At 42.5% G+C, this 72,089-nt stretch overlaps 3 protein-coding genes across 13 annotated transcripts in view; 1 reads left to right on the top strand and 2 right to left on the bottom strand.

Annotated features, from left to right (window-relative positions):
- The first annotated feature begins 11,949 nt into the window (after positions 1-11,949).
- si:dkey-3h3.3 (uncharacterized protein LOC100144568 homolog) lies at positions 11,950-16,507 on the top strand. Its single transcript, XM_060065592.1, has 4 exons — positions 11,950-12,190; positions 12,632-13,570; positions 15,126-15,343; positions 15,935-16,507. Exons 1-4 carry the CDS (start codon positions 12,167-12,169, stop codon positions 16,002-16,004), a joined length of 1,251 nt encoding a protein of 416 aa, XP_059921575.1. The 5' UTR covers positions 11,950-12,166; the 3' UTR covers positions 16,005-16,507.
- A 665-nt stretch (positions 16,508-17,172) lies between these two features.
- parp8 (poly (ADP-ribose) polymerase family, member 8) lies at positions 17,173-49,144 on the bottom strand. Of its 5 annotated transcripts, XM_060065585.1 has the most exons (28): positions 48,983-49,143; positions 48,121-48,268; positions 47,619-47,673; positions 47,229-47,266; positions 33,623-33,712; positions 33,397-33,467; positions 33,172-33,240; positions 31,208-31,302; positions 30,413-30,473; positions 28,304-28,394; positions 27,863-27,929; positions 27,033-27,161; positions 25,753-26,413; positions 25,391-25,444; positions 23,764-23,859; positions 23,390-23,482; positions 23,025-23,150; positions 22,783-22,848; positions 22,195-22,230; positions 20,829-20,896; positions 20,420-20,468; positions 20,187-20,299; positions 19,440-19,512; positions 19,269-19,338; positions 18,839-18,915; positions 18,665-18,734; positions 18,014-18,098; positions 17,173-17,885 (listed from the first exon to the last, which is right to left on the bottom strand). In XM_060065585.1, the coding sequence occupies exons 1-28, from the start codon at positions 48,992-48,994 to the stop codon at positions 17,783-17,785; spliced, it is 2,766 nt and encodes a 921-aa protein (XP_059921568.1). In that variant the 5' UTR covers positions 48,995-49,143; the 3' UTR covers positions 17,173-17,782. The 5 variants fall into 5 exon arrangements, 4 of the variants coding, with proteins under 4 accessions (XP_059921568.1, XP_059921570.1, XP_059921569.1 ...); XM_060065587.1 differs by lacking the exon at positions 18,014-18,098 and having other exon boundaries at positions 48,983-49,144; XM_060065586.1 differs by lacking the exon at positions 22,195-22,230.
- A 16,276-nt stretch (positions 49,145-65,420) lies between these two features.
- pdzd2 (PDZ domain containing 2) overlaps positions 65,421-72,089 on the bottom strand; it is a 48,784-nt gene continuing 42,115 nt past the window's right edge. For 3 of the 7 annotated variants that reach the window (XM_060065578.1, XM_060065581.1, XM_060065582.1), the window contains 7 exons: positions 71,416-71,560; positions 67,859-70,613; positions 67,577-67,694; positions 67,342-67,443; positions 66,808-67,081; positions 66,317-66,451; positions 65,421-65,689 (listed from right to left, as the gene is read on the bottom strand). In XM_060065578.1, the coding sequence (XP_059921561.1) occupies positions 65,523-65,689; positions 66,317-66,451; positions 66,808-67,081; positions 67,342-67,443; positions 67,577-67,694; positions 67,859-70,613; positions 71,416-71,560 (3,696 nt within the window). In that variant the 3' untranslated portion in view covers positions 65,421-65,522. Of the gene's footprint in view, positions 65,690-66,316; positions 66,452-66,807; positions 67,082-67,341; positions 67,444-67,576; positions 67,695-67,858; positions 70,614-71,021; positions 71,096-71,415; positions 71,561-72,089 lie in introns of those variants that run through there. The other 4 variants (XM_060065579.1, XM_060065580.1, XM_060065583.1 and 1 more) reach the window with 4 other exon arrangements.

Below are 72,089 nucleotides of genomic sequence, written 5' to 3'. Positions count from 1 at the left end.
ATACACACACACACAAATCGCTAAGCATGCAGAAAGTCAGCATGCTGCTGTGTGTTTCTGGCCGGGCCCCAGCAGAGCTACACACAACACTGATTGGAATAGACTGGGTGTCATATCGGGTAAAAACAAGAGACAGACAGCACCGCCCTCAGAGGGCTACAGGGACGATAGGGGATGCATACAAGAACACTCTCCACCCACCAGCTCACAAACAAACACCCGAGGTAAACATAACACACACAAGCACACAGGCACACCAAGGAAGAACACACGCACAGTGGGACTCATCCTTAAGGAAACATTTGTTTATGGTTGGAAATGTATAAGGGCAATGCAAGATGGCAATTGTGTGTAAGAGGCCATATTGTGAATCATTTCAAATATTGATTTGAAATTATTCTGAACATGTCGTAGTAGCATCCGTTCAAAGGTAAGAATCATTCAGGTTTGGATGAGGTTTCTATTTTCTTCAACCAAGCTAGCACTGGATACCAAGGAGCAAAGTATATGTATGGCTACACTGTCATGCAAACCAAAGGAAAAATAAGAATTATCTATGGAAATATTGAATCATTAGTTTATTCAGGAAATGCTTATTTTCTTTCAGTTAATAATTTTTCATCAATGTGTTGACCTTATTCCGAAAGTAAATTGAATCTTTCAAAGTGTCCAAATTGACACTTGTATGCATATATAACCCTATCCCTACACATATATTACATAAATGTAGCCGTATATTAAAATACAATGTGCACTCAATGCACATATATAGAATTGAGGAGCAGAGACAAAGCCGAGATATACTGGGACATTGTTTGTGTCCAGAGGACAGATGGACTGATATGGATCCACTTGCTCAGCCAGCCTGTATGAGATGTGGAGGGTGGGGGGGAGGGGGGGGGGGACATACATGTCTGTGTGTGTCTGTGTGTGTGTGTGTGTGTTTTTCTTACTGTGTGTGTGTTGACAAAAGGGAGGGGTTCCGTCCACTATTGTTGCTTTAGCTATCCTCTCCCTATTTATTCTTCCTACAAACGTTTTTACTCTATTATTAACGGTTTATAGTCATTAGTAATATTATTGTTAGGAAATAGTATGACAATATATTACAAGTATTAAAAGTTATCATTTATATGCAGCAAATTAAATGTGAAGAAATGCATCATTGAAAAGTTATTTTCGACACTCGTAAGTGTCTAGTTGAACAGTTAATGTTTACTTTCTTGTTATGGTCAGGCGATTAGGGAAGACATCCAAATTAAACATGGTCACGCCTCATCATGTTTAACTAAACTATCAAAAACCAAAGAGGGAAGAGATGACGTCTCCCCTTCGAAGATAAGATTGCTATTGACAGATTGGCAGAATAGCACACACACACACACACCCCGCCAGCCTCAGCCTCACATCTTTGTTTACATGTAGCAGTCGTCCTTGTTGACTTGGTGGTGAAGGAAACAGTGTCGATCAGGCTGCCACACTAAACATCGTTTGACAGTTGTTTGGGCTAGCTCAGTAACATATGTGCAGCACGTAGAAAAATGGTACTAATTTGTTAGGAACACGGCTACTTTAGCAGCTCTCGCACTCTGGATGGCATATATGTAGAGGCCATATTTCCATGTTATGACAATATATTAGTAGGTATTATTGGGTGTTGTTGTCTTAGTCTGCTGTCACTGTCCAAAATAAGTTTACGGACCCACATGGTGTTTGGGGTGGTTTATGTGAAATTATATCTACAGACCACAAGGATGCACCATAATCTCGTCGGATGAGAAACTGCTTTGTTTAGTCTTGATTATAGAGTTTGATATGAATAACAATGTATTTTTGTTATATGCTGTACATTTAAAGCCTTATAATGTCTTTAAAGTTGGTTAGCATTTTACTCAGTGTTCTATTACAGAGTAATTACACTAGCATGTAATGTGTACTAAGCAATGTTACAACGTGTAACAGCATGTACTTAATTAGTAATAACGTTATTGAAAAGCACGTAACTACACAGTGTGGTTAGGATTAGGAATTTAGATTAGGAATAGGCAAAAATGCTGTTTCCATTTAATATATTGCATACACGAAGCAGGTTGTTACAATGCTCATTACATGTTTGATCTTAAAAACATACAGAAAGCATATAAGGTACAAACATTCTGTTAGTTAGGGTTGAGATAAAAATGAATTGCCCTGTATTCTAGTTGTTTCTTTGTGTTGATTGGAGTTGGAGTACAGACTGATATCGCATTAGTGAGAGGAAACATAGGACAACAGCAAGCATAGATCTTTTATTGAACATCTTTTATTCGCTGTCACAAATTCAACATCTCAGAGTGTCTTCATTGAACAACATTTGATAACAATTACAACCTTCTTGTGAATAGCAGTTGCATTTCTGCCACTTTGATTTATAACAAATAAACATAACGCTATAACAAGCCCTGCTTCTCATAGGAATATCCTTTGTTGTCATTCATTCTATCTCCTCCACAAAAGGGTTAGCAGAAATACAGGGCAATGCTGCCAAATTCAACAATTACAAAATGTAGTTCATAAAAAGGGTTCATAAAAACACTGGGGCTTTGATGTGTGAAATGAATTGGATTAACATCCCCTGATATACTTTGCCTTATGTATTGAATGCACTTCATTTAGAAAACCAACCTATAATTATAGGGCTGTAGCCAATAAAGAGATCTAATTGTTCTTAAAAAAAGAAAGATAAAAAATACATATTCTGCATATATTCTGTATTTATATTCTGTAAATAATTGTATGCAGGTATGACATATATGTGGTTCTTAATAATACGTTAATAATATTGTTAATAAAAATCATATCATATTTTGTTCCCTGTTCACGTTAATGCAAATGTTTCAGAAATATTTCACAGATTTTGTGAAAGATGCACTCCAATGCCATGGGGACAGACAAGACACTCTAGCTGAAAATGTCATTACTTTCAGTTGGGAATGTCATTTCTCCCGATCCAATTGTAGCTAATATCCCTAATATCTATTGCAAAATTGTATACAGTTGATCTGGATATCATACTTAAACAATGAGATATGTCTCACATCTGGTACTTAATTACACTATCTGTAATTGTATATTACTACAAGAATCACGTTCATTGAAACATTGTTATTTGTATTTGTTTACGATTAATTTGAGGTGTCTTCAACCACTTTACATGCATCACCTCATATTAATTAGAATCGAAAATGTATGATGGAATCCACAGAAAAAAATCAAAGACGGCCACCTCGAAAGAAAAAATCACCAGTAATCATCAACATCTTAACAATTTCCATGTATACTATTTAACAGTCTTGAGTTCATCATAAATTCCAATCATCCGCAAGCTGAGCATAACCAGGCTCTCCCATGAATGGGAACTGAAGGAACTAATGGATGCATTGGTTGGTTGAGTAATTTTTAGTTAAATTGCACATGCTTGTCCACAGATGATCCATGTGAACCATAGTTCTGTAAATAGATCCTTTGTTATTAAGGACAGGTTTCTCACATATACTGTACGTTTAAAACTCATCATAGCATGGGCAAGTGAAACAATGAAAACACATATTAAATGAATAAATACAGCATAAGGGGAAGCTATTTTGAAAGTCTCCTAGACACAAGAAGCCCAAGAGCTGAGAGCTTGTGTTGGATTGTTGAATTATTGAGCACACAGCACCGGTGATGGGGCGAGGGAAGTCAGGCAGAAGATCAGAATAGGGTGTGTGTGTGTGTGTGTGTGTGTGTGTGTGTGTGTGTGTGTGTGTGTGTGTGTGTGTGTGTGTGTGTGCGCGTGTGCGCGTGTGCGCGCGTGTGCGCGTGTGCGCGTGTGCGCGTGTGTGTGTGTGTGTACGTGTGCGTGTACTGTGTGAGTGCACAGTGTTGGGAAAGAGTGTTAACGGGAAGACGGGTAGCTAGGGGATGGGCAGCAGAGAACCATCATCATGGCTTAAAGTCGTTCTCAATCCGATATCTGCAAACCATTGGAAGTGTTTCATGATGGAACATACATTTTTTGAAGGGGGTTGGGGCACTTTGAAAGCCGAGACCTATATTCCCTATTAACAGAGATTGTGATCATCGATTCACATGTATTCCCAAAACACATCTGGCTGTGGATCATCATAAGAAGGCAGGCGTGCCTAATGCGCCGTTGTGTGTCGTCTCCCCCCCACCCCCCACACCCCCCTTCCCCCACACCCACCCCACCCCACCCCACCCCACCCCACCCCCCACCCCCATTAAAGTTTCAGGCGGCATGGGCCCGGGGCTTATGCGCATTGGCGTTTGGCACTCCTGTTTTACATGACTGCTTCCCTGTAAGTGAATCAGCAGCCGCTGGAAGGCTGCCATGGGGCAACAGCATGTCAGAGCCATGCCACAGTTGGTCTCCAGGTGCTTCAGTCGCAGATACAAGTGTCGGATTAGAGCCATTGGGAGCGTGGAGGTAGGGATGATAACACCGGCCCAGTGCTGGTTGGATGTAGTAGTTAAACACGGAGACCCAGAGGTCTAGGCGACGCTCACACCACTTTGCACCATCACACACACTGACTGAAAACACACTGCAAATTGAAATGAGGACGAGCCAATATAATTTCTTATGGAGCTAAATGTTACAAATATGCGCCTATTCAGCTGAAAACGTCCACTTAATATCCATAGATGCACATTTCTTATATTTGGGCAAGTAATGCATGAAAACATTGGATGACAAATGGATTGTAAGTGCCATGTACAGTAAATGATCGACCATCAACTGGGTCTGATCTGCATAACTATCAGATGAGCAGATTTGATCAGCTCCTAGAAGCGTGTGTGTGTGTGTGTGTGTGTGTGTGTGTGTGTGTGTGTGTGTGTGTGTGTGTGTGTGTGTGTGTGTGTGTGTGTGTGTGTGTGTGTGTGTATGTGTGTGTGTGTGTGTGTGTGTGTGTGTCTGTGTCTGTGTCTGTGTCTGTGTGTGTCTGTGTTTTGACTTTGGCATTACCTCAACATTTACCACATCACATTTTAGTGAACACCTTATCAGCAGTGCATGTTACACTACTGTTGTGTCCATGATCTAGTTCATTTCATTACTACATCTATATCCATGAAAGAAAAAGTTTTGGGTTTGTATTCATATTTAAGCTTACATTACATATCTGTTCAACTATTGCAAATGATCTATACATATAACTGGACATTTAAAACTATAGTACTATGAAATATTTTATAAAGAACTGATCAAAAGAACACACTGAAAATAAAGGCAAGCAGATTGGAAGATACTGTACACTAGCACCGTAAACGGAACACTAGCACACACACCTATGAACACATATGCACGTGCGCACACACATACACATAAAAACATGCTAATACACACATACACACACAAACACACACTGCATTACCAGAGGAAATCATATCTCTTGGTCACAGAACCATCTTTTTGAATGGACAATACTGAGGCTGTTTGAAAAGGTCTCATGAAGACCCAGACCACGCCAGAGCAGTGAAAAAAAGGAAAAATGGAAACCTCCAAATTGCTACTTCAAACTCCAAGAGCTCTAAAGTGCTGTTTTCTTCCCATTTCAACCGAAAATAAATGTGTGTTTTTATTAGGACATGTGTCGGGAGGTGGCTAATGGGTTTGGAATAAAAGACAACGTTGTGATTCATCTACGCACCGGTGGCACATATCTGCTTTTCATATGTGCTCATCTAAAGCCTGAACATGCAGCGTGGGTCCCGCCTTCGCTTCCCTATCATTGGCCCGAGTCAAAGATGACAACCCACTCCCCGTAAAGGCTTTGTCTGCACTTTTTTTTTCTATCCTGGATAGGGACTGAATACACTAGGTATCTCATGCGAGGTTCCGCAATCACTAATGGGGGTTCATATGCTCACATTGAACATTCTTGTATTGAGTTAACTGTGGAAGGTTAGAGCTCACTCACAGAATGAATCAAATGGACTTAGGAACAATACAGGTGACTGGAGGAGCCCTCATGATCACATGGCTAAGCCTAAGAGAGTCATGTCTGTTCAATTAAAAGAAGATATAATCACATATGATTTTTTTACATTTACCTCTCCGTTGCAGATAGAAAACGTTTTATGATTTTTCCATTAATCAAGACAACAAGCAAGCATCTGCTTGATAACAATTGAGACAACCCTGAATATTCCTGTCCGGTTTAATAAATAATGCTGGATTAATCGGCTTGCATTTGGACAAAATGTGGCATAAAAGAATGAACATGTTGGAAAGCGAATTGTATCCTATTTTCATCCCGTTGTATCGAAAGTGTTCCGACCAGATCCACAAAGTCATGCTTTGTTCTGATAATGAACACCACCATGATGTCCCACGGTTTAAAAACAATCATGGGTGGGGTGCTATGCGGGAGAAATTGTTTTAGACTATGTTTATTGTATCGGAAATGCAAGTTTTCTCTATCCTGAATGGAATGTAAATATAAATAGTTTGACTTCAATAAATGATACATAAACTAAATTGTAATCATTAAAAAATAAAATGATCAAATGAGCTACATCACAAAATCAAGTCAACTTCAGCGTTAAATAATAAAGGGTAAACAAAAAGCATAGGCCTACATTGTTTCAGCCCGGTAATGGACAACACTTTCTTAACTCAATGTGTAAAATGAATCAAAATCAAATAGTTGGATATCAAATTATTTTTAGCTATAAGGTAGGCCTATTTCAAAACGTGTAAACATATTTTTTTCTAAACGCCAATTCTAAATTGTTTAATTAGCCTACATTGGTCCACGTGTGCTTTCAAACTCATTTCTCCAGCAAACTGCATGTTAGTTAGAGGGTGATTTATAGCCGATGACAAGGATAGTATAAACCATGTCCGCTTCACAGATAAAAACAAGACCATGTCCATTGCACAAAAAGGAGGGTTGTTTCTGATAATAAAGACATGGTCCCATCCCATCACACTGTTGTCCAAAACTTCCCGCGTTATCTACTGGAGGACTCAAGAGCTCTTGAGCTCACGCGGTGTTTGCCGAGAAGACAAATGGCGCGGAGTCGTCCGCCTGTGATTTAGGCCGTCCACGGAGTCTGCCGCGCTGGAACTGCTGTCTCCATTTGTCACGCGTGGCCTCTTTATACACCAGCCAAGGCTAAAATGTCAAAAGTTGCTTGAAAAGTTACTTCCCTTGTGGGGACTGCCATTAATTGTGTGGCCTTTTAGTGGGGAGTAACAAGCGGAGTAAAAAGAGCACTCACCCCCCCCCCCCCCCCCCCCCCCCTCCCCTCCCCTCCCCACCCCCATCAATTCCCATTTGAGAGGCTTAATTTATGCTGGTTTCCATGGCAACTATCTCCCAGTGGGGTGAGAAAAAAAACATCCAAACCAGTCACCTGACATCATCCATTAATAACTGTATCTTTTCCTTAAGAAAGTACATCAGTATTTCTGTATACGTGGCGCGTCTCTGCTGGTAGTCTAAACACAGCATACTTCAGCTTTTCATTTTGCCACCTTTAAGTGATGGGTTCAAGTTTCCCTGCGCTGAGGCTTAGTGCTATTTGAAAAATGGATTCTATTTATCCTGGGGGGAAATGACGTAGTGAGGGATTCAAAGTCTGCTCAATGTCTGAACTGGTTTTAGAAAGAAAGCCAGGGGACCATTATAACGGGACTTCCTATTCCAAAAATCTGCTGATTCAGAGATATGAACCAAAAATGTTTGGAATGACTTGGATAATACAGGCTGTGTATCATTGAAAATGGAAGGCTAACAGTCCAAACTTTTAGCAGAACGTTCAAACGATTTGGTTCAGTGTGCTCAAACCCAATTCACGGTGTAAAAAAACCTGATTGTGTTACTATGCCGATTAGTAGGCTAATTGTTGCGTAGGCTATAAAACCGTTATTACGAATAATCAAATGTGGCTATCGTTAAAAACATAGGGCCAAGCCTATATTAGGAAATAAATAGTAGACCGAAGCTAAGCCAAAATGGTGATTTAGGCTATTCAATTATTCGTGGAGCTAATGTTAAATAGGCTTAAGGCAAATCATGTCAATGAGTAGTCTTGAAGTAAAGTGTTTGTCTAGCTTCTCTTCCTAAACAATATGACCCTTTTATTGAACAGGAAGACTGATCAGGTAACCGTTGAAGCGGGGGAGAAAGTTAAAGTTGAATCAAAACCAGGAATCAAATGCCGTTATTCCTACTTTCATAGCTTTCACTAATACAAAAATATGCAAATGAAAATATACAAATACAAATTCCAATAAAAAAATGGGATTAGTATGGTGAATTATTATTATTATTATTATTAATAATAATAATAATAACAATAATAATAATAATATTATAATGATTATTGTTCTTAAAGCAGAATAGGTTATCGATATTTAGAAACTAGAACAAATGTATACGTAGGCCTACATAATAAAAATAAAGAAGATTCATGGTGGGACATGGCTAGTGGGCTTACTTATCCAACGACCGTTCACAAGAGAACTTAGAATCTCAGCCACAATGCACAAGTTATGCCTACATATGATTTGTTTATGTTGATGTAATACTAGTGACTAATCATGAGCCCGTTATAATTCCGCTAAATTAATATGAAGAATGACAAGTAGCCCAGAGTCACGAGCCGTGACAGTAATAGGGTGATGAGAAGGAACGCTTATTTATTCCTGCATGGCCGCAAACCAGCGGCGTTTAACGAGCCTTCATTACGGTCCTGTTTAGGCCGAATTAGTCAGACATGAGGACGTCTCTTTGTCTTGCGAGCTCCTCAGCCTTGGCGTCAAACTTTCAGTGGCTATAATCAATAAGGTTGCGGTGCCCCCCCCCCCCCCCCCCCACCCCCTCACCCCCACACACACACACGCACACACACACACACACACACACACACACACACACACACACACACACACACCACACACACACACACACACGCACACGCACGCACACACACACACACACACACACACACACACACACACACACACACACACACACACACACACACACACATACGCACACACACACACACACACACACACACACACACACACACACACACACACGCACACACAGGCACGCACACAAGCACGCACACACGCGCGCACACAGACCCCCTCCCCTCGGTCTTACACCAGGCTGTGTGTGATGTAGACGGCCCACCTTGTGATTAGTGAGCCCATCCAGTGTAGTGGGGGGTGGGCGTCAAGTTGGGGAAAGATGAACAGCCATTCGTTGGCCCCCGCTGCAGTAAACAAACATTCATATAACTTAAATTAACACACTATGAAGATTAGTTAATTAGTAGCTACCGCTCATAGAGCACAGCCACCCCACTTAGGCGTAATGACAGGTGGTGGTGGTTGTTGATGTTGTTGTTGTTGTTGTTGTTGTTGTTGTTGTTGTTTTTGTTTTTGTTTTTGTTGTTGTTGATGTTGTTGTTTGCAGGACCACCATGGGCGGGACAAACAGGATGTTTTGAATGTCGTAAAAACTGCAAATCTAGCTGATTTTGCTCAATGATAAAGAGGTTTAGCAAGATCAAAAATCCTGGCTGTTTATCTCCTCTAACATTACAAAAAATAGACTTTTGGTAAACTGGTAACTGCCTATTGCTTTATTTTTAATTAAATCCTTAGTCTACATTTTCTTTATCTTATTACTATTGCCTGACATACATTCATATGGACAACCACTATGATACAAAAAAATAAGACTTGAAATATTGTTGAAGTGAATATTGAGTGGAACTCGATGGATTTGTTTCTCATTGTCACAACGGGGCAATGAATAAAAGAGAAAGAAAGGAAATAAGCAGTGAAAGTTGTAGACTTGGACTCGACATCTAGATCAGATTAGTGCTGCTTTACTACAGCCTATTGTGTCTGCGCTCTCATGGCAGCCTTTGTTTGACACCAATAGCCTACTTTTGCAGCTCTAGACTCACCGGCTTTATAGAAAAATGCCCAGTAGGCTATATGAAATCCGCAAGTGAGAACAACACATGTGTGTGCAACTAAACTTTGCATATTTATGTTGCACATAAAAACACACAATAAATCACACGAGCCTATCCTTTGACAAGCGCGGACCCAAATACGCTTTACCCCTTTTTTTATGTGTACAAGTATAACTAGTATTTTATTATTTGTTAGTAAAATATGTATTAATAATACTTCAAAAAGATAGTGCCCTTAATAACCTGAGCGACAGCCTATGGGCTGTCGGCTTATGACTTGTACCTAATCCTTGCTTGATTTTGCATGGTTCAATATTACTAATGTCCATTCTATTGGCTGCATTTAACAGATGTCTAAAGTCCTCTCGGTCCGATCCCCATAGCCTACTTTTACTGCAAGTAAATGTACCAGAGTAAGGACTGGCCAAAGTGTAAAACACACAAGGCAATGTATCAGATGAAACAAAATTTCGGTATGAAAGCTTAAATTAAACAAATAGGCCTACATGTTCCAATAAATCCATTAATACAGACGATATACGCAACATTGACTTCTAGAATATAGGCCTATTTGCAGCAATAAAGTTTGGAACGGTGACTTATAAAAACATCTTCACAGCACTCCAGACCGGCCTATTACTTCTAGAGACTATCATATAATTTGATGAAGAAATTAGGATTTATTATCTTCTTTTTTTATAAAAAAAATATATATCCTAATAATTAAAGGCTTATTGATAGGCTAGCCTACATTATACAACAACACCGTTTGAAAATAGACCAACTTAACTTTCCGGCAGTTTGCTCCTCCTAAGTGTGAGGGTTGTAGCGACACTCTGAAAACAAGTTTAAGCTTAAAAAATAGGCCTAGGTAGGCTATAGTGGTTCAACTGCATCTTACAATCCTACCCATCGAGCGTTTGGGTATTCAAAGGAAATATTTAAAATAATAAGGTACACGGTATAAAATATGATAATAACAAACAACAGTTTGGCTGCACTCTAAATAATTAAATGTAGGTCCATTATAAATAAATAATATACTTATTATCAATAATAAGTCTAATAGGCCTATATATTCTAATATTCCCGCCAGCATGAAAACCAATACCTATAGAATATTCCATTGCACTCCCCTCGTCGTCCATACATACTGTGATCTCGTTTCGAGGTTGCATGTCAGTCTACCTCCGAAAATCTTTGCGTGATGGTCCTTCTGAAGGGGCTTTTATTTTCAACGCATCCAGGTGTCTGGTCGCTGAATGCTGCATGGATTCAATGGCTCCTTTCTCTCCGTGGAGCAACCCCAACCCCGTGCAATTAATGTGAACTTACTGCAAGCACCATACCATTAGGGGCCAAACTGAGAACTATGTCATGACTCATCAGAATGGAAGATTGACTTGGTGTTACACAGTTTCTGCACTTTATACAAATGAGAACCCAGCCTGGCTCCAGATGGAATATATATGCCTATAGACCTACATGTTACAATCTTATATATGCACACACACACACACACACACACACACACACACACACACACACACACACACACACACACACACACACACACACACACACACACACACACACACACACACACACACAAATACATTTTCTTGCCATCCTATTGGGTTTTTGTCGACCAAGCACTGACAAAATATCCAAGCATTGGATATTTTTTTTTTGAGTTGATCAAATAAGATAGCACTTACACAGAATGGTGCAAAAATTTACATCGGCAGGGTTTTTATGTCAGCAGTAGCATATATAAGGTAAACTATAACCTACTGTTGATAACAAAAGATAGGGTTGTCTGTCACAGTCTTGAGTAAGCTGCAGACCCATAACTGTTTACTGTCTGCCACCCAGTGTAGACAATAACAGCATGGGTCCTAACGAGACCAGTGGGCGGTGCTCTGCTGCCCCCTTGTGGTAAAATAATGTTAAAGCATCCCATTTTACGGTTGGATTTGAGACAGCCTTGGTGCTATGTGATCGAAAACGAAACAGAAACGATGGCTTTGCTGTGCGGTTTAAACGCGGCTCGCTTAATTGTTGTCAACAAATATTCTGTATAGCTCAGTATTACTACTTGTGCGCTTGATTTTAGAAGTAGGTCTATCGCCTGTTCCAAAAAGAATACACGCGGTCCTGTTTGTTGCAGTAGGCCATGGCAGAAACTCCGTTTGAGGACGTAAGTTGCAAAGCTCACGTGTAAATGTAGTAGATACATTTTGTAAGATGCATTGAATTCTTTTGTCACACGTTATTCTTGTTTATTGATCTGAATTGGACAGTTGGAAGATGTGACCCGATATCTTTGTTGTGTTTGTTGCGTAATGTTGTCTCTCTGCACTTCTCCACATCTGTTTGTTTCTGCTGCAGTATTTTAGTATTTTCTTATCTGAGCGATACAATTTCGCATTCATTTGGCAAATGATTGGTTTACAATCCTAAAAACACAGCTATCATATCCACATAGGCCTATAGGCATAAGTAAACATATTCCACTTCAGCAGACCCATTCCTGTGTATGAGTCTATCGATCATTGACGCCTATATAATAGAGTAAAGATTGGCATTCATCAAAACTTTGAATATGTAAGAACTTGTAGATTTTTTTGCTCTCTTGTAGCTCATCACAGATGTCACAATCCTTGTTGATGAAACTGACTACACGGACAAAAGTCAGCTAAAGGAGATTCTCCGAGATTCTCATTCATCAACTGGTACAACACGTTCCTCTTACAAAATAAGTGGCTCTGATCAGGAAATAGAAGAGCTTTTCATGAAGCTATGCACCCTGGGGCGTCCCATCAAGGCAGTTGTGGCCGCACCTGTCATGGAATACATCAAGAAAAGGCATTCTGCGGAACTAAATAAAATGAAAGGAAGCCACGTCCTCACAGAGGAACTCCTCAGCGCGGAAACAGATAGCATAACTATGATCTTTAAACCCTTCAACAGTCGTGTTAGGGAATCTCGCGTGCGTCTGGTCAGAGAGCGATTTGTCACATTCTACCAAAGAATTGCCTCAAACCTGCATGTGACGAATGTGGACATCAAACAAGACCAGTGCAGAGACTTGCAGATACAATTTCCAGAGCTTGTTATCTATCCCCAACCGTTTGGGGCCACAGTAAGAGGATCTTATGCTAACATTGTGTCGTTGCAGGATTTCATTCAACAGAAATCCTCAGGCTTGAGAGATAGGCAGGCAAGGAGGGCGCTTGAAACACCAATGCATTTCACCAACAACCATGTCCATAGCTCTTCTTCTGCTAGCTGTGAGCAGTTAGATGAAGAGGAAACATGTGTCATTTGTATGGAGGTCATCCGCAAGGCAGTGAAAAAGACTCTGAACTGCAAACACTCATTTTGCAGGGGCTGCTTGAAAAAGGCTTTTGTTTACAAACCTGTTTGCCCTACATGTGGAGCCCTCTATGGCACTCTAAAGGGAACACAACCTGAAGGAGGTGAAATGAGTTGCAGTAATCAAACATCTTCTTTGCCTGGTTATGAGAAGTTTGGGACTATCACTGTGCGTTACAATATTCCAAGTGGAATTCAGAAGGTAAGAACATATTTTGAAGGCCATACGATCTATCTATGCTTGTTTAACACAATTTGTTCTTAGCTGGAAGGATAAGCCTCTTGTTCAAGAATGTTTTAGGATCAGCTGTTTTTATGTTATTGAATATGTTCATGTGCTGCGGATGGTACACATACAGCTTGATACTTTTCTACATAAGGCCTGCCCCCTCTTCAAATCCAGCCTGGCACTTCAAATTAAATTATAGCCTGCATGCTCCAATTTTAATTTTCCTTCAGACCATTATTATGGAGTAAATAGAGTATTAACTGTATGCTACACGTGAACCTCCTAATATTGCACAATTTGATTGGTTTGCTATCTCAGGATATTGGGCAATATCCCATGATTGAAATCTCAATCTCGGGATGTTGTTTTCATCACAAATAGAAACAAATAAACCGCAAAAAAAAAAAAAATCCTTGCAAAAGGTATTATCTTGTTCATTTAGTGTCCTCAGGCTCCGTGAATAGTGGGGAATAGCTATTCCCCACTAATCACTTCGCCTTCGACGAATAATTGTTAAATGTACCATCTGTACACATTCATAAACTCTATAAATGTGTAATTTTCCCAGCAGAGGAATTATTCCTCCACAAAATAGGGGGCAGCATTTTACAAGAAAGTGATGGTGTCCAGCCCTATGGTTAAAGGCACCCAGTGCAACTTTCGAGGCTTAAAAATAAACATTCAAGTCTTTTTTACACGTAGTAAGTTTCAATAACTCCATACCATTACATACCGACATTTAAGCAGCAAAGATGAGACGTCGTTGTGTGGTGAGAACTGATACAAAATCGATAACAACAACAATGCCGCCATTTTCTTTATTTTTTGTAACCTACAATAAATAAAGCAGGCTTCCAGTCAATGGAAAAATGGCTTCTCCCCACCGGCGATTGTTGTTGTTTACGATTTTCTATCAGTTCTCACCACACAACGACGTCTCATCTTTGCTCCTTGAATGTCGATATGTAATGGTATGGAGTTATTGAAACTTACTACGTGTAAAAAAGACTAGAAATTGAATGTTTATTTTTCATTGAATGTTTACATAAAGTTGCACTGGGTGCCTTTAATACAAGGAAATGCACAATCCATCAAATGCATCACCCAGCTGTATATAGCATAAAGCTTACTGTTTAACTTTACAGTGAAACTGTTCGATAAAGTTGTCTCTTATTCACAAGTTTTTCTCATTCTATTGAACCGGAATTGTTCAATTGTTCGGTATAGAAACAAGGAGGTGCAACATAGCGGGTTCCGCAAGCCACTCACTATATAGGTCATATTCTTAGTAACGAAAACAGGATTCTGATTTTCATGGGATTATACACTAATGTAGACGTACTTGGGGATGTAAAACTCCATTACTGCCTAGCCTGTTCCGTTTGATCCCACTAATACTACACTGTCCCTTTAAATAATTTGAATGAAAATACATAATAATTGTAACATTTCAGAATCTTGTTGTTAATGTGACCATCAGGTACATTTAACTCATACAAATATGTAAATGTGGTTTATTAAACGGCAGGAGGACCACCCTAACCCAGGACAGACCTACGAAGGAGCGTCGCGCGTAGCTTACCTGCCTGACTCATCCGAAGGACAGAAAGTTAAGGAGTTACTCCAACGAGCTTTCAAGCTAAGGCTCATTTTCACTGTGGGACAATCCTCCACCAGCGGCAGAGACAACGTGGTGACGTGGAACGACATTCACCACAAAACCTCCATCAGCGGAGGACCCACTTGGTGAGCATGTTGCCGATTAAAGATGCTGACCCAACTCAAGAACAATAAAAAATGTATTCAGTTTTATTTGTGTAATTATGCAAAACATTCTCAAAAACCTTTGAACATGCTTTCGTCTTATGTATTAAAGTCATCTGCGTCAGTAGCAAAATACAGCAGGCCCTGGCATCTTGAAAAGCGCTCAATGGTTTGTCATTGTCAACTTTATCCTTCATTCTGTAAATGCCAAATTTGATACTTCCATCATTTGTATTGCTTATAATTCAAATGACTGGAATTCAAAAAATTTATTAGGCCTACATTTAACCTAAGTGATGAAAAAGTGTTTATTCTAGGGAAACTTTGACGGCAAAGTAAATCATCATTAATTAACCACATGTATGAGAAAGCACTAAAAGAATGTAAAAGCATATATGATATGATAATAAACTACATAATAATGTTAATAAACTGACATAACAATATGTCAATTAACTGAGATAATATGTTAATAAACAGACATAGCAATGTTGATAAACTGAATTTTGTTAATAAACTCATGTAACAATATGTTAATAAACGGTAAGTAATCTAACACTTTTTGTTTTGCAGCTATGGTTACCCAGATCCTGATTATCTCAAGCGTGTTCAAGAGGAACTGAAACTGAAAGGAGTTGAATAATGAGTCTAACAGACGGCCAGCAACTTACAGAACAAAGCTTTATGCAAGTTAAAATTTAATGAACATAAACAAGTACATAAGCTACTATTTTCATAACTGTAATTGTAAAATGCCAAAATAAATTAATTTGCAAAACAAGGGAAACTTCATAAAAACTTAATTGTAAAATTGCCTTGTTGCTTCGGCAATATTTACATTATATACAATGTGTATTTTCATCCTTTTACCATTACTCCATATTTGTAAGGCACCAAATGCTAACACAGCATAATTGTATGTACTTGTGCACAATAAAAAGTAAAAGGTACTGCTTGACAATGTAGAATGCTAGCAACAGTCATAAAATGAATGCAAAAAAAGCCTGTACATTAAGGACTGCTTAGTTTGTTTTTTGCTATTTCAAGGGGTTACATTTTTTGATAGTGTAAATGGTGAATGCTTTATGTATTAATTGGAAATAATTTTTTCATTCACCGTATTGAAATAAAGATGTTAAAATTCTATTTGTGATTCGTTTCTTGACATGATAGGTGTTTTGCATTCTTTAATATGCTCTGAAAAGTGTGTGAACTGAATGTGACGGATGACATTTGATTCCATCGTGAGTGATCTTCAAACTTCATATCTTTTTTTACATTATATATATATATGAGTTACTTTTTTATTAATTTTTTAAAAGAAAAAGGTTTACTATATTGCTCATAAAGAATGGCAACAGGTGCCAAGACAGATTTTTGACTGTGGCGTCTAGTTGGGGGGTGTGTGGTATGTTTTAAAATAAATAAATTATACTGGGGAAATGTAGCCACTTAAATTGTTTACCTGTTCTAAATGTAATGTGAAGATTATATAAGGATCATATAAATATTCAACAGTGTATAAGGTTATGATTCACTATTTTCTGGAATAGTATGATCTTGCTTTTGGTTTTCTTCGTCAAAATTTGTGACTGCCCAAAAATGTATATAGGTAGACAGATAAAACACAATGAGCATAAGTGGCATACGCAGTTTTCTGACTTGTCTTTAAGCACAACAATATATAAAACCACTAGCAGAAAACACCAATTGTTTTTTTTTTATATAATAGAACAAAAACATTATCGAGGGTGAAAGGATCCCTTTCAGAATGCTTGTTTGTTTAACAAGGGACTTGAAGCCAGCCAAAATAAATGTTTAAAATGCAGTACAATAGGCTGCTGCCTTTTATTGACTTTGATTCTACATTTCAGGTGTTGACATGATAGATGGACTGTAAAATGTTTGACAGGAATGTTTGCAGCCAATCTGCATTACGACCAATCCAGCCAACAAAGGCCACCTTAAATGGATTTTCTTTTCTAGATCATGATTTGTTTGAACAAATTTTACATCAGAAAAATACAGTGCACGAAGCACCTTCTATACATAAAGAACATTGTACTTTAAAGAGTACAACTCTTTGTAAACAAGGTTGGACTGTGGCATATTTTCTGAACACAAACCACCCTTTTCAGCACTTATTTTGAAAAGCAAAGCTCTCAAAATAATATTTTATTTGAAATTGTTATTGTCTTCCAAACACCAAAAAGGTTGATTGTGACATAAACCTAAAGAGTTTCATTCTACATAGTTGCTCTGTTGTGAATGAAAAGTGAAATGTTCCAATGTGAAAGCCTTGTATTTAAAAGTATAACCTATACCCTTCTTTCTCGTTCACATGTATTAAAGTCAACTGGGAGTTAGACTGTGGGGTCAAGGGATATCTCCAGGTCCGGACTCAAAGATGCGAGTGCCGAATCATCCTGTGGCGGTCTGGTTACCAATCACACGGACGATCTCGCGGTGGATGCAATTGTCTTGAGTGTTGAGGCTAGAGTCTCCAACTTGTCCATCTTCATAGCTTCATTGTGAGAATAAAATCAACATTGGCAGTTGAAATTCTGTTATTTGAAATTAATAGTAAATGCAAGACATGTCATAGATGAACCCATCAATTCACTCATTCAATCATTCACTCATTCAACTTACACAAAGAAAAACCTTGTGCAAACATGGTCGGTGCTGGGAACGACCCAGATGTCCCCATGCTTGTGCAGTTCAGGAGAAGTAATCACTGAAAAAGTCAGAATAATCTAATTTAAGAATGAAATTGAAAGACAACATGCATCCTGACGTTATGTTAAAGCCGCTGTAGGTATTACGATGCCAGAGATGCAAAGAGAGATCAGAAAAGAGCAGAAGAGAGCAAAAATAAAAATAGTACCCTCCCTCTGCTCCCTCCCGCCCTATGTTTTGCCGCCATTGAGAGTTGCATTTCATGCACCTTTGGTTGACAGGCAAGCTGTAGAGACGCCCTTATTGGTCAGAAATTGAAGAAACTGTCTCATACAGATGCAAGTTGAAACAGATATTCTCACTGCGCATTCCACTCAAAGACGGGTGGCTGTGCCATTTCTAACAAATCTCCCTCTAACAATAGCTCTTTAATCGTACATACAGCACCTTTGATTTAGAGTGTATCAATTCCGAAAACTTGGTAAGTGAGTGTTTACATGAAAAAATAACATTAGATAAGGATTGGGTTAGGTGTCCTCAACAGGTTTCGCTCTGGCAAGAAACCGGTTTCGATGTTTACCTAGCAGTTTCATGGACTCATGGTTACAATCAGGTTTGTCTTACCTTCACATAAGGCTATGCACTTCAGATTACGACTCTGCAAGAACTGAGGCTGCTGTCCTTTCTTTTGTGACTGCAAATAATAAAACAAACATGCAAAATTATGAAGCCATTTGTCAATGTTTCAAATTCCTCAATTGTGCTCCTAAGAAAAGACCAATATTAAAGGCTGGCCACCTGCAAATGGATGTTGGTCTTGCTGCTTGCTGCCATTTCATCCTTTGAAATAACTTTTTGTTGTCTTTTGTTCATCCCTGTTTATTAAAAGATGAAGGTGATGCAAGTAATTTCAATTTTTTTTCATAACAATCTATATTCCTGGCTATTTTCCTTATTGTTCTTTTCATGTCTTGGTGGTGTCAAAATCCCCTTTGACTGCCACCTACATGATTTTCTCAATACTCTCTACTTCTGTTCCCAGTGAATATATGGTTACCTGGATGTTTCCATCCAGCAACATTGTGTATGGGGTAGAGATAACTTAAGTCTCTATCACCCACCTTTAAGTAAATCAACTATTCAGTTCATTGCATTGTCAATTTGTGTTCATATATTCACGCTCAAAGTACGCTTTCCACTAAGTGCTGGGAGGCATTTCGGTTGTTACCTGAGTAACCAAAGGATATGCTTGATAAAGGACTGAGATATATTCCATTCCCATAGATGGCACCATGTAGCTGTGTGAAAACATAATTGTTGGATTTTAGAGGGTCACATAGATAAAGAAATACAAATTGTAAAAGTCAAGCGTCTGTCAAGGTGAGGAGAATGTAAGTACCTGAAGTCTGGTGTTGGAGGCCACAACCAGTCCATTCCTCAGAATAGAGTGCCAGTTCTCTATGTGGGAGCCACTAAGCAGATGCAGTTTATTACTTCTACTTAGAGAGTAACCCAACACTTCAGTGAGAGAGCCATCTTAGTTGAACACAAGTTAATGCCATTGCTTTTGTGCCAGGTGATGTGACTTGCCAATTAAACTAGGTTGTTTCGTTTTAGATTCATCTTATTCAAAATCAATTTGAAACTGGGATTCGAAAAGACAATAAATCACACAGTTACATTTGTGTAGTTGTGGCTTATTTTGAGAAGTTACCAAGATGGTGTCTATGCCAATGGAAGGCTGTTTTTTTGTTACAACACAAAGTGGGGTCTGTAATGTGTACATTGTATTTACTGTGTTGCATTCTTGCATTCTTGTCGTTGGATACAAATACTAATATAAAATGGTGGTCAAGAGATGTGACTATGTAACCATGGCGTTCATGCCAATCAGAACGGAACACTTCTTATTCAGCATTGCTATATAACAGTATGTGGTTCATTTCTTTTGTTTTATTTGTCTAGCTAAACCTTCACCATTTTTACACTTAAATAAAGTTATGTTTTTTGCCCCACAATACACAGTTGTATTTGGTTTCTTTATTTACAAATATATTTAATTTGATAAGTTTAAGTTTATATTTACAGAATATAGATAGCATTCACACCTGCACAAAAAGCACATACCTCATTTTGGTAAACTTACTGGAAAGCAAACGTGCTCCCAAAGAGATTCTTGGCTGCTCTAAAGTTGGACTCTTTGGCAGGCGGGCTGCTGAGCAAGAGAAACTGGTGCGGCGTGTGCATGAACTTGAGTTGCTGAAAGAATCACACATGGGTACATATAAAGCCACATCTTCAATGGTGTTTAGCAGGTTAGATATACCTCCAAGGCTGTATCAATGTGCTATATAAAAACATTGCATTAGATTCACTTACTCTGGGAACTGGAAGTTTAACAATGTGTGACCTGTTACTGGATATTACCCTACAATGAAGAAAAGTATATTAGTTTCAAAATGCAGAAGGGAAAAGCAAAAGGGCTGCTAGATGTCTTGTGATTCAAAAAGAAAACCATTGTGATTACACTGCGTCATTTGATGAGCAAAAATATAGTTTTTCCTTAGCTTGCTGTAGAGAACAATATAGGCCACATCTCATCAGCAAAGTAGAACAATACATTGCTGTCAACTAGTGTTATATTGATGGTATTATGGAATTTTGATTCTGGTAGTAAATCGGTTAGATTTTCTTTTTTATATATTTGATGGGAAAATGAAGCTGTGAAGACTCATCCAAAGTATTTTTAGTCAGTGGTTTGTTTTGCTCTCATAGTTCTGGAGCTCACCACTGAAGGAGAGGATGTGCCAGTGGGTCGTGCTTGTCCATCTGCTTCTTTATTTCTAAGTAAGGCGCCTGTGAGGAGCAAAAATAAAAAATCAATCTGGCTGTGTGTTCCCAAATACTTTCATCAGCCTCATTGCATTGAAGAGCACATCGACAGATTGTACCAGCGATGGGAAAACAAGTGGTGTGGTGCGCAACTGCTTTGAATGCTGCCAAGCTCTGCTGCAGTGCTACCTCAAATCTAACGCTGCCAAGCTGTTTCTGCATGTTTGGTCTGCCAGGCCCCAGCAGAGATACCAGAAGGGGGTTACGGCCAAGCTATTATGAGCCTTCCCCCCCTCCATGCACACTTCTACTACTAAAAACATCTGTCCATGCAACGGCATGTCTTACAGAACTAAAATGCTTAATGCGAGATAACAAAGATAAGAGATTATTAATACATCTTTGTAGCCTGAAATAGGATTACTTGTGCATGGATTCAGTAACAGCAAGAGGAACAAGAGAAGGTGTTTCTTATATATTTCAATAAGTATTTTATGACTTCCTCTGAATCCTTTCAGAATACCAATGACTGAACTCACAGTCCTGTGTTTATGATTTATTAGGGTGCACTCACACTAGGCCATCTGGCCGTGGCAGTTTTCACACCTAACCGTGCTCAAATCTGCCAGTGTGAGTGTGGCCAGTCTGGACAGGCCAGGCCAATTTGGCCACTTGGGAGAGGTGTGCTGCTACGGTACGGGCCGCTACGGTACAGATGCTAATGAGCCGACACACGCACACGCACGGCTACGTAACCTGAGCTGGATGACGTATAGTCCATGCGACGACCACGGACATAATAAAGGCGACGAGCCTTCTTTCCCATTAAACGGTAAACATATATCCAAATAAGCAACAGACTCAGCAAAGTGCGAACTGTGTTCTCTGTGTTGTTGTCCATTGTTGTTAGAACTCTGACTGGCGGCAGACTTTATTATGGTCCATGCAGCGGACGCTTGGTGATGACGTGTTACTTACGACGTGATGACGTATGTACAAGAGCCTACCGTGGCCAGGCCACAGTTGCGACGGCCAACGGCCACGGCCAGATGGCCTAGTGTGAGTTTAGGCCAGAGAACAATGGGGCCATTTGAGCACGGTTAGGTGTGAAAACGGCCAACGGCCACAGCCAGATGGCCTAGTGTGAGTGCACCCCGACACAACATTATTCCGTGCTGACATTTCTGAGCTTGAATCCCACAATGTTAATTGTCAGTTTGATACTGAAATATACATGTAATAATGTTAATGCTATGATATTTATTAAGACTACTAGATAAGTTTGATCTAACCCAAAACATCACTCCCCCTTGAACACTTGCCTTGTTAGTCAAACTAGGCCAGCTGTAATTCTTAGTCTAAAAAAAAGAAAAATATATTTAAAATCGATTTGCTTTACATTAATTAACCAGGGACGTTAACCTGCTAGGGGGTTCTTTAAGCTCTATGACAAATGTCTGACTGCAATAAAAATAACTCACAGTAAGCAAAAAGCATTCCCAAATGAAATAAACTGTGGAAAACCTTAACATATAGGAATAATGAAAACACAATATGGCTAAGATATGTCAAACTATATCAACAAATTATGACAACTATATATGACAAAAGTGATGAAATAATAAATGAATAAACGAAATACAAATGAATAATAAAGTGGGATGGGATCACATTCAGTAATTTGGGGGCCAGTAAAAGCTCAGTCTCTTTGATTGACATCTGAACATATCTAGAAATAATTATATAAATAAAATAATAAAATAATTATAATTGATTAATAATCAGGGTCAACATGGTAATATGTTAACATTTAACAACAAAAATGCAAGGGAAACCTACTAACTTCTGCCCCCATAAGGAGATCTTCACCTTTGTATACATATGCTTATTATGAGGAGTTATGAAGATACCTGGGTCATCTCTCGGATGGATGTAAGGCTGTCAAGGGCTCGCATCACCCGGTCATAATCCTTCTTCTACAAAATACAAAAATACTGATGCACAATTCTGTTTTTGCAAAGGTAATGCATTTTCACAATTCTAGACAATTGCCATAATTGGTTATTACAAATTAATTTAATTTCTAATGGCAACTATAATGATTATTATTTCTTTATTAGAACGTTGTTTTTTTCTAGATTCAGACACTTACCCTTGGATTGAAGGCTAGGGTCTGAGGATCATTGGGGTCCACAACAGAGGGATATGGCTCGAAAATAACAACCTTCCTGGGAGACTCTAGCGCTGAGCGACACATGGAGACTAATAGATCAACCACCTATGGAATTGAAAGAACCCCATGCTTAATTCAAATGAACACACATGGCATACAGTTTAGCCTTTCTTAAACTATGGGTCGGTTCCCAAAGTGGGTCACGAGACATGACAATTCACAGAGCACTCTGAAAACTGGGAGTGGTGATCCTGTCGTGTGCTGGGGTCAGGGCCCACGGACTCACTCAAATTGTATTTTGGGTCTTGAGATAAAAAAGTTTGAGAGAATGACGGGTGCAGTACCTGCGCACCGGTAGCTATCTCATCTGCAGCTTCGTTCATCACGCCCAGGGTTTGGAAAGCAAACACACACAGCTCCCGCTCACACACCGTCGGCTGGGATGGGAACAATCCACGCACAACGACAAAACCAACAAAATATCTGAATCTATGAAGCTTGGGGTACTATTAAGCATTCGCCAACATTTGAAAAGGGTTAGAGGGTGCGGTTGAGAGGGCGGCTGAGCAGGTCTTCTCGAATTGGGATATTTGGTATTGGGACACATTGACCTAAAGAGGTCTTAGCACTACCATCGGCACCATACTGGTATCCATTGCTTTGATCAAACTCAAAAGGTATTTAAGTTAAGACTGGACTTTTCTTCTTGGTTACTCACCCTGAGCATTGGCCCGTTCTCAAACACATGAGGTTCATCACAGACCACACAGAACTCATTCAACACTGGAATCCTTTGCTCCGCATACTCCATTATCTGCAATGACATTATCCGCATGAGCCATGTACTGATCCACTGATAATGTTTATTTTATTAAATATATCTCATACGGAACAATATGACCATATGCATGTATCTGCTTAGCTCATTTAGAAGGGATACACAAAAACATATGTGTTTTTTAAGATATGTTGGTTAGCTTCAATGTTTCACTTGTTCACTTTAAATCATGGAATCTAGCTTGAACATGCTATGTAGTCTCTCATAATTGTGGTTCAAACTGAGAGGAAGCATCATAATTTTTTGAGCAAGTCAACGCTTGGCCAATTGGAACGAAAACACATTGTTTTGTATCCAATCTGTTGGGCTCCGCTTCGTATTTAGTTTTTGTTCCCTGTTTCATGTCTACATCTTGTGATGAGCCATGGGTGCATTAATAATGTCATGGATGATTTATGATCTGTTCTCTTCAGTCCAGTTTCTCCTCTCTCCTATGCTGTGTTGTGTGAAAATGGATGACTGGGTGTGACAGGGTTTTGGCTGTGTGTGCGGATGTGGTATGACTGTTGATATGACTTTGTGTGTGGGTGTAATGTGTCTGGTGAATGGCCTGCCGTCTCCATATAAAGCCAGGAATCTCTGTCTGTCTGTCTGTCTGTCTGTCTGTATGCATGCATGACGTTTGCATATCTCTAGAATTGTTAATCTGATCTACTGCACACACGATTTATTTGGCCTCATGCCACGTTCAATATTAATAAACCTTTAACAAAACAAACAGCCAGCGACGCTCTGTGCAGCAGCGGGGCTTCAAGGGGGCGGGGCTTCAGGGGGTGGGGCTTCAGGGTTCTGCAGTATCGCAGTTCCCTTGGTCCCTGTACTTGAGTGCTGGATATACAACCATTATATAAATGTAACTATAATTATACAAAGTCGGATACGATGGAGCATTTGATTGCCCAAAACGCATGTTAATGCTGGGTATAAAGGGTATCTTATGTTTTATCCTTCATCTATTGGCAACATTTCCGTGTTGAAAATGTGCCCTCCAGGTTGAGAGGAATTTTCACGCTCGGGTACTGTGCGTGAAATTTTCACGCTCGGCTACATTTAAGAGAGTAATGCTTCATATGCGTGTCTGGTCTGCAGAGCTCTTGTGTTGTGAAAATAGCAGAGGGTGACAGTACCCCTTAAACAGACACAAACAATGTGTCAGAAAGGACATCCTTTGTGGTTATGTATAATCAAATGACATTCTAAACCATAACATAAAGTTGACTGTTTTTGCAAGCTTCTGCAAGTTGTTATGTGACACGCTGTGTGTGAAGCCATTAGAATGATTTATTCTATGAAATATATACTGTAGTAACTGGGCTTCAAGAACCATCTTCTTGTACCACAGTTGATTGTTCTTATTCAGCACAACACTTCTTCTGAGATAACCTGATGTTACAAAACAAGCAACGCAGGTATTTTTCGAATATATTACACCAAGGAGAGATTGTACTGCTGTCTTTATCTGTATCTTTGTAGTGCAGTAGAAACACATGTTGCCAAAGGTTCTTACCTGTACCAGAAAGCCTTTGTCTCCGATGGGTACCAATTTGGCACCATTGTTTGGCTATATAAAAAGCAAAACCTAAAATTAGTGGAAGAGTTCATACAAACATAGACATAAAGATTAACGCATTTAAAAGGATTAGCTAGTAAATATGAGGCACCATTTAAAAATATATTTTTATCCATAATAATCAATCATTTTAAACTGTATATATGGTCTGAAAGAGCAAGGATGCATCACCCAATGAATCATCGTGACAACATGGTTTAATTATACATTTGGCTCTGAATGTGGGACTGCGCTAAGGCTTGCAGTGAGTGTTGTTACGATACAAATGCATTGCAGTATTTGAGTGTGCCCTTATTTACCGCTGGTGGCATGGCGAGTGAGGGGGCCAAGATACCGATGAGCCCTGAGGTAAGAGAAAGCCGCCTAACTTCTGGCACCGAGTCCTTGAATATGTCCGCTCGCCCCATCTTGGTGCTGCTGGAGTAGGAGCGGCTGAGCAGGCGATGGTGGTGCTTCAGCCCGTCCAGCTCCTCCGTCCTCACGGAGCCCGAGCAGGAGCGACTCAGCAGTCTTTGTGCCTTCAGCCCACCCCCCCCTGACCCCAGCCCCGTGCTGATGCCCCCGCTGATCCCGCCCACGCTCACCCCGCCGCCCGGCGCGTCGCAGTGGGGGTCGCCGGAGCACGAGCGGGGGAACAGCCTGCCGGGGGCCAGCCGCAGCCCCGCCGGGCAGTCCTCAGGCTTGATGGCTGCGGGACAGGGACCACGCCCCAGAAGGCGGTGAGACTTCAGGGGCCCGGAGTGAGCGGGCTCCATGCGCAGGCTGCCGGGGAGCGGGTGGCCCAGGAGCTTGTGTGCGGACTTGCCGGGGCCGGGGCTGAGGCCGTCCACCTCCGCCTGCTGCTTGACGGCGCCGGAGCAGCTCCTGCGGAGGAGCCGGTGGGACTTGGACACGCCATCCTGCTCGGGCTTCAGCTTCTTTTTGCTCTTCATGCACCCCGGCGGGGGGTAGCTGGGAGATCTGAGGAGGAGGACAGGAGACAAGAGAACCGTGTGCAGGGGTCCATTTAAAGTGATGGGAATTGTGGGAAATCAGAATGTTTTTTAACTGTTTCCTGTTAGATATAAAAATAGATATAGATATAGATATAGATATATATCGATATTGTAACTGTGTTCTACATTTTGTGCTGCTTGTCTTGACCAGGTCACACTTGAGATTTTACAATTTAACAATTTTAAAAAAGTCTAACAACCAGCTTCAATGCCACAGATATAAGTTAGAAATATATCTGTTACGGCAGATTTGTGTGCAAGAGAAATGTTTACCTCTGCTTCTTGCTGTCAATTCACAGTGTTTTAAAAAGGCCATATTATTATATGCTAAATATTCATCAAGGATAGATGGACAACACATGACATCCATGCTGTTTGGACTATAGCACTAACGATTAGCAATACCTACACTACAGTATATTTTGTTAGACATTTATAAATTGCATTTCATTAAGATCATATCCTGTTTCAACAGGACTGAATCAGGGAATGATGTGTGTAATAAAAATGAATCAGTTTGTTTCTTGAATAAATTTGAAATCTTTGAAAATCGCAATGTTTTTGTGTGTCGTTTATTCTCTCACCGGCGAAGAGTTGAGAAGATGTGAAGAGGAGACTTGACCTTCTTGTCATTAAGCTTTTTACTGTGTGGGCAGTTGAGCTTCTCTTTAGTCTGGTTCTTCCACTGCTGGGTGACAAATGTTTGCATGATCCTGACAAAAAACAAGAAGGCATCAGAAAAAACTGTTCATACATTTACTCCTGCACTAATCAGGGTCTGCCATCTCTTAAAGGACACAGTGCGAACATCTGAATAATACTTTACTAATCAGACCGTCCAAACCGGCAGATAGGAAGAGCCGGGGGGGGGGGGGGGGGGTGGGAATGGAAATATTATTATCGTTATTATCTCATCACTTGTGCTGGGCAGACCTTAGTTCTTTGACTTCTCATTTTTTGTACTTGAATTTTGCCAAGGTAAAAATTTTGCATTTTTGGTAAAAAACAGAAGAGCTCCACAGACACAATTGTATCAAAACCAAGGGGGTGGGCAAAAATTGCTTGTTTCATATTAAATGGTTTCATTATAGTACCATCATATATATTAGGGGTGATATTAGGGGTGATCTTTTTTCTTGATGATTTGATAGTGCTGTCATTAATGAAAAAAGCTCAATTGAGCCAATCCTATATATGATAAATATGTTCATTGTGTTAACAGCCGATGTTTGATACTGATGATTATAATTGCACCATTTATTTAGCCAATTGTCCATAAACACAAAACAAAATATTCTCAGAGCACGAAGCTCTGTAAGCAATCGTGCTTACCTTTGGGACTCCACAGAACACACATTAGAACAACACCACAAAATAGCGTTGAATCACACCATGAATTTACATTTTCCCTCACTTTTTAAGCTGATGTCCCAGTCCAAATCTATCCTTTGTTGATACCTGGAAGACATCAACTGTTGGGACTGTAAAAAGAAGAGAAAAAGGTTACATTGGTGTTTATCATTTATAATGAAAAACATGAGTTTAAAGGGGACATATTATACCACCAGGTGTGAGTGTGATTAGCCTTACAAGCCATTTTGAAAATCTGCCCCATATGACATCACTAGTGGGCGTGTCCACCTAGATCTGTGCTGGATAGATCAGTCTACCAGTCTACCCAGTGGACTGAAGTCTACATTGCTCATCTATCCGGCACAGATCTAGGTGGACACGCCCACTAGTGATGTCATATGGAGCAGATTTTCGAAACGGCTTGTAAGGCTAATCACACTCACACCTGGTGGTATATGTCCCCTTTAAAGACTTTCTAGAAGAGCAGGTTGAGTGTCCTCACCGGTTCCATTTAGGTACTGTGTCAGTGAACAGTGGAGTCGCACTATAACTGGTTCCCTCCTGACGACATCCCATGCCAGTGCAATCTCTTCCTGAATGACAGCATTGAGAGAAAAAAATAGTGAATATATATACAAAATGTTTGTCTTGGAACATTTCTTTGAAATACTGTTGCTGCATGGGCACTCCAAGATATTTTGACATTAAAAAAGTGAACTGGACATGATACTGCTGAAAAAAAAAAGGCCAAAGGTCCTTTGCTGTCTAGTTGTTTAGGTCATAAGAACATAAACAAATACATATATATATATTAAAGTTTAATTTAGTGATAACAGAAAAAAGGGAGGGGCTGCCAGATGGCCCTATGCCACACCAAAGGTGCGCCAATATCCCTGGCATGTGTTATTGCTTTTATACAGTAGCTTCAATGCCGTTGAAAACAACAGACGGAAATGTCACATTTTTATTGTTTGAAACGGCTGGATTAGGCTACATTTATTTCCCCATGAACAATCAAGAGACATAGTTCCCCAAGTGTTCACCATTGTTAAGCAACTTCATGCAAGTGTTGTGGTAAAAACCACTGCCAGGGAAAGCCATCCTTAGCTTGTTAGTCATTAAAGTGTAAGTGAACCCCCTGTTTCAGCTTGAAATCAAACAATATTAGGAAGAAATAATAGGAGTGTTAGGCCTATGGATATGAGTATTTTACTCCATCTCTTTCTTAATTGCTGTCTTATTTTAGTAACATTTTTTTGGGTTCAAAACACACCCCTTTAATATCATGGTTAGAGTGAAAAGCAATCCAAAGATGCCAAAAGTTTCAATTGAGGACCAACACAGAGTGATACGTTTGCATGTGAAATATCCGTTCATATATCTTGGACATTGCTACAGCTGGTTAGGTGCTCGATCAATCCCCAATGTGCGGCCAAATTTAATTATGTTTAACATGCATTTTAGTTTACATGTTACTTTCAATTGTATTTCAGTAGTATAAGTGTTGCGAATAGAAGACATACCCAAACGCAGACAAAGACAATGGAAGGAGGATAAATGAAAAGGGTTCTATTGTAGCGGAAAAGGGGAATGAGAATGTCACAGAAGTGAATGAGAAGGCAAGGCAGGCAGGAGGTGGAAAGGGTGATGGCGGAGGACAGAGCTGAGCTGAGAAAGACGGTGGACGAGGGAGATGAGAAGTCGGGCAGGCAGATGAACAAGCAGGAAGGCAGGCAGACGGGTAGTGATCATCAACATGAAAAGATCAGCTTTGGCTGAAACAATGATGAGTGAGTGAAGAACCGGGGTAGATACACAGCAGAGTTGATTAGCTGGAGATGTTTAACAGGTGTGGGGCTTGGAACAGGTGACCTGGATGAATGGTATTCAGTGGGCCGGGAAGAATGAACGGACTGCCCTGCCCATTGCGCGCACACACACACCCACCCACCCACCCACCCACCCACCCACCCACACACACACACACACACACACACACACACACACACACACACACACACACACACACACACACACACACACACACACACACACACACACACACACACACACCAAGAGAAGGAGACAGAGCGCCGAACAAAGGACAGACAAGGGAGAGGAAAAACACAAGGACTGACAGGGGGCATGACCATAGCCGTTACACTCACGCCTCGTGCCCACTGCACCGTCAGTCAACGGACGTGGGAAGGCGTGGCTGACGGATGGGGGAGTAGTCTTTGCAGAGGCATCCGTCAGCCAATCAAATCGCTTCGCCGGGTTCTTCCCGCTTCTTCCTGCTTGTTGCGATGCAAGATTACCCGCTTTCCCGCTTTCCAGTATCGTCAGAGCCCGAGTCGCGTCACAGTGCTTAAATTTGCATACGCGATCTGATTGGATGACGGAACCGTCGCTGCCGAAAAAGTTGAACATTTTTCAACTTTCTGACGGTGGCGAACGCTCCAACTGAACGGACGGATCCACAATGCATTGCACGTCCGTCCCCATTCAAAGTCAATGGGCAACGGTCAACTGACGGAGGTAGTGGGCACGGGGCGTCAGAGTGTCACTACAGATTCAGTGTGACATGTGAAGTCATATTGGATGTACTCACGTCTAGGAAGCTAACATCGATGTGCAGATCAATGTCCACATCATCAATGGCACCATATTCCCTGCAGAATGACAGAAATGCATTGGCTAAATCTGTAGTGTGTGTGGGTGTGGGTGGTCAAAGATTCAGAGAAACTCCTACAAATAGACAGAAATTATAGGAGGCACTTGGCCCACAGTATTAGATTGCACTAAATCATTTAGAAGTGCGGCTTAACTGACAACCAAAGTATCCTGCTCGCGTATGATATCGAGCCAGTGCAGCGGTCAACACAGCTTATGAAGCTTATGCACACATACACATAAAATACATAAACGTTTGACATGTATTGGTATGAGGTTTATTATTTACCCTCTCCAGATAATCTTCAATTCTTAAGAATAAAATATTAAGACCTTTAGCTGAGACTTCTTAATACATTGAATATCTCCGCGCGTGCCCTGCCATAGTTCTGTGTACGTACCAGGGGGATGTCAACACAAATAAATACTAAGTGAAGACCAGTTTATTGAGATTTTTTCGTGTGGGTAAGGTTCATTGTGTCCACCTATTCTCTGATTTCAAAACAATTTCAAAACACATTTTTATGTCCACAATGTGGACATACCTTGGAAAGCCACCTTAAAAAATTTACTTAGCCATCAGGTAGGAATTATGGGAAAAGTATCTCTGTACTCTGTAGTAAACTTCCATGCCCTTCCGGCATATTGATGTAGTAGCAACATTGTCAAATAAGGGTTGTGATCTCTGGATGAATGTAGGATTTCCTATGGGAAGAACAGGGTAGGGCTGTACCTGAGAGACACTGCATGGGTTCCATATAGTTCCTTCACTGCCTGCAGGTCTGCCTCAAGCTGTGGATGCTTGTGGAGTTCACCATCATAGTTCACCTACCAGAAGGTGAAGAAAGTTAGCTGAAAGAAAACATATCTGAACTCATAGAGATATATCTGAACAAAAGATCAGGGTTTTCTCACAAATACACACTGTTTTAGATTTTGGCATTTAGAAATATAGCACGAAAGCCCCTTAGAAAAACCAGGGCCTGTACAATGCCTTTTGAAAGACATATCATTGATATTAAGTTCCTTTGATTGTATGTTAAAGGTCCCATGGCATGCTACTTTATGATGCTTATATATGTGTTAGTGGGCCCTTAATACAATATTGGAAGGCGTTCAAGAAATTCAGCCTTGGTGCAGAATTACAGCAACTACGAGCCAGTCCCACAATGAGCTTTCACAAACATGCCGTTTTTTAGAGGCGGATCAAGGTGGAGGGAAGGGGTGCGGCCCTGAGCAGCTTGCCGCCGGGGTACCATATTAATGTCAGAAAACCTCATAAAGTGAAATGTTCATGCCATGGGATCTTTAAACAATGATACCTGTGTTTTTCTTTACATCTCCCCAACAATAAAGATTGTATAGATTGTTTGCATATGCATGCAGATAGTTTAGTAGCCTCTACCCTGGATTATTCTAATGTTATAATTATGTAGAAAATAAATAGAAGATCAGTTAGTGAGACTAAATTAGTCAACAACACATTGAAACCGAGAGTAATCTATACAATTATCTAAGTAAATTAAGATAAGAAATGCTACATAGGAATCTGGCAGGATACCTGGATTACCTTAGTTAAATTACTGGGGTTGTACATATTTCTGAGTTTTCTATGGAAGCATGAATAGAGTGTTTTTTGAGCCATGTCATGATACTTATGCTGCCAAGCATAGTAGTTCTGTGTCAATGCAGTGTTTCCCATACATTGATTGATTTCTGTTGACCTTCCACCATATCAACAGTGCCACGTATTGAATTTTTAAATTGTTTAACTATCTCAGATGGGTTAAATCATAATGCATTGATGGGCTGCAGACAAACACATCTGTAAATAAACCCTTCACTCCGAGCCCACTCTGAGTCAAAACATGATCATGTTCGGGTGGAAAGATTGTAATCGGCTTTTCCTTGTAGAGAAGACGGCTTCCCAAATTCCTTAATACAATTAATCTGGACATCACAAATTGTATTCAGGAAATAAACTTAGTGGTACGCTTACATAATTAACTTAATGATCCAAACCTGTCTATTACACCTCTTTGATAAAGGCCCCATTGGCTTAATAGAGAAATCAATCTCGAGGTATCAAAAGCAAGGCTTCCTTATTAGGTCACTACTTTGTGAAAGTGGTTGAAAAAGAGAGACAGCTTAACCAAGTAGCATCACGTGGCCGCAATAAGTCACGCTGGGCATACATCTATTTCAATGAATTATGTTTGAGTGTATGAAACATGACATCAATCAATTAAATGTTATGTTACATTATGCTACACACTGTGTAACATGTAATTATGCCTTTATATGCATTCATTTAAAAGAGGAAGCGGACAACGTTCATTGCTCTTGGGGCCGCACAGCCTTATTGGTAATCCTTGCCGAAATCTATGCTTTCTACTGAATCAGGACTGCGAGATGTCGGCATATTACCTTTATTTTCCACCTATTTCAGAGTCATCCTTGCAATTATGGTAAACAGCCTGTTGTATGTTGTCTCTACACTACTGTTGCAATGGGTCAGCAGCGACTATGTGCTATGCCTGTGCTGGTATCTCTCGCAAGAGGTGAACAACTGCATGAGATTTACCTGAGCAAATGCTGAATACATACTTATACTTCACAGATAGATATAATACTTTTTTGTACAGACAGTCTGACACAAGAACAATGAGTAGCATTTACATCCCATTTTTTCCTTACCTGACCTCCATAGTAAAACTCCTCAGAGTCGTTGTCACCCTCTGAGTCTTCTTCTATGGCATAATGATACTGAACAACAAAAACACAAGATTCACACTAATCAATGGGATTTAAAGTGAGAATGATTGAAAAGTATGTTTGCATCTGTACAATATTGTAAATTATATGTCATAAATATTGCTAACATGTATAGACACTGAATAGGTGACACAATTTAAATCCAACCTGGTTTTTTTCAGGCGGAAGTTTAGACTTCACAAAAAGACTGTTAGCAGGGTCGATATTGGGCCTAATCTCTGTTGAAAACAAATTAGGAAAATGTTCAAATAACAAAACAATTCGATTCTCTTTTCTTATTTCAGTATAACACAAAGTAACAGTTTTTGTTGCATAGCTTTGATTCCAAAATAAAAAAACACCATTACAGCGAATTTATGAAATGTTTTCTCACCTGATGCAATTCTATGAAAAATGACAGGAATAGCATCTGTTGTGATTAAAACATCATCGTTGTTATCAGAGTTTGATACGTATGTGTTGTCTGTAAAAAAAAAAACAAGAGAAGAAAGAAAGAAATAAAGACAGATTCAACTTTGCATTTTAGTTAGGATCCACTCCAACCGCTGGAAAAACGACATGTACAACAAAGAATGCGAGATGAAATGCCAACGAAGGGAAGCCTGCCGTTCTTCAAACCAAAGATAGCAGAACTGCCATTAAACCCTGCTTCGCCAGAAAGAAGCATCAGTCATGACAGCTCCAATGTGAGATATAACTGTGTTCTGTATATGATACACAATATATGAAGTATACCACATATTAAATGCGGCTTAAACTGATATGTAACGGAAGTTGAAAAACACGATAAATACGATTATTGTGCGGTTTTGCGCAACGAAATGCAACCAGAGTATGCCTATTGTTCTCAACAGCTTGATTCGTTATTATTAGTTTGTTCCTATAAATATATGAATGGATGGTGGGGAAAGATGGGCACCACAGGGATTTCAGCTAGACAATACTTGCTTGCAAACAAAATAGCACTCTATTAGATTGATCATATTGATATTCAATGTGTATTTCTCCTGATATCAAGGACCTCGTTTGTCAATAAGGGAAAGATGGATGAAACATAGTCCAATGTGTTAATAAAACTAATTAAAAAAAAAGTGTCTTTCAAGTGTAAAGAAACCAAATAGTAAGTAAAGTAAAAATGTCCCCAAAACAATTTGAATCTAATTTCAACAAAGGGTTTAATATAAATCTATCTAGGCCTACAATGAGTTTCTGTGTTTTTGTGTCTGACAAACATCGGCATTTGAGCAGAGCGGAATCCTCAACAGAGCGTTATTATTTGTTCGCTCTTTGCGCATGCTCGACCTCTAGTTGTAATTAAACTAGGGTTGAGTCGGTCGCGACCGATTCGTTCACAACGAACAAATCCCGAACGTGAACGACAAGAACTGGTTCCCCAAACCAAGAAGAACTGGATCTTTGATTCTTTTTTTAAAACATAAAACAAAAATATGGTCACGTAAATAAAATATACAAACGAACAGAGCTTCGTCTCCCCGCAACCTTATATCGATTGAGTCTACAACGTTCTCAAAGATTCAGCCAATGAGAGGTAGCAATGGTGTTGCCATGGCACCTGGGTAAACAAATGACAAGGTGGTACCGTCGAATTTGCGTGCTTTCTCTGTCTGACGTATCTTGGGTCATACCATTCGACATGGGGCCACTCATATATCCCCCTACATTTCCGAAAATGGACTTGACCTCCATCTGTTTATTGGATAAACGCATTTCCCAATCCCAGGAGTCTTTGCTCAATTCTACGTCAATTCGAGAACAAACAAAGAAATTAAACTGCAGTTAGAGTTTTTTATTTATGACCATGAAAGTTCTGTAATGCCTGAATAATGAAGAATTTAAAGTACAATAAAATTATAATTATAAAACCATGAATGACAGATAGCGAGTAATCAAGTGGTATAAATATTGGTTATACTATATAGTATATCTTTTCGATTTTCACGGGGGGTAGAGCCTAGAAGTCGCTTAAATTATGCTCAGGGCCGTCTCGCGGGGGGGGCAGACACCTGTGAGATTCCCCGTCAAATGACGTAATCTGACGTAACGAACGAATCAAAACGAACTAATCAAACGAACGAATCGTTATAGTGAACTAAACTGAAAGAACTAGTTCCCGGAAAAGAATCATTTTGCCCATCCCTAAATTAAACCCATAGCTATTATGTGGAAACCCCAGTCGACTCGATAATGTAAGAAATTTCTGAGCGCATCATATAATAACATTTCTAATGAAGCAAGCATAATAATGTTCTCCTTACTTTATGAAGCAAGCATAATCATTTTCTACTTTTTGCCGCATTTGTATATCAGGGGATTCGACCCTGAGGGTGATTCACACTTGATGCTTTATATGCAGGCATCGATGTGGTTGAGACATCAGTAGAATCAACGGGGGGGGTGGGATATGATGTAGGGTTTAAGTTCGCAAGAGGTTGGATAAGTGTGGCCGCTGCCACCGTAGTTTGTTTTGATTTGACAGTAAGTGGAGGCAGAATGGGCAGAACTCATCATGATCATCTTAATTGTTGCTAAAATGATCAGCATCATATATTCCGTTGCATCCACAAATTCCGAAGCATCGATTGATGAATGATTGGAGCTTGGGTTAGAGACAAATAGAAGAAATAACGAAGAAGAAAGGTGTCGCAAACGACTGCTTTACCGGAGAAAGAGAGCTGATTTTTTTGCTTCATTTCACATATAACTAAAACTTGGACAAATGAAGTTGATTTCTGTGTTTAAATGAGGAAACAGGGAGTGGAAGGACGGGAACCTATAATGTTCAGCTGACTGTCAATAATAATAATAAAAAAACATTTTCTATACGCGTGCAGCTGTGAACTCATGTATTGTAATTTATTGTGTAATATGTACTTTTACATTTACATTTACATTTAGGTCATTTAGCAGACGCTTTTATCCAAAGCGATTTACAATGAGTACATTTGTCATAAAAAGTGCATCAATATATCGCTGCCGGTACAGAATGGATGTTCATAGAACCAAGTGCAAGTACAACAATCGCTAGGCTAACCAATTCCCGTGTTACAGCAATGATAGCAGCTACTGCAGTTGCTACACAGTTAAGTACTATAATACAATACAATACAATACAATACAACACAACACAACACAATACAGTGTACAATGGGCCAGAAGGGGGACGGTGGCTATGCAGTGTCGAGGTGGACTCTGAACAGGTGAGTCTTGAGTCTTTTTTCCGGATTATCTTTTAGGGTTATGATAAGACCTTTATTTTAGCCTTCACCACGAATGACTCTTAAAAGCAGTGCCAACATTTAAATATTTTTTAACCATTCAGCGAACAAAAGGCAACAGCCGGATTATCATTTAGGGAGCCACTCAATGACATGCAGAAACGTCATCAACACTCCCACTCAAGTGGTGTGAGAAATTCCAACTTCTACTCCTCATTCACATATAAGGTCATTTACATTTCCTACAGAGAAAATTATTAATTATAAAATTATTCAGGAGATTTTCAAGATACAAATGTAAGGAAGGTTGTTCACACATACGGTCCATCAGGAGAATAGCAGGAGAATATCAGGATTTACACCTCTGTCTGAAAGCAGCTTGTGTGTGAGCATTTGATTACATTATAAAATGAGTAAATGTATGGGTTACAGTGGTAATTGTTCATTGGAAAGTGTATTATACTATGCATGCAAATCAATTATTCAATAGCTTTTACTGTTATTCAGGGATCAAAGTGCATTGACATTTAAAAAATGCATTGCAACAATTATTTGTTAGTTGAAAATAATAATAACAAACAGCTGAAAATTGTGTTAATTTACAGAAGCACCTTAGTGAATATCAACTGAAATAAACAGCCAAGGCAGCACCCTAGCTAACCATAGTGAAATAAAGCACAGGCTTGTGTGGGGGAGGGGGAGAGGGAGAAGCCGGTGTGTGAGGGCAAGATTGTGGATTGTACATTGGCTACCTGACGTCAGAGTTTAAGATGTTTATTTAATTTATTTTTATTACCAGAATAATACGTCATTGAGATTAAACATCTCTTCAAGTGTCCTGGGCAAGATAGGCAGCAGTAGCCTACAGTCACACATAGCATACACACAAAACATTAAAATAAAACCACTTCGGCAGGGGGGAGGGGGATATCAAAATCGCAAGACATTTCGGGCTCAAGGAAGAGAGTAATATTAATTATGAGCATACTGTGTTGTTGACATGTTTTCGTTCTGTGTTATAGGGACGCTGTCTCTTTAAGATCACATGACTTGTGTGTTGATATGCCGGTCGGCGCGATGTTTGAATTCAACGGTTTTTATATGATAAAATTAACAACCTGCCGTTGAATTGTCTCTTCACTGCTTTTATCGCAATTTCTACATTCTATAGACAGAACGTCTTACCTGGGAGATTTTGTCGACAGCAGGGCCATTAAAACAGACGGAAGGGAGGAGGGGGGGATATCAATATCACAAGACATTGTGGGATGCGGGATCGATCTTACCGTTGTCTTTCAACGCATGGGTCCGCTCGCGTGTGTGTGTCTGCGCGTGCATGTGTGTGCGTGCTTAAATTGTGTTGGTAGATTTAAAGATGACCTAACTGTGTACTTATGTCAGACACACGTCGCCATATAAATTAAGTCTCACCTGGTCTCTGTATGTGTGCGCCCATGATACTTGTAAGTCTACCCAGACAACCAACCAAAACTTTGTGAAACTTTTTTTGTTCCGTTATTGTGTATGCGCATTATAATGAGCGATGTTACATATGAAATGCACCACATACCTTAGTCTTAAACTATAGGTGTCCGGGAAGCCAAACCCTCATTCGGACGAGGACATAAAATCTATCGCTGCTCAGATGGAGCTTCCCCAACCACACACACACCTTAGCATGCTATAATTGTCCGGAAAGCCTAACCCTTACTCGAACAGAGGCATTAAATAAATCGCTGCTCAGACGGAGCATCACCATCCACTCTCATCTTAGTGTTAGAATATCTGAAAAGCTTGACTCTCTCTCGGAGGCCACAGCACATGTCCACACACACCTTGCGTTTCCCCTTGGTCGTGACGTCTTGAGTGCCTCGGAAAAGGCAGTCCAGTGTTTAGCCAGTGCGAAATACCCAGGTATTGTGTGTTTGTGAGTGCTGTTATATTGGGTCTAGGGGCCTGGGAGTATGCCCATCCGGTCTACATGTGTTTTGTGGATTTGGAGAAGGCGTATGACCGGGTCCCCCGGGAGAAACTGTGGGAGGTGCTGCGGGAGTATGGGGTAAGGGGGTCTATCCTCAGGGCCATCCAATCTTTGTACTCCCAAAGCGAGAGCTGTGTTCGTGTTCTCGGCAGCCAGTCAGTTTCGTTCTCAGTGGGTGCTGGTCTCCGCCAGGGCTGCGCCTTGTCACCAATCCTGTTTGTGATATACATGGACCTTCAGCACTCACTGGATCGGCTGGTGGCCGAGTGTGAAGCGGCTGGGATGAGGATCAGCACCGCTAAATCTGAGGCCATGACTCTTAGCAGGAAACCGGTGGATTGCTTACTCCGGGTAGGAAATGAGTCCTTAGCCCAAGTGAAGGAGTTCAAGTACCTTGGGGTCTTGTTCGCGAGTGAGGGTACTATGGAGCGTGAGATTGGCCGGAGAATCGGAGCAGCGGGGGCGGCATTGCGTTCGCTTTACCGCACCGTTGTAACGAAAAGAGAGCTGAGCCGCAAGGCAAAGCTCTCGATCTACCGGTCGATCTTCGTTCCTATCCTCACCTATGGTCATGAGGGCTGGGTGATGACCGAAAGGACGAGATCGCGGGTACAAGCGGCCGAGATGAGTTTTCTCAGAAGGGTGGCTGGCGTCTCCCTTAGGGATAGGGTGAGAAGCTCAGCCATCCGTGAGGAACTCGGATTAGAGCCGCTGCTCCTTTACTTAGAAAGGAGTCAGCTGAGGTGGTTCGGGCATCTGGTAAGGATGCCCACTGGGCGCCTTCCTTGGGAGGTGTTTCAGGCACGTCCAGTGGGGAGGAGACCTCGGGGAAGACCCAGGACTAGGTGGAGAGATTATATCTCAACACTGGCCTGGGAACGCCTCGGGATCCCCCCGTCAGAGCTGGTCAATGTGGCCCGGGAAAGGGAAGTCTGGGGCCCCCTGCTTGAGCTGCTCCCCCCGCGACCCGACCCCGGATAAGCGGATGACGATGAGGATGAGGTTATATTGGGTTTGTTTGGTGATGAGACTAAGCAGTGTGCTTATTCCTTGCTCATATTTCCTTCATTTGTATGTCTATTTGGTCCATTTGTTCTGAGCGGCCTGGCTTTATTGGGGTGCATGACTAGCCATATTTCGGAGAGGCAGTTGTCGGCAGCCCCTTGAATCACTACAAACCGCCAGCCATCACTAGAAAACACAACCTATAGTCCTTTAAAGGTCCCATGACATGAACATTTCACTATATAACATTAATATGAGTTTCCCTAGCCTGCCTATGGTCCCACAGTAACTAGAAATGGCGTTAGGTGTAAAAAGGAGCACTAGGTATCCTGCTCTGCCGTTGAAAAATTAAAGCTCAGACGCTCCGATCTCGAATTTGGCCCCATATGTCATCACAAGGGGCCAAGTTACCTCCCCTTCTCTGCGTTGCCCGCTCAGAGAATTTGGTCCGCCAATGAGACAATGAGCTACGACTGTTGTACACTTCTTTGTTATTTGGATAACCGTTCTGCTGTTGGTGTTATGGCGCATAACACGTCAGGTTCTCTGTCGTCTCTGGTATTTCCACAACGAGACTCGTAGTGGCGGTTCTCTCAGCCATGGTTGAGAAGAAATAGTGGGAAAGGAACTTTGGCTTTGACTTCCTGAAGTACATGAACCGCGACATGGAGGAGAAAGGGATTGTTGCCCGCGATTGTCGCTCGCCGGAGACCCTGCTGCCCGCTGGCGCGAGGCACCATTACCACAGGGCAGTGCTGCCTCGGTGCTGCCCGCTGCCCGCTTCCGAGACGGTGGTGCCTCGGCAGCGGGGCTCCGGCGGGAAACAATCGTGGTCAACAATCGCGGGCAGTAATGCCTTTCTCGTCCATGTCCTGGTTCAGTCTACTTAAGATTGATGTGGACGTGGAAGAACCAGAGACGTCGGAGAACCCAACTCACTCGTTTGAGATTCATAATATCGTCTGGAGGCGCACACAGCTTTTGGCCGTGATAATATATATTATATGATATAGATATCTATGTATAATATGATAAAATATTATTTAGATATAGAGCTCCAGGACTCCTCCCAGAGCACCCGGAGTGTTCTGGAATATTTACAGAACAATGCCAAAAGCTGTGTGCGCCTCGCCATTGCGAAACATCCACTGTAAACACGAGCGCATGGTAGTGTTGGCTCGGTCGTTCGCGAACCGGTTTGAATGAACAAGTCTTTACGACGAACGAACCGCACCGGTTCGTTTCTCTCGTTCGTCTCGTTCACCATTCGATTCACCGGAAACGCGACTGAACGAGTTTCTGGTAGCACTAACTCCACTGAGTCTGACTGACTCAGATGAGAAACGTGCAATAGCGTGCGCTCCATGATGAGATTCACCGCTACCGGAAACTAGGCTGATTCGCGAACGACTCCTCCCAGTTCATTCGAGATCCCGGTGAATCGATTCACCGGAAACTCGACTGAGCTGGGAGGAGTCGTTTGCGAATCATTAATTCGTTCAGCCTGATTTCCGGTAGCGGTAAATCGCATCATGGAATGCACGCCATTGCACGGTTCTCACCTGAGTCAGTGAGACTCGGTGGAGTTAGTGCTACCGGAAACTCGACTGAACGAACGAACGAACGAACGATTCGCAAACGACTCCTCTTGGCGAACTGAATCATGCGAACTGGGTCACGGAAACGAATCATTAAATCCAACACTAGTGCATGATACCATGGCTGCAAGCTGCTAAAGGGCCACAACCCCAACCTCTACCTTGACCCGCCTCTAAAAGTCGGCATGTTTGTAGAAAGCTCATTGTGGGACTGGCTCGTAGTTGCTGTAATTCTCAACCAAGGCTGAATTTCTTGAACGTCTTCAAAGACTGTATTAAGGGCCCACTAAAATCTATATATAAGCATCCATAAAGAAGCATGCCATGGGACCTTTAAAGTCCCTCCACAACAAGTGTAACGTTTTCAGCTTTGCAGATATGGCTCGTAGAATCCACGATTTCCTTATAAAGCGAGTTTGTGAGGAGAATCATGAGGGCATTTGAAACAGTGCAGACATTGTCTGATGTTATTGGCATTTACAAAGTAATAATCCATGTTACTGTCGACATGCGGTAAACGTATCAGGTCTGGAAGTAGCAAAAGAGCAACTACCCCTCTCCAAAGTAGCGCAACACCACAAGAAGAGGAAGGGTCCGGTGATAGATACGATCAGAGTCAGGATGCACTGGATAGGTGAGTGCTTTCAGTTGCCAAGTCATCAGGAGTATATTAACGCGAAGTCGATGTTAATGTTGTGATTAAATATGATCCCAGAATGAGCACAAAATGTTTGGCACATTCTCCACTTTGTCTGCAGAATGGGCCTGGGTAACAACTCTGCCTAATTTCAGCCAGGGAAAACCTTGCATATACGTATGCCATATATGTCAAAATCATCGGTTCTTTCATGTATTTATCTTACTACTATATAATAGCAGGCCTGCCGCACAAGTTACTTAAGTTGGTCAGTGCGCATGTGCCAAGCAGCCTGCAGCTCACACACAGCACGCGCGAATACACAAACACTGCATGCACGCACGTATACACTAGGGGTGTAACGGTACACGTATTTGTACCGAACCGTCACGGTACAGTCACTTCGGAGCGGTTACAGAGGTGTACGTACAGAGGTACATAATGTGGTGTTCATAGCGGGCAACGATCGTCGAATAGTCGAATAGTCTGAGTCACGTAGAATATCGAATAATGAATGTGACTATCGTTATTTATTACATGGCTCTTCTCAATGCTGTTGAACGCTCTGTTGACTTGCATGGGCCTTCACAACTTCCGGTGGTGAATAGCGTCCTCGGTTGCTAAGCAAGGTCAACGTCTTTGGCAGACTATTTCTCTGCTGATCAACCATACGAATGCTGGTAACAAATACATTTTAAAAAGACACACGTGTGAAGTTATATTTTTGACATATCTAGTTCACCATCATGCAGGCTGTGTTCAGTAAAATAAATAAATAATTACCGATCCGTTTTCGGCTCATACGTCTATCTCCTGCCTAAGCCCATGTTGAAACAATTTTGATGTTCAATGTTAGGGGTGTGACGATACACTCAGCTCACGAGACGAGACGAGACACGATATTCGGTTCACGAGATCGAGACGAGACGAGATTTTAAGAAAACTACAATGACAAAATATATGACTGGACCAACAGACTTTTATTTAACCGAGTTGCACATGCATTTTGAAATGTTTTATTATAACTCTTAACATTCATGAAATTGAAACTAAAACTAAAATTTATAAAAGTTGAAGTAAAATAAATTAAATTGAATAATTCTCTTTTTTTTCAAGTGCAAACAATATTATGTGCAAAACCAAATCAAAGTTCTACTCCATCAATACAGAGTGCAAATAGTGCAAACAGAGTCTGACCAAGTATGTCACTGACAACTTGGTATTGTCCGTGTCTTATCAGTCACTCTACTGCCATTCCTAATTTCCGCCGGGTACCCAAAATGCTGCCAAACAAATCATTTAAAAGTGGCGGGGGCATCTTCGACAGTAATACGGGTATTTGCCGACGTCATTCTGGCTGCCTATGGTATGGAGGTAGATTTGTGTCTTTATTATGCAATCAAAAATAATAGGTTTGAGAGCAAAACTTTCCACACTGCAATCAAAAAATAGGTTTGAGAGCAAAACTTTCCACACTGCAATCAAAAAATAGATTTGAGAGCAAAACTATCGACACTGCAATCCAAAAAAAATTTATTGCAAGATAAATTAATGTGATAAAAAATATATTAATGGGAATCCAAAAGTTTTGTTTGCAAACCCAAAAGTTTTGTTTCCAAATCCAAAAGTTTTGTTTGCGAATCCAAAAGTTTTGTTTGCAAATCAAAATGCTTTGTTTGCGAATCCTAAAGTTTTGCTTGCAAATCCAAAAGCTTTGCTTGCTGTTGAGCTGAATCTCGTGGGCGGGACCTACGCCGAAAGATGTAAGACACGTCTCTATTGGCCAGTCTCGATCGGAGTGACAGCTTGGCAACATCCGAAAAGCCGCTGCCCCCCGACCGCCTCCAGAAGCAGATTGTCGGCCTGACGGACAGGGTGTTCGTTTGTGCCTCTCAATCCGCGGCGGCGGTCAACAACATCGCCCTGCTCTACTCTGCCATGGTCTCCTTGACGGCTGACAGGGAGGCCTACGGAATTTTCAGGGCGCGCAAGCGCCCGCACGGGACAAGCCCATAAGGCGAAGCCTAGACGGCGTAGCCTACATGAAATAGAACTCCCTCTCTCGTTACTAACTGTGGATGTTGCCAAGCTGTCACTCCGATCGAGACTGGCCAATAGAGACGTGTCTTACATCTTTCGGTTAAAAAATATTTAAATGATGGCACTGCTTTTAAGAGTAATTTGTGGTGAACGCTAAAAGATAGGTCTTATCATAACCCTAAAAGTACACATCATACAATAAATTACAATAAATCAGTTCACAGCTGCACGTTTTTAGAAAATGTTTTTTATTATTATTACTGACAACATTCAGCTGAACATTATAGGGTCCCGTCCTTCCACTTCCTGTTTTCTCAGTTAAACACAGAAATCAACTTAATTTGTCCTTGTGTTGATTATATCTGAAATGAAGCAAAAGAATACGCTCTCTTTCTCTGGTAACACAGTTGTTTGCGACACCTACTTTATCGTTGTTTCTTCTATTTGTCTAACTCATGCTCCAGTCTTTCGTCGTTCGATGCTTTGGATTTTGTGGATGCAAATGGTGCATCATTTTAGCAACATTTAAGAGGATGGCGATAAGTTCTGCACGTTCTGCCTCCATTTTGTAATGGTCAAATCAAAACAAACAACAGTGACAGCGGCCAAGCTTATCCCCCCCATTGATTCTACTGATGTTTAAACAACATTGATGTACGCATATAAAGCAACAAGTGTGAATCACCCTCAGGGTCGAATCTCCTGATTTACAAATGCGGCAAGGATAGGGATAGGGTGAGAAGCTCAGCCATCCGTGAGGAACTCGGATTAGAGCCGCTGCTCCTTTACTTAGAAAGGAGTCAGCTGAGGTGGTTCGGGCATCTGGCAAGGATGCCCACTGGGCGCCTCCCTTGGGAGGTGTTTCAGGCACGTCCAGTGGGGAGGAGACCTCGGGGAAGACCCAGGACTAGGTGGAGAGATTATATCTCAACACTGGCCTGGGAACGCCTCGGGATCCCCCTGTCAGAGCTGGTCAATGTGGCCCGGGAAAGGGAAGTCTGGGGCCCCCTGCTTGAGCTGCTCCCCCCGCGACCCGACCCCGGATAAGCGGATGACGATGAGGATGAGGATGAGGAATGTTATACGTTGTAACATCATAGGGAAAATGTTATTATATTATGCGCTCAGAAATTTTTTACATTATTGACTGGGGTTTCCACATTATTGCTATGGGTTTATTTACAACTAGAGGTGCGTGCGGAAAAATCTAGTATATTTAAATAGACAAATGTCACTGTTGCAACTATTATTATAATCCTATCTTATCTCCTACTCAACAATGTAGGCCTTTCCTTGTTTATCCCCTCAAACACTACAGCCATTCTGTCTTGGGCAAAACAAATATTGCCACAGAAATAAAGAGAAAATAAAAGAGAAAAAAGATAATCCGGTCATGGTCAAACGTGGAAGCGATTGGTAGTCGGTACTAGTCGCTCAGTTCTCTTACTCTTGCATATTTTAGCCCTTGCACTGATAGGTGCACATGCTTTAGTTATATGTGAAAATATCTTAACAATGTGTGGTTGTTTTGGCATCCTTTATAAAAAATGTCATTTTTAGCAGCATTAGTATTTTAGTATTATTATTATTTTTTTGTATTTTAAGTTACAACTTTATTTAAAGATGTTGATAGGTTTAATACTAAAAGTATTTGTGAATCTATGTTTGTACTTGTAACATTTGATATGCCTGCTCATGCAGTGTTGATCCGGCCGGGGGGCCGACCAAATCTGTAATGTTTTTGCCTGCCCTATTCTGACTCTTTAGCTGCCCTTTCTGTGGGCGTGTCGATCGGGGAGAGCATGAGACTGTGCTGCATGGGCTTCTATACTAATTGAAAACATTCAGAGCTGTAGCCCAGAAGTAAGAGTTCTTTTAAGATGGAGGTTCGGGGGTTTATCCCCCAAGAAAATTTTAAAATCGGGTTGATGAACATGCAATTGTAACGTAGTTTCATAAGGAAAGGAAAGACCAATCGTCATGTCTGACTCACGTCAGGGCAGGCCTACTGAATAGGTTAATGTTTACGCTAAGGTTAAGAAAGTGCACCACATACACCAGCAGCCAAAATGAGACAATAGAATAGCCTATAGCCTAATAAACACTGTCATACACCTACCCGATGTCAAGTGGACCAGGTTGAATTCACTGCGGGTCTCTTAGTTTGCACTGATTATGTCCTGAATCAGTGCAAACTAGAAGCTATCACTGCTCCAACGGACGTTTTCTCCCCCAATGGGCAAATAACTATGCATTTAAGTTTCATTTTTAAGTTATCACTTGTCAGTGTGTGTCAGTCGCTAACTGGATAGCAGACGTGTCAGTGTCAGTCGTTGGGGTACATCTCAAGCTCATGAACGCAATATTGCTATTGCCGGTAGGCCTAGGTAGGTAGATTTATAGGGTGCGCCTTGTAGGCTATCTAGATTGAGGATGTAAAAAACATTAGCTCACTAGTCGCCAGCTGACTGCAGTTCCATATCTCACCAGGTATACAGTCCTATGAGAAGTTAGGGGCGCTATGGAGTTTTCTTGAACAGAATGCATCAGACCATCAAAGAAGGAAATGTATACTATATTTCCCTTCAGTTGTCCAAACGAACGCCGGTGCCCTTATATGGACACGTCAACATTTTGCGTTTTTCAATGGCTACAATGCTGCATCTGTGGCTGCTCGTAGGCTACTGCAACCACAAACAAGTCTATTCTACTGGGCTATTTTCATCATTATGTTTTTTTTTTTTTTATTTGATGGCACTGAGATCCGGGGCTATTCCCAAAAGATCCGAGGCTATAGCCTCGAATGCCCAGGTCTAACAACGCGCCTTGGCTCACTGGCCAATCAAAACTAAGTTAGTTAATGTGCAAATATGCAAAAAGGTATGCAAAAGGAGAGCGCAGTAGTGAGAGGGCTAACAAAAGCATGGACAAGAAAATGGAAAAAGTTAGAGGAGGATCCCAGAGGATAAGTCCAGGGCCAAGGGCACCCCGTCCACACAACTGTTCCTAAACAATACATATTGTGCTTTTCATCTGACTGCCTCAAGACCATATGTTTTCCTCCACACTCGGCATTTGAACTGAATTTCCTTCACCACTTTCTTTGAATTTGACTAGTTTAGTCAACTTTGTCACACCTATGCTGTTCCACGTCTCAAAATACCACTGTATGAAATAAAGGGTAAAAACTACATTTTGTTCATCCACCCGCTGGAGAACATTCCCATACACATGTCCACTCACCCGCATATCCATAACTACAAGCCCCCCCACCCTGAACACACACCACTTAACCCACAATCCCACAAACAAGGACAACATAAATATGGGGGGGAGAAATTAACATTGGAGAAAGGTATAAATTAAAGGAACAATCTATATTCAATGTAAATTCTCCGGTATCCAGCCAAAGAGAAGGTGGCATTAAGTTTCCCATGTTATGAATAAATTGCTCATGCTTTGTCTGTTACACAAGTCCTTACCTGGATAATCATCTGAAACATGCACAGCATACGTCACCCTAAGGGATTAGAAACATGGTGTCATTATAGTATTATTAATTGTATGAAAGACCAATGGGGTATGGCTGTCTCACTAGACCCAAAAGCAGTCGTTATGGATGGAATTCATAGACATTCATAGAAACACATACCATTTCAGAAAAGAGTGCATGCACTGCAGACTATATTACCACTTCTTTAAAATGAATGCTACTACGGCCAGTTGTAGGCAACACTGCAAATCAAAGATGCATGTCAAAATCTCCGGGGAATCCCTTCAGATAACATATTGCCTTGCCCAAATTCATGCAAACCACATTACATAGTGAATGAAAAGTGTTTTCTGATTGAAGTGAGTTATAAATATCATACCTTGTAGATCCTTTTGCATAGATGAATGTGAATGTGGAGTCAGTGTATCTAAAATCTGCAAAATGGATAGAATATATTAGATGATTAATATAGAATAAATAATATCATCAAATAAAATAACACATTTATTACAACTCGTATGGCTTTTTGGAAAAAGATTACAAGTACAGTTTCCATGGCAACAACAAAAGGGGTTCGAGGCAGACACGTAAAATAAGGAATACAAAATTGTGCAGCTTCACTGCATTCAAATGAACTCTCATGACTAAAGATGGTTTGAAGGCATACAATCGGGGGGTATACAACGTCAATGTCGTTTGCGTTACGTTTAGTCTGCATTCTTAAAAACATTGCATGGCCTATCCGTCCTTAGAAAACACATATATATTAAACGGAGCTAGGGTATTGTGTTGCTTTATTAATATTTCAGCCGGGCCTGGGTGAACGCTGTGTGTGCTCCCACACTCGGGTGTGATCAGGGACAGGAGAGGATGACACTCACCGGAGAAAGGGCAGTCTCTCTCTGCCTTGCACCTCTGCAGAACGATGTCGACGTCTTTTTGTATTCTCTCCTGCCTTGAACACATCCCCATGAAATAAAGCCCACTGCGATCACCGGCTTCGTTGTTTCGTGTCTTCTTCGTTTCAGGCTGAAACACAAGAACAACACATTCGCTTGAGGCCGTTCTGGTAGGGCAGGTGTGTCCCACCGGGCACACAATCAGTCTCGGTTTGACGATGCTTTCATCTCGGACAACGACAGATTGTGGGGACTCGAGGTGGTAGAGCACATTTGAATGTCGATCAATTTCAAAAGGAGAATCCCTGATCTCTATTCGTCATCCCTCTGCTGAACCTAACAATGGCGGGTGGTGTTGGATGGCGTTAAGGGATAGAGCTTCTTAAAGTGAAATCAACCTCACTGGCCGGTATAGGTGGATACACGTTATTATAACCGAGTAGGGTCCCTGTGCTGCGCTCTCCTCCTCATGGCTCGATTGCACAGTCAACAATGTGTCCGTTTTTCAGATTGGATCAAATTGGAGTCACAATCGAATCTCAGCCGTTTTAATGGCTTAAAAAATAATTCCGACAGAGGCAGAGAAACAAGAAATAATAATGATTATCTTAAAATGCAAAACTAGGATCTATACAATATTTCGTGAGGACTGAGTTTTTAATATTATGACGTTTATACAAAATATGGATAAAATACCCTACTTAAAAAATACAGGCATGTATCAAACATTCATAATAAGGATGAAGAATAAAATGAGTCAAATTTTCCCATATTATAGGCTATTAAGTAGTCTCAAACGCACACATAGGCTGGATGGGAACTAGGCTATAACTCAAATACTTACAGGCAATGCCATAGAAGGAGAAACCGTTAACAAAGAGCAGCATAATAGACATAAAACGCTCAGGAGTGCGATTCCTTTTACTTCCCCTTTTGAATCACTTCCTGAGTTTCATAATCTCGAGACCAGTGTTTTGTGGGTGTGTGTTTGTGTGTGTTGTGCGTGTGTGTGTTTAGTGGGGATTGTTTTCGAGGGGGAACGCTTTTTTAAAGACGTCATCACAAAAGATGCGCGTATGCTCGCGCACACACTCACTCGCACACGCACTCAAAAGTAGACTTTTAAAATAATCGCGATTTAGACGCTATTTATGCTTACTCAGGCTACGAAATGACAAAACGAACTTTATCAACAACATTCATTAGGCCTTTGTGTGTTGCATTGCTTAATTTAATCACACAAATCATGCCAATTCATAACAATAGCAGAGAGACAGGAGGATCCGAGAACTAATTCACAGCAAAGGAGTAGTCCGGTATAGCTAATTCAAGTTTGAGCGGGCGTCATATCATTGCCATTGCTTAATATTTAACATCACTTAGATGGGTTTACTGTTACGTTACCTTGGTTATTTAGATTTTAAAAAATATATATTTCTTATCCCTAAAACATACTTTAATAATCTGAGGCCTTTTGATAAACGGAAGACACAGACTTTAGAACGAACTGAAGGTGTTTATTTCCTTAATTCACCACAGAAAAGCTCTCTCTCAACAACGTGTTCCCCTGTGGAAAGAACACAGGGCGTCCATCTCCAAAAAGAGACCCCCAATTCAGTTCCACCATATAATGACACCAAAAACAATGAGCACAAATATACTTTTTTCTTCATACAACAGAACTGAAAGATTAATTAACTAATACATGCTTGAAAAATCGGCACCACTTGAGTGGTTCAGTTGTCCCCAGCAAGCAACCCATGATACAATGTCCTGAGGGAGCAAAGGAAGGCGTCGTTGGTGCCTTGTGGCACTGTGTGCTCAGGTATCACAACAGGGGAAGGGTCCAATCCAGGGGTTGGCTCAGCCCCAGCTGGTCTGAGGGGTCTCATCGGTACTGGCGAGGGTCTTGTAGGGTCCCAGCCGGTCCCCATGGAGGATCACCCTGCGGCCTCTGTAGACAAAATCTGTCGGTTTGGCCAGCATTGTGCATGGTCCAGTCCACCTGTTGCTGAGCTTTAGGGAGACCCCTTCCTGTGAGTCCAAGTGTAAGAATACCCACACTTGGGCCCTTGTTCCTGCTTTTGGCGAATTCCAGCGTTAGGACAGAGGTCAAAAGTAAATAATTGAAATTAATTTCAATAATTTAAGTAATTTTGAAATGTTACACCAGAGGGCAGCACTGAGCGGTGGAGGTCACTTGAGGTTAGGTGACGGTGGTTTAATTGATACAAGCTTCCGGTGCGGGGACTTTTGTTGCGATCCAGTTGTATGGTGAGTCCGACACCGGGATTCCACCGGACGCGTACGCGCCGCGGAACGGCTGCGTCCTCTGCCCTGCGTCCATTCCTACCGGGCGCGTAACGGCAGCGTAGCGCTGCCTTGCGAGCCAGACGTATTCACGCGAGATCACGAGATCACGCGATAATCCTAAACCTAATGTACTCACCTTCCACTCCCAAAACTATTGCAATTAAATGCCACGCATTGTCCTTTCTGACATTTTCCTTATAAAAAGGATGATTTGGTACATAAATTACTTCATGTTGCTGAACTTCGACAATGAGTCTCTCGTCGTCCATGTTGCCGACCCTCCGAGACCCTTTGATTGATTGACTGCTGACCTGGTGCCACCGGTCATGACGTAATAGGCCTAATGTTGATGTGAAGTTACATGAGCTGAGTATTGTGTTTTATTTTGAAAATTGACCGGATGACAGTGCAGCTGTTGTTGCTTTGGTTTTCTTTATAATTTCATCCACCGCCTTTTCCTCGCGGAGGGCACGCACGCACCCTTTCAGGAACATCACGCACTCCAGTGCTCCAGCCGCGGTTCCTTTTTCTACTTGGACCACTTTAGCAACAGCCTTGCGGGGACCAAAAAGAGCTTCAGAGCAGAGCAGGCCAAATACAGTTTTAGCTTTCTTGGCTTGCTTTAGAAGCCCTGAGATCTTACTCCGTGTTTCACCGCGGACACATGCGGTCTTCCTGGAGGGTATCTAGCGTCTGGAGGAGAGGACCATACCCACGGCTCGTCCTGGCAATCGCGCTGGTTCGGACACACCACCTTGTTGGACACAATCCAAGTATGTTGAATTTGGCATCATCTTCCCCAAAAACCGATTCAAAAAACGTTTTACGCTTTGTTGGGGTCCTCTTCAATGCCGCCAGCTTGCTTATGGCTTCTTTATGGAAATACGATTTTTCATGCTCCTGAAACTTTTCACCTGCCTTCCGCCAATTGCCAAACCCTCCTCTAATGAAGCTGCCAGCATTAATTATCCCGTCTGCCCTGACCAGCTTTTTCTCTACAGTGGCGAAGTTCCGCCCTTTCCGGTAGAGCTCATGGGACCTATGAGATCGAAAAATATGAATGGGTGTCAATGGAGAGAAAATAATTATTTTCTGGTCCCCGTCCTTATATGCCCTGGATTACACATATGTTGTTTGTGGATTTAAATGATAATTTTTCATGCAAAGAAAACTAAAAGTTTTCGTGAAGAAGTTTGATAATTTTAGGTTTTATGTGAGGCCGCTTTGTGATATACGTCACCACACCCGCACTTGGAACTCGGCACAGCGATGGCACATAGAGATGGCACATAACTAAAACTCTCCACATGCCCCGATTTATAGTGGTTTTCACCTCTTTCTTTGCTTTTATCCTCGCCTTGAAAAAAAGTGGTGAAGTGGAGCAGAGAGATCGCCATCTCTGTGCCGAGTTCCAAGTGCGGGTGTGGTGACGTATATCATATGCGTCGAGAGCAGCGAAGAGCTGTAGTTCACAAAGCGGCCTCACATAAAACCTAAAATTATCAAACTTCTTCACGAATTTTTTTTGTTTTCTTTGCATGAAAAATTATCAATTAAATCCAAAAACAACATATGTGTAATCCAGGGCATATAAAGACTGGGACCAGAAAATAATTATTTTCTCTCCATTGACACCCATTCATATTTTTCAATCTCATAGGTCCCATGAGCTCTACCGGAAAGGGCGTGACTTCGCCACTCTATTGCAGAGCAGCACACAAAGCATAACGCGGTGTCGGTTTCCCTCACCTAGTGTAGCCACGTCCACTGGCCAAACCAAACAACCTTAAATGGGAAGTGAAACTCCTTTCGCTGGCCGGGTTCTTCACCAACAGAATAACTAGTTGTTGTGACTGCCGGCAGTTGCACGCTAGCCAAAGCCAAGATATTGGGATCGACCGGAGGGGGGTTAGCATCATTGTTGCCGGCGCAGTCGATATTAGGCTCGACCGGAGGGCGGGGGCTAACAATAGCACCATTGTTGCCGGTGCCGTCATGCAGAAATAGCGTCTGTGAACATGAACTCTCTTCCTCAGGGGTGCTGGGGAGACAGCGGGCTGCTGACAGGGAATCGGATGACGGCTGATGTTTTGATGAAGTTTTGCCTTCTTCGGGCCAAAAAAATCTGAAATACATATGTTATACAAATACAACATGTTGCACTTGTCACAAGCTTGCCTTTTTTAATTTTCCCGCTGCGCATAGCATTTTTCTGTGTTGTGCGTTATAGCCTATGTCAGCCTACACAGACAATGTTCTAAATAAAATAAGATGATAATATGATAAATTTCATAAAAAGGGTGGATGCCAATAATTTAATGAAAAATCATGTTGTATGATAAAATTATGCTCAAATTATAAAAAAAAAAAGTATTGATTTGTTCAGAAAACTTTCTCACTTGCAGTTACAGCCAGGGGCCGCCAGGGGGGGTGCTGCAGCACCCTAAGCACCCCCACTTCCCGCGTCCGTCTTTGCCTTCTTCCTGCTGGATTGTTTGCCTGATCTACGACTGATTAGCCATGTACTGACCAACTACGCCTTTGCCTTCTCTCTGTTTGCCAGATCTTCGCATTTGCCGTGTGCCAAACAATCCTCTAGTAAAGAACATACTGTCTACACAGACTTCGGCCTCCTGAGTTGTGCTTTTGAGTCCTTTAACTCCTAGTTCTCAGCAAGCCGTAACACTTGTTGCATCCGGGGGGAGTGGACTAGGGCCCTGGCTAGTGATACGCTGTACTGGTTCCGCCCTCTCTGCTTTGAGTGTGGTTGGCGCAGACCGACGCACATGCTCTCTGAGACTGGAAGGACTGCAGCAGGAGTTCCCCTTGGATGAGGGGTGAGAACGAACAGTCACCTATACATAATTAAATAAATTGACATACAAAACATAAGTACTTTCTGCTGAGTTCTTCAAGGAAAGTGGTCAAATCCAGGATAGCTTTTAACAGTTACTTTATTTGGTAAAGTATTTCGGTATGGTAATTTTGGTAACTAATGCTATGGAGCAAAAGGAGGTGGAAGCGTGTCAAGCATGTGCTGAGCGTCTCCTAGCTGATCATAAACATTAACCCTTGTCTACTCGCTGCCGGGAGATTCTGACGAGCCCTCGCTGGCTCCGTCTGTTCTATTTCATGTAGGCTACGCCGTCTAGGAAATGAAAATTCAAACCTATCAGCGTGGGCACCGCCCACATTTCCCCACGGTATCGTGTCTATATAACGCGGTGTATACCGTCGCTCATCCTCCCTTTTCTTTCAGCACTTGTGCTTATCAGCGAGAAATTGAGAACTACTATAATAAGAAGATAACTTCAACACGGATCTCCCAAGCCGGTGGCAGCGGTTCGGGCGAGGCCGCGGACAGACGGCCCTTTTCAGGGCCACCTGAGAGCGCTCCTGGAGCTAGGTCCTTTTCAGGACTCTTATGCGCCTCCTGTCCCGCCTCCCTGGCACCGGGTGACGGGCACTTGGCGTGCTTTCGGTGCCTCGGCGCCGACCACGCCTCGGCTGCTATGGCAGCCCCCGTCTCCTGTGTCGCCTGCCGGGAGCTGCCTGAAGAGGGGATCCTCTCCAGGCATCTCTTCTTTTCCCCTGCGGTGGAACTGGCTGACGCCATCGACCTGTTCAGGGCCGGCCCTGACGACGACGATGGCATCATCGACGCCTCCATGGACGACGTCTTCGGCGAGTCGGCGTCCGGTTTTTCCCGCTCTCGGGTTACAACCGCCACCGTCTTACAACACGAGGGCCCGCGCCGGATGACCGATCTCTTCCGGGAGGTCATGGGTGAGGCGGCGGCCATCAAAGGGATTCCCATGCCGGCCCCGCCTCTCGCCCCCGTATCTGACGATATGCAGGGCGAGTGCTTTCGCACCCCATCTTCTTCCCGGCGGGTTACCCAGTGCCCCTTGTTCCCGCCTGTGCAGCACTTGTTTACTGCTGCAGGTGGGGACCCTTCGACCCTGAAGGCTCCGGTAAGATCCTACACGGATTTCACCAACGTGGAGGGGTGGGCAGATACTCAGGCGAGGCGCCTGGAGCCTCCCCTGGCAGCGCTTCTCTGTTTGGGCGCCGGATGGCGCCCTAACGAAAAGCCGCTGCCACCCGACCGCCTCCAGAAGCAGATTGTCGGCCTAACGGACAGGGTGTTTGTTGTGCCGGTGGCGGTCAACAACATCGCCCTGCTCTCCTCTGCCATGGTCTCCTTGTCGGCTGACAGGGAGGCCTACGGACCGGAGGAAGCCGCGAGATGGCTGGCGGTTTCCTGCTTTTCCAGCGCCATCCTCCAGCTATGCCAGCCGATAGCCGTTTCGGCCGGCCGGCATATGACGTGGGCTACCATGATTCAAAGGGTCATATGGCTCTCCCAAACTGCGGTGCCGGAACGAGAGCGAGCCAGCCTCGTCCAGGGTCCACTAGCGCCGGATGGCCTATTTGGTCCCCGGTTCTCCGAGGTGCTTGCGCACCAGCAGTCAGTCCGTGAGAATCGTTCCCGGTTCGGGGCGATTCTCACGGGCTCCTCCCGCCAGCAGGCCGGGAGGAAGCGGGGTCCAGGCCGGTCCCAGTGTTCCAGGGGGCCGCCTCCGACTCCAGCCCCGGTGCAGCAGCAGCCGCCGCAGACGGGGAGAGCAGCGCTACGGACTGGGAAGTTCCGGAAGCTTGCTCCTACTTTTTCTTTCCCTATTAAAGAAAAAAGTAATGACCGTGGCAGCACATGGTACCTAAAGAGCGATATTCCTCAGGCCACCTGCGTCCTACGCTTGTGGTGCGTTCCTCCATGTTGCCTCTTTCCCCCTCTCAGCCCGGTGGCTGTAGGGTGGCGGTCGGACGATGTGTTCACATGGCCTCTGGTTCACCTGCTTCTACGAAGCGGCGTCCCTTGGAGCCTCGTGGACTGATCAGAGACTCGTTGCACGAGCCCGTGGATACGGCCGCTTGTACCGGTCTCCTGGTTCCCCACATTATCCCCTCTACCTCCCTTCAACAGTTTGTGGGAGGTGAGGAGACGGGTCCGCGCGCTGTGGCTACAGCCTGCGGACAGCGCATGCGCACAGGTGCGACGGCCGGATGGCTCGCTCCCTGTTCAGCGGGCACGAGCGCGACGTCTAGACAGCTCGTTGTTTTTACAGCGGCTGGTTCTGGTACGTCTCCTACGCTCGCTGAGCTCCTCCCTTTCATGGGAAGCCCCCCTTGGTTCACAAGGAACCCGTATTCAGGTCGAGGAATACGGGTTATTCCTGGACGGTCTTCCTCAAGAGCGGTGCGTTCTGCCATCGTGGTTGGACACCACGTTGAGATGGGGCCATCCCATACAGTTCAAGCGTCGTCCCCCACCCTTTATGGGGTTGGTGGAGACCACGCTACGGGAGCCGGCTGCGAGCACGGCTCTGGCAGCAGAGGTGGCACATCTCTTGGTAAAGGGGGCCATCACTGTCGTTCCCCCCCACGAGTCTCACCTAGGGTTTTATTCCCGCTACTTCCTGGTTTCCAAGAAGTCAGGGGAAAAGAGACCCATTCTGGATCTTCGCGTGTTTAACAGATTCGTTGCCACGAGGAAGTTCAGAATGCTCACTGTCGGAGCGTTGTTGTGTGAGAGAGTTGTGTGAGAGAGGGCGATTGGTTCACATCCCTGGATCTCAAGGATGCTTACTTCCACGTCCCTGTTCGGCAGGCGCACAGGAAGTTTCTCCGCTTTGCCTTTATGGGGGCGAGTACCAGAGTCTGCCGTTCGGCTATTCCCTGGCTCCGCGCAAGTGTGTGGAGACTAGGAATGCGCGATATAAACGATATACGATATAAACGATAAAAAATGGCCTATGATAGAGATTTTAGTTATATTGCTCTATCGCGATAATGTATGTTTGACGCGATCTATCCATGACTCGCGAAATATAAAGAGCCACGAGCTGCAACCGTCTGCAACGCATCGTTCGCGACCCGCGAATTTTAAAAAGAGCCACGAGCTGCAACCAGCTGCATCGCATCATCCGCGACACGCGAAATTTAAAGAGCCACGAGCTGCAACCGGCTGCAACGCATCATCTGCTACCCGCGAAATTTAAAGAGCCACGAGCTGCAACCGGCTGCAACGCATCATCGTCATCTAAGTAAATATGGCTGAAAGCGAAACGGAGGAGCTGGTGATTGCTCTCTTTTCATGTTCATTTCAAAATTATATGCGTTCATTTTGCACTTATTGTTTTATGTTTTAATAGCAAGTATCTGTGCACACACTTGGAAGATTTTTCTTTATTTAAAATAGCCATGCCTAATACTGGACGTATTTCCCTAATTCACAGTATCAGTTTCTTTATTAAAAAGACACCACCAATTTTTATGTCATTAAGAGAAGTATACGTCATTACACAGAAGATTTTTTTCTTTTTTAAAGTCTCTGCAGCTACAACATTATGTTGTATGATTAGTTTTGCACAATAAATGTTCTCAAAACGACATACATTTAGCAGTTTAGCTTTCCTTAGAGTCTATGTAACCTGTTCTGAAATGGTTCTATTATGATTTATATATCGTGATATATATCGTTATCGCAATAGGTTGCATGTATATCGCAATATGGATTTTAGGCCATATCGCCCATCCCTAGTGGAGACGGCGTTGGAACCGCTCAGGCGTCAGGGAAAGAGGATTCTCTTCTACCTTGACGACCTGCTTATTCTGAGCAACTCAGAAGAGACCGCTCTCCAGCTTTTCATGTTGGTGATAAACCATCTCTCCTTCCTGGGTTTTGCCATCAACTGGGAAAAGAGCTCCCCGCTCCCCAGCCGGCAGACATTCTACTTGGGGCTTTGCCTAGACTCAGCCACCATGACTGCGATGCTTTCGCCTCCTCGGCGAGACGCCATCCTGTCGGCGCTCTCCCGCTTTCGCGTTCGCAGAAACGTGACCACGCTGTCCACCATGCGCCTGTTGGGGCTGATGGCAGCTGCCCACCCCGTGGTCCCCCTGGGTCTGCTTTTTATGCGCAGACTCCAGCGGTGGTTTGCTCGCCAACGGTTGGACCCCAGGCGACACAAGCTCAGGGTGCTCCTCGTTCCCCGTTCGGTGTCGCCAGACCTGGAATATTGGAAAAGACCCTCCGCCCTTCTCGGGGGTGTTCCCCTGGGCAGGGTGGCGTCCTACGTAGTGGTCTTCACGGACGCCTCGTTGACTGGTTGGGGAGGAACGTGCCTCTCTCACTCGGTCGGAGACGAGTGGCGCACGCCCCCTACAGCACACATAAATGTGTTGGAGCTCGACGCTGTGAGGAAAGTGCTGTTGCATTTCTTTCACCTGGTGCGCGGCCGCCACGTTCTGATCAGGACGGACAGCGTGTCGGCGGCGGCGTACATCAACAGACAGGGGGGAGTCCGCTCCCCTGCTCTCCACCGAAAGGCGGTCGGGCTCTGGCTTTGGGCTCATCAGTATCTCCTCAGTCTGAGAGCCCTGCATATCGCGGGCGCCCATATCTTTGGGGCGGACCTCATGTCTCGAGGTGGTCCCCGCCGAGACGTGTGGCGGTTACATCCCGACATTGTCAGACTGATCTGGCAGAGGTTCGGGACAGCGCAGGTGGACCTCTTCGCGTCCAGGGAGAACACGCACTGCAGGTGGTGGTTCTCCCTCAGCCCTCGGGATCTTCCCCCGTTGGGGGTAGATGTGTTGGCACACACACCTTGGCCGCGGGCTCTCTTGTATGCGTTTCCCCCGCTCCAGCTGATCCTTCCTCTTCTGGAACGGGTCAGACAGGAGAGACTGTCCCTGATATTAGTGGCCCCGGAGAACCGTTCAGCTCTGTGGTTTCCAGAGCTGGCCGTGCTCTCGCGGTCGGCGCCGTGGCCAGTACCGTTCAGGCCGGATGCGCTTTCACAGGCCCACGGGACGGTGCACCACCCGCCCGATGTCTCGGGACGGCTGTTGGTTTGGCTCCTGAGAGGTTGATCCTGCAGGGCAAAGGTTTGCCTGAGACGGTTATCAACACTATTCAGAGTGCTCGTGCGCCTTCTACTTCTTCCCTCTATGCGGCGAACTGGTGCGCCTTCTCTAATTGGTGTGAGAGGAACCACGCTGTCCCATCTCAATGCGAGGTGGGAAGCGTGCTTTCGTTGCTGCAAAACTTATTGGAAAAAGGTTTGGCCTTCTCCACGATCAAGGTCTATGCGGCAGCCGTTTCGGCTGACCATGCAGGCTGTGATGGTGGACCGATCTTCAGCCATCCACTGGTCAAAAGATTTTTGCGTGGGGCTAGACGGGTTAGGCCTGTTTCACGCGTGCTTACACCACGCTGGGATCTCCCCACCGTGTTGCGCGGATTGTCCAGGGATCCTTTCGAGCCTCTTTCTCAGGCCCCTTTGGATGCCCTGTCATTTAAGACGGCGCTCTTGTTGGCCTTGGTTTCTGCCAAGCGGGCCGGTGAGCTAACCGCTCTGTCTGTCAGCCCGAGTTGCTTGTTGCTGAACGAGGACAGCTCCTTCGCGTTGCTCAGACCTAATCCTGCGTTCCTCCCGAAGAACATTAATAGTTATTTTCGGTCGAGGGATATTGTGCTCAAGGCTTTTCACCCCCCGCCTCATTCTAGTGAGGCGGAGGCGGAGTTGCATCTCCTGTGCCCGGTTCGGGCGTTGGCTATGTACGTGAATCGCTCGGCCGCGTTCCGCTCCACACAACAGTTGTTTGTGTGTTATAGCGACGCTAGCAGGGGCCGCGCTCTCTCTAAGCAGCGGTTTTCTCGCTGGGCATGTGAGGGTGTTTGCTTAGCCTACTCTCGGCAGGGCTTGGCACCACCGTTGGGCGTTATAGCTCACTCCAAACGGAGCATGGCCGCTTCAACGGCTCTACTCAAGGGCGTTTCGGTGGAAGACATCTGCGCGGCTGCGTCTTGATCTTCCCCCGGCCCCTTTGTCAGTTTTTACATGTTAGACATGTCCAGGGGCTCACTCGGCAAATCTTTGCTGGAGTCCGGGACCCCTTTTACGGCTTAAGAATATAGACATGTTCTTTAAAGCGGCGTGGTTGGATTTCCTCTCGCCGGCTGGCGAGTTGGACTTGATTACCAGTCTTACTCTCCCACCTTTTTTCAAATGAAAAACAGGCTAGGGGGGTTTTCTATTGGCTCGCCAATTGTCAGGTGGTTTTGTTTGCCAGTGTGGTACTCCCGTCGTTTTCTTCAAATAAGAAACGGCCGAGAGAGTCCCATTATTGGAGAGCGGGATTCCGTAGCTCCGCCCCTGGTGGTAGCGGACCTAATGGAAACCGTGTTGCTCTGGTTTTTCTTTTCCTTTTCATGGGTTCCATGAAGCACGGATTAGAGCTGGAGTCTTTACAGACTCACTTTTTTCTCCCTTGATCATTGCCTTGCTTGATCTAGGAGGAATTAGTTTTTTATTAAGCTGTTGTGTTTTACACTTCCTTGGCTTTTTTGAGTCTTAATGTGCTCTGGTGACTTAGGTCGTTTTGACTGGGGTCCAGCAGGAGTACATTGATCGGGCTCCGCTCGCAGCTTCACCTTAGCCAATAAGGCGAAGCCTAGACGGCGTAGCCTACATGAAATAGAACGATAGTTATGTTATTATAACTCTAGTTCTATGATTGTAGGCGTAGCCGTCTAGTTTCCCACCTGCTGTACCCTCCAAATGCTGAAAGAAAAGCGTGGAGGATGAGCGACGGTATACACCGCGTTATATAGACACGATACCGTGGGAAATGTGGGCGGTGCCCACGCTGATTGGTGCATAGTTTAAATGTTCATAGTTTCAATTTTTCACGGGACAAGCCCATAAGGCGAAGCCTAGACGGCTACGCCTACAATCATAGAACTAGAGTTATAATAACATAACTATCGTTATGGTAGGGTCTGCATGGCCCGGAAGGAGTGGGAGAAGCCGGTGTGACGTATTACCCTCGGCTTCCTCACTTGTCTGTGGTGCTGCCTTCTGTGGATGGAGCAGCTATTGCAGCCTTCAGTAAAGTCATGCTCCCCTTGTGGCTATGTATAGTATTTGCGGCTTATATGTTTGGTCCTGCTTCCTAGGGTCTATGTGTGGGTAGCTCAGGTTCTTAAAATACGTAACATTTCTAAGAAAACACACGGTCATATGTGTGTTTTCAGAGGGTCATTTGTGAGAAAGGGGGTAACCCCCTTGCTAGACTGCACACAAGTGTTGCTTTGCATCACTTTGCATTTAAGGCATCAAGCAGATGATTTTATCAGTTTTTCCTGATTTTTGGTGCCATCCTCCAGCGGTTTTATCTTTTTTATCCTGACTTTTGGCGCCGTCCTCCACACCTCGGTCCTCGTCCGCACCAGGGTGGACCTTATTCAGGGACCACTAGCCTTGGATGGACCACGATTTACTGAGGTCCTCGCCCATAGCAGTCCGTCTGGGAGATTTGTTCTCAGTTAGGGGGGATTCTCACAGGCATCTACCACCAGGCCAGCAGGAAACGTGGTCTCTCTTGCTAACACCCCAGCCGGACGCCGCCCAACTCCAATGCTGCCACCACCGCAGCTGCAGCAGAGAATGCTGGCGCCCACCTGGGACCGACCCACTTCTTTTTCCCTCCCATCAGACATTATCATGGTTCTGGAATCTGACTTCATAGAGAAAGCCACAAATATAACTACAATTTTTTCCGCTGTGGAGCAAGGTAGTTATACTACATTCTGGTCTCAGACTGGGATCAGGGACATGGTTAGCTTCAGTTTTTGAGGAGGTCTGCTGAAAAAATCAGAGAAATCGGATTGTTGTTTGACGTACCCATAACTAGATCGTGAACTGCGCAGCCCGCCCTCCTTCTGAAATCGAAAAAAATCTCCAGTTTGAAATTAATTGGTTTAATATTTAATTAATAAAATATTAATATATTAAATATATATATAAGTAGAAATTTTTTTGTTATGTAATTAAAAGTAGACCATGTAGCTTTTATTCAATTATCGTTATTACGAGATCCGTATCTGACTAACACGTAGTACTTTTTGTGGAGTGTGGTTCAGGTATAACCAGACAATGTTAAAATATTTATAACATGAAGACTAGGCTATATGTACATCGTATCATACATTTAACATGTAGAGTTAGACTTGATGTATGTATGAGGTTATAGGCCGAATTCGGATAAAAGACGAAGTTGGCGTGGTTTTTGGCCCTGATGCGCCGACTTCGTCTGCTGGCCAACAACTTCAACTTCAATAGATTCATTTCCGTTGCTTCAAGGAGTTTGACATATATTCACACTTTCATACTAACAGGCCACATATGTCCTTGGCGACTAAAGAGGCATCCGGCTCATGTGAGGAGCCTAGGGAGGCGTCCAGCTGATGCAAGGAGCCATTCATTCACGTATCAATTCTGGAGATACCAGAAGGCCAGGTGTTTGTGAAACCTAGAGGCTCAAGGTCACAAAAACAAGTGTAATTCTCGCAGCCACAGGGGACACATACGGGTATCCAGGAGGCGGGAGCACAGCACCATGCTTAGCCAATCAGAGCACATTAGGGAGGCCACGCCTGGCCATTATTAAAGTCACCACACATAGCACAAGGGACCAGAACACTACAGGCAGGGCATCCACGGATGCCCAGCTAAGCGTATCTCCACACGTGCCTTTACAATTCCCCTCATTTTGCTTCATAGATATCATACCAAACCTTTACCAAATAAATGAGTTACAAGCAATCCTGACTCAGCAACCTTTTCTAAAAGAACACGGCAGGAGGTCAACGTTCTTAAATCCTGGCCGAAACACAGTTGAAAGGAGAGTGAAGGAGCAAAAGAGAGAGACACTGATGCACTATAGTCAAAAGTTGAGAAAACTGAAAAATCCGGTTGCATCATGTTGCCTTGATCATTTGCTTTTTTTTCAACTTTTTTTTATTTCTTTCAGTTTTTAAATAATCTTAAAGGTCCATATTGATCTTTTTGAAGCAATTAGCAGCACATTTAGTCAAAATGTAAGCATATAACGGTGGATCAGGACAAATATTCCTTTACAACATCCTGGGCAGTAGAGTGGTGTAGTTGAAGCTTGCTGGGTCCGTACTCCACACGTTGATGGATCGAAAACAGCCTCTGCTAGTTTCCTACATTTTCAATGTTTCAGTCCAAAAATGTATTGCACTTGACATCCAAGTCCAGAATCTCGTGCAGGTATTGGGATTTCACCACACATTGGGCCTCTACGGATTCTGTGTTTTTTGCCTAGGAAATTTCCTTTCCTAACGAGATGACCCGGAAAAACTTGGAGGAAAGGATGTTATAATTCTAAAAAAACTTGGGTTCCTTGATGCAACCTTTAACCCACCACATGCAACCTTTAACCCACATGTGAATTGGGATTCAAGTGGGCTAAAATATTCCCATTGGCCAAGTCCAAACTAAGTTATTCTCACTGTTGGCAACTACCTGATTCAAATCAATACGAGAATAATGCATGGATCAAAAGAGCAATTGTTGTAGTCCATCTTTGAAAATGTTGGTTTCATGCTAGAGACGCTAGCGGTCAGCAATACTCGCCGTCATGCAATGACGCGTGTTAGGAAAAGTGGGGTTGAATTCATTTTAAACAGTGCTGACTTTTCCTATGTTTGCAAGGAAGCACCCTTTCTTCTTTCCTTGACCCGATGAGGTTTTCCACAAAGGTTAAGGAAAGGAGGCATAAAGATTAGGAGATTTGACTTTCTGAATAGGGCCATTTTGCCCACATCACAAGTCAAGATAGAATTATAACTTTTTTGTACAATAACAATTACAATGTGGATTGAGCCAGGGTTTACATGTTGACTCCATAAAGTCTGGCTGTATAGCAGAGTGGCGCAGCGGAAGTGTGGCAGGCCCATATCCCAGAGATCAATGGATCGAATCCATCCTCTGCTAGCAGTAAAATGTTTCATGCCTCAACAATTTGTGCACATAAAATCCAAGTTATGGCTACCTTGCTAACATATGGATATCTGAAGACATTGGGCGAGCAGCAAAATTAGTGGCAGAGTTCAATCCTGTTGAAATAATTAGCAGCACATTTTAGTCAAAATGTTTTTTACACAAGCATTTAACAGGCGGAGGGGGAAAGAGATAGCAGTAAAATTCATTTTGTTGTTACTGCCAAGTTGAGTGGTGCAGCAGAAGCGTGCTTGGACCATAACCCATAGGTCAATGGGTTGAAACCATGTTCTGCTAGCAACATACTTTTTCCAAGTTTCAGTCCAAAAATTAATTTAAATTGACAGCCAAGTCCAAAATCCTGTGCTTGCATAGGGATTACACCAAACATTGTGCCCACATCACGTTTTTAACAAGCACAATGTGGATTGAGCCAGAGTTTAAAGGTTGTCTCCATAATTTTACACTGCAACGTAGAGTAGCGCAGCTGAAGTCTGCTGGGGCCATAACCCAGAGGTTGATGGATCAAAACCATCCTTTGCTAGCAGTATGATGTTTCAGTGCTCAAAGTTTATTGCGAATAAAGTCCAAATCATGGCTACCTTGCTAGCATACAGATGTCTGAAGACGTGTGTGTGTGTGTGTGTGTGTGTGTGTGTGTGTGTGTGTGTGTGTGTGTGTGTGTGTGTGTGTGTGTGTGTGTGTGTGTGTGTGTGTGTGTGTGTGTGCAATCGTGCGCACGCTGTTAAGACGTGTTATTCAACACGTCTTAACAGAAAAATTCAGGGAGACGAGAGCTTTGAAGGCTGTATCATTTCAGGGAAGCGGAAGGGGGCTGGTTAACCCTAAACCGAATTGAGTGACAGGGTACACAATTAAGAAAAAACAACGATGGGCCTGTTCATAACTAAATAATATATTTTTTATAATGTCATAATGGAATAATTATCATGACATTTTTTTAGCAACCTTAATTTTGGGGGCCCCTGCCAGGTACTTGGCGTTCTGCGTACTCTCTGCGTATGGGGAACAGCTAGCGGCCCTAGAGGGGAAGAGTTTAAGGTTTGGATCTAAACTACTGAACTTCTCTTCGTGACAACCTTCTGTTCCAATACCTGCAGCAGCTGTCATCTCATTTGAAAAGGGTGAGGTACACAGTGCAAAACCAAAATAAAGAGAGGGATTATCTGCTTTATTTCCAAGAAACACGTAGTGAGAATTCAATTCAGTAAAAAATATATATACATTTATTTTATACAGATATATTCCAATGATTTACAAAAAATCTTTAAATTAGCCATGTTGTGTCAATATGGAAAATCAGATAGAATATAATAATGATGTACGAAGCTTAACCTCGCTGTGTTACGAAATGTTATTTTCATTTTTATTTAAATGTACACTGAGCTAGTTAGATAAAAAATAATACATTCCGTCACCTCGTTTTAAATACACACCTTTTACAAAAAAGCAACTTACAATGAAGCCGACAAATAATTACAAGATATTATTTACAAATAATTAATGAGTATATAACGTTTGATGGCAATAAGTCCTATCCCAAGATCATTTTTTTGTCAGTACATTTTGTCATTATGATCTCTTTGGCCAAGTGCGGCTCATGTTAAGTTTGTTCTTTGAATGGCCAGGCCAATTACATCTCTTACACTGTTACTCATAACAAAAAAGGATCAAAACAGAGAAGAAGCGACAAGGGTACATTAAGGTGACAACTGGATCTGCATATTCATGAGAGATCTGAAGCTGTTAAGGGAAAATAAAACATTTAGATTTAGGGCATTTAGCAGACGCTTTTATACCAAGCGACTTACAAGGTTAATGCACACATTCAAACCCCGACGGCAGAGTCTACCATGCAAGTCGACAGCGAGCTCATTTTACCGCCTGAGCTAAACTGACCCCTTAAATAACTTAAGAATAAACTGCAGACAGTATAATATGGTATTGTGTGTCAAACACTTTAATTATAAATTCATCATGAATATCCCTTGTGTAAATTGTATTTTATTCGGTCAAATTAATATATTAATTAAATTGTAACACGTACTGGCACAAAGTGTTATGACTCATTATAGGTGGAATGAAAGAAAATTAAAGTTGACAATTGGGTGACCTTTTTGATCCATCTTCAGCAAGAAACCATCCCTAAATCCTGGTCGTGATGTAGAAAAGTCAGACGGATGTCCTTGGCTTGCGTATGACAAGCTGCACAGGACCATCGCCGGCAGCCTTAATGAGGTTCCAGGCATCGTAGTGCATGAGGCCCACAAGGGGGTGGCTGTTGATGGCAAGGACCTCGTCTCCTACATCAATGGCCCGGGACAGCTCTGCAGCACCCCCTGTTGTGGACAAAGTACTCTAGGTTTCCGATGCATTTGCAGTAAACTAAAGTCTACACTCCTTGACCGATGCATGGGTGGTTTTCCAACGCACTACCTATGATAGTATTCCAGCCGTTTCAGTCTAAAGGGTCATATTTTCTATTATAAGAAAGTACTGCTTCATCAACTTTTTGCAAAATAAATGGGCCGGCAACAAACCCACTTCCTGCGAGAAAAAAAGAGAGTTGATGTTGCAGGCCGCAATTTTTCTCAAAGCACATATGAAGCAGTACTCGAAAATAGCCCAGCATAAGAATCCTCTTTAATTTGACTCCTTAGTATTATTATGACCATCAAATATAGCCTCCTTTGAAATAAGAGCTATAGATGGAGGACAACACAACAGTCACCCATCGATTTAGTAAAAATGTATGCATATATATATTACATATATAACATACATTATCTAGTTTAATATGAATCATATCTCATAATTCAGAGACATTTTCTTGTAATTAAAGAAAATAATTAACCTCATAATTAGAAGGTATTTCTCTGCATGTCCTAATTACGACATTTTGGTGTCAGATTTTCAAACAAATGAAAGCAATACATCTGTAGAATATTCATGGATAAGGTTTTTACCTTTAAAAATACGTTTGACATGCAGTGGTCTGTCTCCCTGAGCCGAGGCTCTTCCCCCCTCCAGACTGAAGCCCAGCCCAGCAGAAGTCTTGTGAAGTTCTACCTTCAGAGACCCATCAGGACCTACTTCAACTACTGACAAAATAATGAAAGGTATGCAGTGTAAGAACAGCACACATGGATTCAAACATGCTGTTAGATAATAATTTGAACAACTACCAAACACATTTAAGTGATCAATTATGGGTGGAGTCACTGGGGCCTAGTGTTCGGCTTTGTAAATTAAATTGATGCATGTGCCCTCAAGCATTACTGCATTATACATAATATAATATACATAATATAATCATAATCCAACACATAATCCAATGTTTCGATTGAATGATGAACATCAGACACTTTAAATCTGTATATTATAGTAAGTTCTATTTCTTAAAATAAATCAGGTGTTTGTATTTGCACACATTGGCCACATCTCATGTTATTCTGACCTGCTCCAGCCTCCATTGACCTCTTCTTGGTGCACAGAGAGGGCTGCCTTGGCTGATGTAATATGTCAAGGCATGGAGAGCCACTGTGTTCACTTTTTTTGCCTCTGCAAATGACAACTATGGTCTGGGAGAACATCCGGGTTTGATGGAGATGGAACAATGCTTCTCCGTGGGTGGTGCCTTCCAGGCTTATGCCATTTATGGAGAGGATACTATCCCCCCTGCAAATGGTGCCCTCAAGACAAGCAGTCCCTTTGGTGAACACCCGGTGAACCTTGGCAAAAATAACATGTAAGGGTCAGTAGAAATAATTAATATGTAGATTATCCCTGTAAATTGTTTAATGAATCATTTACACATCATTGACTTTGTTGACTTTTGTGTAGAGTGAGATTGGATTAGGTTTGAGCAAGATATTCAACACAAACTTGGTCCTTAATAACATATAGCTGATTACCCTGTATGGCCCTTTGGATAACAGCATTTGCTAAATTACTAAATAGTACATATTTTGTTAGTAATATTTGTCCTTACGGTTACATATTTCTGCTCATGGTCCACTCCACCAGCAATACTAAAACCCAGCCCTGAGCCCTCTTCTTTGACGAGGACAACAAAGAAAGTATCAACTTTAACCTGTAGAGAGTGGAAAATCCAGGTCAAGTCCAATTACTCTGCTATGGTCATTAACGAATCATACTTAGAAAATAATGGTAGACATGAATGGCTTAAATAATTGTAGATACTACTCTGTGATTGAGATAGTTACCTCAGATAGAGCCTTAGTTTCTTGGAGAAGGGACAGCACATCAAATTTACTCTTCAACAAGGACAGCACTGCCTGAAGCCTGCTCTGGTCCAGAGGGGAATTTGCCAACTCCTTTAGACTGCAGGAGTTAAAAAATACCACACAACACTTCACAAAATTTTCTGTACTTCGATTCATAAATACAAATATTAATTGCCCTTCCAACTTGGTGGCAGGACTTTGTTTATCCAACGATTTTCATACATTTTTTAATCAGTACGTGAAACATCCTATTCATCTTACCTAATTGACCAGCCGCTGAGATCTGGGTGGTGGCCATCTGTTCTGGCATCTTCCTGAATTGATTCTTTCACGGCCCTTGGATTGCCTTCTATAAGAATCACCCCTGGTTCCGTTTGGTCAGAGCAGTTGTCCATGTTGGATTCTATCAAATCTGTCCCTGGGTCAGTTTTAAAATACACTGCACTTGGATTGCTTCTGAAGTCCTCTGTGCATAGCTTGTCTAATTCAGGCATGCTGAGCGCCCTGAGCTCCCGCATTTTGATGCGGGAAAGGTTGGCATGCCCCCTTGCTTGCTTCTGTCTAAAGACAGGTGGCGTTGTTGGGCTGAGGCCATCAGTAGGTTTCAGGGCTACATCCATAATTTTGTCCTGGGTGGCTGTGTTGTCGTCTACAGCATGATCAAAGCAAGTCAAAGTAAAGCTTGAAGGAGATTTGGTGAGACATAGTGAGGAAGGCGAGGAAAGGTTGAAGTTCTCCACACCAGAACTCAAACTCCTCTTCAGTGCGCGACCGTCGATAGCACTGACTAAACCCATATAACCAGACAACCTCTGGTTAAGTGAAGGTCTGCAACTTAAAGCGTAAGCTGAAGGAATGTCAATGCCTTTAACTACTGGCTTTTCAAAACTTGCTAAATTTTCAAAAGACTTGATCTTTTGTTGGACTGAGAAGGGATTAAGGTCAACAGAAAATGCACCATCTGTAGAAAAACTTCGTCTTTCCATTGCTTTTAAATACAGTCTTGACCGACTGGACTTAAGGCTTTCATCTGTCTCTGGTGTTTTGAAAGGTTTAATACTACTATCACTTGCATGCATCTCGTTTATAGACTCTGATGATTTGACTGCTGCCTTACTAACGATGCCATTTGATTTGGCCACACTTAGGATGGGGCATGGCAATATAACCATTGGAGATACACTATCATTTGGGCTTCCAATATTTTTGTCTTGCAAAACTGTGTTTTCAGTTGTGCTACTTTGCTTTATAGTCATATGTTTGTTATGTGTCTGACCCGGTGTTGGAGATGAGGTGGAAGACAATCTGACCTCTATAAATGTCCTCTGTGTTGCAGATGTTTCATGTTTACCACATGTTTTGGCAGAGACTCGATATCCTTGCTGTGGTTCACACTCTTTTGCCTTATTGTCAAATGTTGCTACCTCTAATGTTCTACCAGGATGACTTGAATTGCCTTTATCTTGGCCTTTATTTAATTTGGGAGACGCAGGACATGTTATCTCCGACTGTTTAGCAACTCTTAACCTACTGGAAACATCAATTTTCTTGGGTTGTAGTTTGGGTGACTGACGAGGTGAGCAGTTAGCACCTTTAGTGACAGGGCTTTGTGCTCTGGTGGGTAATAGTACAAGTGGCTCCTGGTGCTTGTTTCTATTCTTAATTGTCAGGCCTTTTAATCTTGGAGCCATGGTTTTGGGTCTATTTTGAGATTTCTCCTGGGGATTAGTTTTGCCTGAAATGTTGACACAATTTGATTCTGTAGCCCTTTGCAATGGAATAGGAGTGGTAGTATTTGATATAGTCCTGCAGGTGGGAAGAACTTCTTCCCTTTCATTATCTCCTATTGACTGAGAACTCGACAGTGTTGTTTGTGAGCTGCTGTTGTCTGAGACGGTGGACTTTGCAGAATCTGGTGATGCCAAATTGTTCACACTCTCTTCAACATGTCTCAATGAAATTGCAGTATTTGATGGAGACTTCTCCATCTCTTTGGGATTTGATACTGGGAATTGCTTGATATTCAATGTAGGGGCCTCAGTGCAATACATGCTTAAACACACAGCACTTGAAGTCTCAACTTTGGAACATGAGGAGATATTGCTGTGGCCCACTGAAGACTCCAAGGGCACTGGAATTGAATCTGTGGAAAACTTGCATGAATCATGACCAAAGGAAAGAGTAGATTCCCCAGACAAAGTGACCCCTGAGGCATGGGAAATTTTTAGATGATCTGTCGCAACTGAAGGAACATCTTTGCTTGTCAGTGAAATTAATTCAGGGTCATCCAGTAAACGAGAGGTCTGAGCAATGTTTTGCTCTACATTTTGGGCAGTATTCTGAGGAGACAAAGTCCCTTTTATTAACTTTTCCATCTGATCTGTTTTACGAAAACAAAGTTCAACTTCCTCCAAATCGGAGTCCAGTTCTTGGGATCCTTCAAGGTTGGCAGTTATATCCGTAGAATGGCCGTCAGTGATGGAGTCACTTTCCGAATCGCTATCCATCCCAATATTGTACATGTGTTTAGAGCCATCATCTGATCCCTGTCCATTTGTAGGATTTAAAAGTAAATTGTTCTCTTTGAACTTGCCAACATTTCTGGAGTAACTGTTTAAAAATCTTGTCCCCACAATCTGTAGGCAACCCTTATTACTTCCTGTGTCAAGGTTTGAAAGGTGCACACTGGGCTGTGTTGGTGCAGGAACACCAACACTCCAAGGTGGGTCGGGTCCACAGGGAACAGGTTCATTGCCTGATGGTTCAGCAGGGGAGCCACTTGTCACATCAGAGGTACCCAAGTTACCTTTAAGAATGGCTATACTTGTGACTGGTATTTGAGAATCTTCGTTTGGTTGAACTATGGGGCTGGGATTCGTTCCTTGTGGGGAATTTCCTGGATTTTTCGTGGCGATTGGGCCATAGTTTTCTTTCTGGTGGAGTCTGGGTACATTGTCTTTATTGGCTCCATCAAAACTTCCTGATGACATTATCAAACTTGAAAGTCGGTTTACAGCTGTGTGGAAAGATGATTGATGGAAATCATTATTTAGGAGTTGTTAGTTAAGAGCAAAAAATATCAGATACTTATTTGGAATGCAATTTTAAGACGTTGATCATTTCAATTAGACTCAAAGCTTTAGCCGCAACAATTTAGCCACAGCAATAGAAAATACAAAAAAAACATGGTTATACTGTATATGAACTGGAATGGATTGTTCATCACCAATAGAAACTTTAAACATTTTAAGCAGGAATGCATATTAAGAGGTGATAATAAGGATAATGTCTAAATGGTCAAAAGGGGTACTACATTTTGCTACTACTTTTAAAGGTTCCTAATATTATACCAGGCATACAGCGTGTAAAAACAACTAGGCAATCTACCATTGACTACTAAGGGCAAAATGAGGTAGATAGTCACCATAGATATAAGGGCAGCTGCTCGCAGTTCCCTATTGGGGAGCGAAGGGTACTGGCAGCAAGGGAAGTGTGATCCTACTTGTTAGTAAGACAAACTGCTCTATTGTCTCCAAATAGTTATTTCTTACGCCGAAAGACATTTTCCGTTGATGCTAATATTTTCCTCAATTATTTATTATTCAGTATATGACTATTCAATTAGAGAAACCTTTCAATTTTCAACATTACTCATGAATCCTATTTGAGACAAGATATATTATATCTGAGAGCTACATAAGCCAGATTTCTTAAAGACATATTTCTATGACACTGGGGCTACATGTAAATGCTAAACAGCAGACCTAAAGTCACCAGTCCTTACATCCTACGGTCGAGAAGATTTTCTAGATTCATACCTGATACAGGTCTCTTGATTTCCAAGGAGAGCGTTTCAGGAAGGTTTCGCATGAGATCACATATATCTTGATAGTTTGATCCGCAGACCTGCAAGTCCCCAATCACCACTATTTCATCTCCAACGCTCATTTTGCCATTGGATTCCTGGAAAAATAACAGAATTGCCCAGATTAACGGCATTCATCATAAAACCCTTATCCACCAACACAAGGAATGAACTAATCATGAAGTATCCTGAAATAATGAAATGGCGTGATGATCCCGTCAGGAATATGAACCCTTTTAAAGGTCCCATGGCATGAAAATCTCCCTTTATGAGGTTTTCTAACATTAATATGAGTTCCCCTAGCCTGCCTATCGTCCTCCAGTGGCTTAAACTTGTGTTTGGTGTAAAACGAGCACTACGTATCCTGCTCGCCTTTGAATAAATGGAAGCTCAGGCGCGCTGATTTGGAATGTGGCCCCATATGTCATCATAAGGGGCCAAGCTCCTCCCCTTTCTCTGCATTGGCCGCCTAGAGAATTTGGCCAGCCAATGAGACAATGAGCTACGACCGTGCGAGCGCCACGTGTGTGTGTGTGTGTGTGATTACACACACTGTAACGCAAAGTGCAGGTGTCTTTGATATTTGGATATCCGTTCTGCTGTTGGCTCCGGCGGGAAACAATCGCG

This window comes from Gadus macrocephalus, chromosome 11 (assembly GCF_031168955.1).
Source record: "Gadus macrocephalus chromosome 11, ASM3116895v1".
Classification (NCBI taxonomy): domain Eukaryota; kingdom Metazoa; phylum Chordata; class Actinopteri; order Gadiformes; family Gadidae; genus Gadus; species Gadus macrocephalus.
Note: the sequence above shows the minus strand (reverse complement) of the source record. Positions and strands in the feature narration are given on the sequence as shown.

Bases quoted from the DNA above. Each gene is read 5' to 3' on its own strand.
- si:dkey-3h3.3 (XM_060065592.1), top strand. From the start codon at position 12,167: ATGGCAGAAACTCCGTTTGAGGAC. The intron at 12,191-12,631 runs GTAAGTTGCAAA...GCTCTCTTGTAG, and splicing joins CAGAAACTCCGTTTGAGGAC to CTCATCACAGATGTCACAAT. The intron at 13,571-15,125 runs GTAAGAACATAT...ATTAAACGGCAG, and splicing joins TTCCAAGTGGAATTCAGAAG to GAGGACCACCCTAACCCAGG.
- parp8 (XM_060065585.1), bottom strand. The intron at 31,303-33,171 runs GTAAGGAAAAAA...ACCTTCTGGTAG, and splicing joins AGTTTTACTATGGAGGTCAG to GTGAACTATGATGGTGAACT. The intron at 22,849-23,024 runs GTAAGTGTCTGA...TGTATTTTGTAG, and splicing joins CCCTAGCCTTCAATCCAAGG to AAGAAGGATTATGACCGGGT.